Source organism: Drosophila albomicans, unplaced genomic scaffold, assembly GCF_009650485.2.
Source record: "Drosophila albomicans strain 15112-1751.03 unplaced genomic scaffold, ASM965048v2 utg000301l_pilon, whole genome shotgun sequence".
Classification (NCBI taxonomy): domain Eukaryota; kingdom Metazoa; phylum Arthropoda; class Insecta; order Diptera; family Drosophilidae; genus Drosophila; species Drosophila albomicans.
In genome coordinates, this window is record NW_026263588.1 from 8,035 (window position 1) to 80,123 (window position 72,089).

General features: G+C 41.7%; 1 protein-coding gene and 4 pseudogenes across 1 annotated transcript; all 5 read right to left on the minus strand.

The window, feature by feature from the left end:
- Positions 1 to 2,924: 2,924 nt before the first annotated feature.
- LOC117577325 (uncharacterized) lies at positions 2,925 to 3,329 on the minus strand. Its single transcript, XM_034262288.1, has one exon. It carries the CDS (start codon positions 3,327 to 3,329, stop codon positions 2,925 to 2,927), a length of 405 nt encoding a protein of 134 aa, XP_034118179.1.
- A 17,377-nt stretch (positions 3,330 to 20,706) lies between these two features.
- On the minus strand, positions 20,707 to 28,834 carry LOC117577341 (large subunit ribosomal RNA; annotated as a pseudogene).
- A 380-nt stretch (positions 28,835 to 29,214) lies between these two features.
- Positions 29,215 to 29,367, minus strand: LOC117577367 (5.8S ribosomal RNA; annotated as a pseudogene).
- A 40,315-nt stretch (positions 29,368 to 69,682) lies between these two features.
- Positions 69,683 to 69,835, minus strand: LOC117577363 (5.8S ribosomal RNA; annotated as a pseudogene).
- A 369-nt stretch (positions 69,836 to 70,204) lies between these two features.
- LOC117577387 (small subunit ribosomal RNA) overlaps positions 70,205 to 72,089 on the minus strand; it is a 1,996-nt pseudogene continuing 111 nt past the window's right edge.

Genomic DNA, 72,089 nt, shown 5'->3' on the forward strand with positions numbered 1-72,089 from the left:
TGGCAGCCAAATCAAACGGGGGAACACCAGCAAGAACTTGCAGTGCCACAGTGGACACTGTACGGCACACCGGTAGGAATCCAAGAAGGATGCGCCTTTGGCAGGACAATAGGTGCCTCCTGGCCCCTACTTGTCTCATCGCCGTGGCATACCACACTGAGGCACCAAATAACGCACAAGGCACCATGAGTCCAGTGTAAATGGTCCGCTTGGCACGGGACTGATCCCCCAGTCGACCCGTAGTACGCGTGCCAAAACACCAACGACTCCGCTCAGCCGATCACGTAAAGACGCGATATGCGGGGTAAATTCAACCGCTCGCCGACCGTGATGCCCAGATACCGGTATTTGTCAACGTAGGGCAAGCTTGCTCCAGCAAACCGTACCCAAGGACGCCTATTAGGCGATAATCTGCCTTTCAGCAACATGACAGCCGTCTTACTGGTGGAGACGGACACGCCTACCTCTGTTCCCCAAGCTCCTACGATGGGCATGTATTCCGCTCCTTTCGACTCCAGATCGTTTCGGGAGTTTCCCTCGACGAGAAGCAGCAAGTCGTCTGCATACGCACTCAGTTTGCACAAAGGCTCCAAGCGCCGAAGAAGCACATCCATCATGAGGTTCCAAATGAATGGACCACTGATGGAACCCTGTGGGCAACCTCTAGTCACCGGCACAGATGCTTCCTCGTATCTGCTGACGATGCACGCACTCCTGCCCGAGAAGAAGCTTCGCCACAAGCTGGCTTCTCGGCAGCCAGAGTCGATCAGTCGGCGTAGCGCAGCATCCCACTCCACGTGGTCAAATGCTCCTTTGAAGTCCACTAAGATTCCGAGTACATATCTTGCCGGGCTGGCTTCGACAGTACTCTTAACGTGTCTCCAAGCATCCTCCACACAGTGTCCAGGTTGAAATCCAAATTGCCATCTGCAGCCCTCTGGGAGCATGTCCTTCATTCGGCTGACCATGATACCCTCGAGCACCTTACCAAAGACTGGTAGCAGACATATACCACAATAAGAGCCAGGATCGCTCCTGTCCTTATCGGGCCCCTTGAGAAGTGGCACAACGCGCGGGCGTTTCCACTCAGAAGGGAAATGTCCTTCGGCTAAACAGCGGGAATACAACGCTGTAAGATGCTGAGGAATAGCACGCCAAACCTCCTTACAGATCACCCCAGTGATGCCGTCCATGCCAGGCGAGCGTCTGATCCGTAGCCTGGCGACACAAACACTCACTTCGTACTCGTCGAGTATGGGCGGATGCACATCTGGGATGGCAATCGGTGCATTCGACTCCGCAACTGGGAAGAAGTTACGGAGGCGCACTCGCGCACAGTCGTGCCATGTTACGATTGGTTCGCCATTTACCCGTAGGCAGCCCAACTCGGACTTCCGTTTGTGGCGTCGGCATATCCTGTAGACATGCCCCCAGGTATCATCCCGATTATCTCCAACGAAGCGACGCCAGTTATCCTCCTTTGCCGACCGAATAAGCTTCTTGTACTGAACCACGGAGATCCGCAGGTCAGTAGCAAGTCGCCCTGCTTCGTTGCTGCCACGACGACGAGCATTCTGTAGCCGTCGCCTCAGTCTTCTGACCTCTCGGCGCTTCGTACTGAGGTTGGCATTCCACCAGACTTTCCGAACGGCTCTCGGCTGCCTACGTCCAAATGCATGGCCGCATACACTGTGCACCAGTGCTCGCGTTGCAGACACCTGGTCATCAATAGACATCTCCGTGTAGTCCTGCGGGAATTCCTCAGGCTTGCATACAAGCTCACCACGGAACGACTGCCAACGTGCATTGGAGAAGTTCCAGGACGGAACAGGAGCATCGCTCTCAACTGTGTCTCTGGGGCCTCGCGTCACCCTCAATACAGATCATGTTGTGGTCACTGAGGTCCCACTCGTCCACTCTCCAGTCATATGTGGCCCACATAAACGCTGCTTCGTTGGCAATCGTGACATCGATATCCGTCCGCGGATACTACTGACCTCGTTAAGCGCGCCGGCTCGGGATTCTTGAATCCACTCGGTCAGCAGCTCACCCCGTTGGAGGTTCAAGTCGCCATGAGCACGCTCGAGCGATATGCTGAACCACGTGGGGACACTGCATTCGCATCCAAGCCACAGATAACCGGATTGCTACCAGCCAGTAGTAGCACGGAATCTAGATACGCAAGGTACGGTTCCAATTCAATGTTGTATTGGCACTCACGCATACGCCAAAGTCCGCGATGAGCGACTCAATCGGCATCCGGGTCGTCAAAAAAAGATGGCAGCCTTCGAACGCCGATCAGCAAACACACGCATCCCGGCTGGAATGCCCGTAATGCCGTAAACTCTGTCGACGAACGGTTCCTGCACCAAAGCGAACATGTGGCGGGAGTCTCGCACCCGAGTTGCAAACTCAATGGTAGCGGCTCGACCTCGACCACAATTAGCTTGGATGAAGCTAAACATTTTAATGTCTTTTCTGTGTCCACGTCGAACACAGTGATCCTCGACCTCACCCCACGGTTGGGGTCAACCTCCAGTCCGACCTCGTTAAATTTTGCGTTGGCCACCACTTTATTTATTTCGTTCCTTGACGGCGTGCGAATAACGGCGCCACCGCGCTTCAGTTCACGGACTTCGTGAACCCTAACGCCCAGAGCTGGAGCAACTTGGCTCATTACCTTATCGGCAATCTCCTTGCCCGACACTGTCGGGTCCTTGCTCGTCACCACAGCCGACCACGTTTCCACGGGCTTCTTGGCTGCAGGAGCATTTCTAGGTGCGGCCATCGGGCCAACGCCAGAGACAGCTCTGGTGGCGGCACCACTCGCACTTGGGGCCGTAAAGGGCGTAGCAGCTGGTTGGCACAACGCAACTTTCGTCTCCAAGACGGCGTTTCGCACAACTAGCGCGGTCACCAGCTCGCTAAGCTGCCTCCAAAACGGCGATGGTCGCTTCCGACGCCAGTCCAGCGCGCAGCACAGCGGACCTTACCGTCTGGTCTACACCCGCAAGCTGAGCCAATACGGCATCAGTCCCGTCCTTCACCACACTGGCAGCCACAAAGCTACCAGCAGGAGCTGAACGGGCAGGCGCACTTAGTCGGGCGACAGCGGCCACCATAGCAGGTGCAGGGGCGGCAGTAGCAGCAGCAACGTCAGCGACTCCAGCAGCGACTCCATCGGCGGCTCCAACGGCAGCTCCAACTGCCGCTCCAGCGGCGACTCCATCAGCGGCTCCAACGGCGGCTCCATTGGCGTCTCCATCCGCAGCTGCTCCATCGGCGTTGGCTCCAAAGAAGGAGACGACCAACCGCTTAGCAGGAGGCATCGTCGCTCACAACCAAGATGGGCGACGATACAGCCTTGTTCCGCGCCCGTCTGCTCCTTTTCCTTTTGGGCGATCCTCCGAAACGGACATTTCGGACTCGCTACACTGTAATGAACCGTCACAACGCCGAGGTAACTAGCGCTGTCCAGGGGTCGAATTAAGAAAATTTATGTTTGCTGAAACCCTACAAATCGAGTATCACAAGGTGTGAGACAATCTTTGTAGACAACTGGAGATCACGATGTAAAAGAAAGACAGGAGTTTTGAATTCTTAATTTGTTTTATTTATTTGTTATTTCTCTGGTACCAGATTAGTCAACAATGATGTAGATATTTCCGCTTCTGGGGTTGTCCTCAGGTCCAACGTCGATAGAAATGTTACACGGGTGGTTGTCACAGGAGTCAGTGTGAAGCACACTGACTATGTTGCACTGTACACACTTTTTCGGCGTCGACTGTAGTGGTCTGTAGTCACACTACTACAGTGAACGGAAAAAAGTATGCGCGTTGTGCGAAAAGAAAAAGGCGAACGAAAGACGCGGCGAAAAGGAATAATATGTAGCGTATGACGTTAGTGTGGTTGTGTTAGTGCGTTGTCGCACTCGAAGGGGGTTATTGCAATAACTATGCTACTGGTTATGCGTAATCGCATATGTTTAAACGGGGGACAAAGGGGAATAATCAGTGTGTAAGTGGGTATCAAGCATTCAGCTTGAACGTACCTTTAAAATATTCGTGTGTTGCGTGATGGAACTTCTCGTTGTATATTTTGCACGTGGTTCTAGACTTTTCTTGATGGCACTCGCTGGTAAAAGTGTTTCGCACTGGCAAGTTCTTATCAGAGAGTGAGAGAGCCGCTCCTCCTACTCTCGCCTTTTTATATAGGTCAAGGTCTTGGCTCTGCCAAATCGCTTTTACTTTCTTTTCCTAAATTTGCGCATGCGCTGTTAACTCGCTTTGCGTTGCATTTGCGCTGTTAACTCGCTTGGCTCTTTTTGCGTTGCACATGCGCTGTCAACTTGCTAGGCTCGTGTTTGCGTTGCACATGCGCTGTTAACTCTCTTTGCGTTGCACAGGCCACTAACCATACAACACATAGATGCTTCAGCCAGAACAATTTTTTGTATTATCAAAAACAGTATTATTGCGACCCCAGTCGGGCCGTGCGCTGCGATTCGAACACCGAGCCTCTTCGGCTCATTCGAAAATTCGAAGTTCTAACGCAGCGCGTAGCGTTGAGTTCAGTCGCAGATCAAATGCGGAGCGATGAGCATGGGCGCATTTCGTTGCGCTCTGCTTTCGTTTCTATGTATGCGTGTATGTATCTACATGCTCGCTTATATCAGTATGTGTATGCATGTGAAGTTTTGCAACGTGCGGTTGCCTCGCAAACGAGCAGCTAGCGCACGTCAATTTTGTTTTGCCGCGACGAAAGTCTCGCAGAAGAGGACAACAACAATTGCTCGCGTTCTATATGTTTGCAGTTAAATGGCACTTGCACAATGCCCGCGTTGGCTCTGCTGGTGGTTTGCAAGCTCAACATGTTGTGGGTCCGGGTTCAACTCCCGATCGAGAACATAAGAATATTTTGATTTTTTTTTAATGCGATTCAACTTTTTTCATTCTCTTTCAACTTTACTGACAGAAGTAAAATCTAATCGCGCATTGATTTTTAATGATTTAAAAATTTTTACATTTAAATATTAAAATAAAGTCGTAATTCCTTTTTGCAAACACTTTTTAAAACTCTATACAAAAAAGATTGAACTTTAAAATTTTGTTTTTTACATTTTAAGATAACAATAACATTTCAGAATTACAGAAAAATATTAAAAACATAATTACAATAAAATATTAATTATATGTGTTTTTAATATTTATATCTAAATATTTTACCAGTTTTAATTTTTATTTATTAGAAAATTTTCTAGCGAAAATTAAAATTAAAACTAAATTATAAATATGTATTTATCTTTTAAAAAATAATTGAACTTTTAATAATAATAATTGTATTATTTATATTTTCTCAAAATTTCTGAAATATTATTGTTATCTTAAAATGTAAAAAACAAAATTTTAAAGTTCAAACTTTTTTAAAATGGAGTTTTAAATAGTGCATGCAAAAAGAATTACGGCTTTATTTTATTATTTAAAATTAATTGTAAGTCATCAAAAATTAATGCGCTATTAGATTTTACTTCTGTCAGTAAAGTTGAAAGAGAATGAAAAAAGTTGAATCGCATTAAAAAAAAATCAAAATATTCATATGTTCTCGATCGGGAGTTGAACCCGGACCCACAACATGTTGAGCTTGCAAACCACCAGCAGAGCCAACGCGGGCATTGTGCAAGTGCCATTTAACTGCAAACATATAGAACGCGAGCAATTGTTGTTGTCCTCTTCTGCGAGACTTTCGTCGCGGCAAAACAAAATTGACGTGCGCTAGCTGCTCGTTTGCGAGGCAACCGCACGTTGCAAAACTTCACATGCATACACATACTGATATAAGCGAGCATGTAGATACATACACGCATACATAGAAACGAAAGCAGAGCGCAACGAAATGCGCCCATGCTCATCGCTCCGCATTTGATCTGCGACTGAACTCAACGCTACGCGCTGCGTTAGAACTTCGAATTTTCGAATGAGCCGAAGAGGCTCGGTGTTCGAATCGCAGCGCACGGCCCGACTGGGGTCGCAATAATACTGTTTTTGATGATACAAAAAATTGTTCTGGCTGAAGCATCTATGTATTGTATGGTTAGTGCACAGGCGCTGTTAGCTTGCTTGGCTCAGATTTGCGTTGCGCATGCGCTGTTAACTCACTTTGCGTTGCACGTGCGCTGTTAACTCAGCACAGCTGGGTGAGTGACCATGTATGAGAGAAAAACTCTGGTATATACGTTTTTGGGCTATTGTTTATTTTGAGGCGCAGTATGGTGCGTCACAACACACGCTGGACATTCCGCGATTTTGCTGTTCACCACAACAACCGCAGAAGAAACACTGCAAGCAGTTAAGCAGTCGAACCCCCAAGCAGTGCAAGCAGTACACGTGTGGCAAGCAGTGTACTCGGTGGAAGGACAAAATTAACAAGCTTTTGTCCGTGACAAAAACTATAAGCTTTTCTCAACTTTTCTTCTTCTTCTTGCTCTGCTATTCACTGAAAGTTACTAGAAGTTTTCACGCACGTGGTTATAATTTTCCACAAAAGAAATTAAATTTCTCGGAAATCTAAGTGTCACTGTCACTATTTTCTATTCAAATTATTGCGTTTAGGTTCCCGCACGGGACACACTATATTCCGTCTTAGTCGGCACTGTTTTTATCGTGTTACGCGGTTTTCGAACGGAGCGCACGGGACGCACGTCTGCTCACTTCGGAAGTTCGTTCGCAACTGAGCAGATTAGGACAAGGAATTATTAGATTAACGTGAGCACCTGCCATGTTGGCTCTATCTCACGGTGCCCAGCACAGAGGACTCAATTTAAGCGTCGGGCGCCCCCGGGAAGCAGTTCACAGGTACACATTGAAGAGCCAACTATTTGTATCAGCTCAACCTCCTGTGTGGGGAGCGAGGCCCATCTAAAACCTTCTCCGATCCATGGTATCACGGCAACCGGTTGCATTACGCTACTCCACGTCAAGCACTTCACTCTATCCGCATTTGGATGGTAAACCACAGCCACCACGATACTCCCCGAAGGGCCGCAACCAAATACCAGGACGGACATATGTTTGTCCGCGAGCACCTGGTTCCCGTGGTACCGGAAAAACCTCCGGTCAGGTTTCGTACCACAAAGGTACTACCAATTTTAACTCCAAACAGTTACGGGTTGGTGGCCCAGGTGGAAACATCAAGCATACAACATACATACGCTCCGATTCATTGCAACCCCACATTCATACATCCCGATTCACGCCTGCCTACCTAGCATTCCCATTCCCCTCACCTATACACACGCACGCATACACTATTCAAACAATCATTCTTTCCTGCCTCCAGGAACGCTCATCCGCCGTCTCGCAAATACAATGCGGGCAAACTCATTCAATTTACCTACATTAGTACTAGTGGAGAGTGATTGACTTACGTCAAACCCACCACCAGCCTGCCTAATCCCTAGCTCATCCATCACACGTATATCGCTATACAGTGGACATTCACACAACATATGCATGGCAGTCTTCGCTGCCAAACCGCAGCGGCATTCCGGACAATCGCACAGGCTTTTAAAATGCAAGAAAGCATTGAGGGAACCATGGCCAGTCAACAGAAATCCGAGACTCAAATTAAATCTGAAGTCTGGACGGTCTGCAGCAAAATTGACATCACGAATAAATTCGCGAGTCACCCGCCCATTCACACTTACATCCCATCTGACCTGCCAGTCAGACAGAACACACTCTTTCAACAGCTTCTTACACCTATCCACTGCTAAGCTATTTACGTCCCTTTTAAATAACCACTCATTCTGCAGCAATGGCAGCCGCCTCTTAATCTTGAACATCAAGGCTCTACGCCTGACTTCCAAGTCAAGAGGGGCTGCACCAAGCAATACCTGCAAAGCTTTCGTAGAAACAGTGCGGCACACAGGCAAACAACCTAAAAGAATCACACGCTGGCAAGCCAGCATTTTCTTTCTGCCCACCACAGTCTTTGCTGCCTCATACCACACAGACGACCCATATGCTGCACATGCAACAAATAGGCCGCTGTATATGGTACGTACAGCTCGTCTGCTTGTAACGTGTGACAGGGGTATGTTTTAAAAGAACAAAATTCGTGCACTTCTGGCTTTGGCTCCAGCTAAGCTCGACGGATTGGGGCGGGGATCTTTCTGCCTTTAAAACATTCAGACTTAACAATAAATAAGTGCACTGGGTGTGCGGGACAAAAAAAAAAATAAATAATTGAAAATCAATTATTAGGAAAATATTAAACGGACAAGACTTTGGCTCTTAGGAGAGAGGCGATGGATCCTCTTCTTCACCCTCCCTACCATGGCAACATAGATCTTAAATATTGCCCCTTTTTAAAGGTAATTACCAAAAACTAGCTTTGGACAGGCATGACCTCTGGAGTACTGGCGACGGACTCCATTAATAACATTTTAGTTATTCATTTTCAAATAACAAATTAATTTTTAATAATAAAAGAAATTAGATACATAAGGTTTTGAAAATTGAACTCTAAGTCTTCTCATAGATGAAGTAATATTGGCAATAAATTTTTGTATACCATATAACTGAAAATATATATTTATCTACAATATATTTATTTTATCTAATTAAATATAAATATATTATACAATTTGTTTTTGGATTTGATAAATATACATATATATATATATATATATATATATATATATATATATATATATATATACAAATATATTATATTTATTATATTATTATATATATATGTACATATACATATGTATGTATACACATTAAAATAAGTTCAAATGTCAGTTGATATAAATACTCTTAGTTGAACATCAATATTATTCATTTAGCAATTATAAGCATTAGAGAAATGTCGTTCATGGAGCGTATAAACGGAATAATTCTGAATATCCAACCAAATCTCAAATTTAATGTTTCCTGTTGGGAAGGGATGTTTCAACCTGATACGCTCAATTCACTAAAGTTTTATAATCTGCGATGAAGTCGGTTATCTGATAGTAAAAATATATGGAGTAGTGCTAATAAATAAGACTATAGATAAATGGACATACCATACTGAAACTTTCACAATTTTACTACTCAGACAGTGAAATACATATAACACAAGCTAAATTTAATTTTTATGCAACCAAAGCTTTACGGTTGCTATGGTGGCGCAGATAGTTTCCAGATTTCCCTTTCCCGAAACTGAATAAAAACACTAGCGTTTTCTATTTTATACATATATTTAAACTTTCGGGTTTTTACAATAAACGCACAAATAATGGGTTTTTGGGGGTGACCGCTTGTCAACAAAAGTAGATCGATACTGGAGAGGCAAAATGCCGACGGCATTTTTGAGATCTAGCGCCGAGTCCTTGCAAAGCTCGGCTCTGCGGTGGAGAGTTGTGGGAGAGATAGAAGTTGAGCGCACTGGATCTTGAGTGCTTTCTTTCGCGTGAGCGCATTGCGGGTGAGCGAAAAGCATCGAGTGCTTTTCGGTCGGTGGAACGGCGAGTGTGCTACTCACCTACAATGCGCTCGCATCAACATTCTCCCCCCCCCCCCATGCAATATTGGGATTGCAAAGAATATCAGCCTTGGGAGGATACCCGGCAGGACAATATCTGGATAGATAGAGTGGGTGATGTCTTCTAGCGCAACGTCGCCGTGCAGACTCCTTCAGCGCCCACGCGAGTGATGGAGAGGTCCAAGGCCCCTAGCATCGACTCGGTGATGCGGCTTACGGGACAATACGGATCCAAAGCACTCGCGCTTCGAAAGCCGCTGTTCCCATGTCTAGCCTGACCGCCGCGGTGGGGAGTATGCTTACTCCTTTGCACTGGAAAGTGCCGTCTGGGGGAGCTAGGCACGGGCCTGGTGCGTGGGCCTGTGGATGCCGGCTTGGGAAACGTTGACATGGGACGTTCTTGGTGGTTTTTCTCTGGAACGGAAGAAGCACGGAAGCCCTGCGCGGAGTGACCGGTGCCATAGGTGCAGAGGAAGAATTCTTCTCCGTCCGGGATCTTTGAGCTGAAAGAGGTTTCGAGTGGGGTCCTGTCACAGGACCAATGGCGAAAGTTCGTTCGACGGAAAGTCGAGCCGAAGGTGTCGAAACAGATTTTGAATTGGGGCCTAACAAAGGCTTGCGTTTAGCGGATCGTTCGCCGGACAGTCGAACCGAAGAAGGATCAGAGTGGGGTCCCGTCACAGGACCATTCGAAGCTGAAATAGATGTAGAGGAGGGTCCTGTCACAGGACCATTCTTAGGGGTTCGTTCAACGGACAGTCGAGCCGAAAAAACTGAAATAGATTTGGAGGGGGGTCACAGAACCGATCGAAGAAGTTCGATCGACGGACAGTCGAGTCGAAAAGGACGAGATGGACTTAGAAATGGATCCCTACACTGGGCCGGTGAGGATCCAACCGAAAATGGTCTCTTGACCAATGAGGGTCCCACAAACGTTCGGACGAGAGCCGCCGAGAAGAACGGATGGGAGGATATCCGCGCCTAAAGGCACGTCTATCTGCGAACTCTCATAGAACTTGGGGTCGCCCAGCGGAATGATTATTGAAGATGGTTTGTGGGACAGAGCATGAGAGCAGTTTTCCTGCTAATTGAGGAAGGATGAAAGCCGACGCCTTAATCTGCAGATCTGGTCGCAACGGAGAGCCAATTAGGAATTGGCAATGCTTTCGGGGCTGGGCTGCTACAGCTTGAGTTAGCCCAGAGACGTGGGCTTGAACGGATGTGTATGGCATCCTCAAGCGCTTGAACAATCGTTCAGAAATGAAGGTGGCCTCTGATCCAGAATCGATCAGAGACCGAGCTGTGTGCCGAACGCCGTGATGGCAGATGTGTACAACAGCTGTACTCAGCAGAACACCTTGTGTGTTAACTGCCAGGAAAGATTGCACATTAGCTGACTGGGAAGGAGTGGACTGTATACTAGGAGAAGAATTAGTGACTGTCGGGTCGGGTTGACTCGGTGCAAGAGTGAATGATGACGACCCTTGCACGTAAAACAGCTGTGCGCACTTGTGCACTCGGCCAGGACTTTCAAAAGAGTTGACTTGCCTGGAGACGGGGGCCTCCTTGCGTGAGGCTCGTGGAACCGTCGGAGCGTTCGTGCTGGATGACACTTCCGCTATCGCTTCTAGGGAGCGATGCCGCTCTAGAAGAAAAGCGTTCATATCAACCCACGTTGGAATGTCGCTCTTATTTTGGATCGACTGTTCCCAAAGAGAAAGGGTCAACTTGAGGAGCCTCGAAGAACACAAGAAACTCAGGATGCAATCCCAATTCTCTGTGTTGATTTTCGAGTGCTCCAAGGCTGTCAGACACCCTTGAATGGTGCTCTGCAGCTCCTGAATAGCTGCACCCGACTCTTGCCCAATGGCGGGCAAATTGAACAACATTCTCAGCTGACTATTTACGAGCAACCGTTTGTTCTCGAAACGCTCAGTCAAGCTGGACCACGCCGACTGAAACCCTTCATTTGTCAATGGAGACTTTGACACAATGGGATGGGCTTCACCGCTGGTCTTGGAGTTGAAGTGCAATAATTTCTCAACTTCCGACAGTCTCGGGTTCTGGATGTAGAGAGCCGTGAATAAATCCCGGAAGGTAGGCCAGCGAGTGCAATCGCCTCCGAAAACTTCGATGTCGCACGGAGGTAATCGACACCCAGTGGGCATGTATTGCACGGCTTGTGGTTGTACAGGTGTACGGGGGGTGAGCGCCTGGGATGCGTTGGCTATTTGCTCACCTAACTGAGCTGCACACTGCTCGTAGACAGCATAGCAGTACTCGTATTTGGCCTTTTCCCATAAGGAACGCATCTGGTCCCTTCGGACTTGGCACGTGTATATGGACGGGCTATCAGCCGAAGGATTGTTGACTCTCGCCGCAAAGTGACTGATACGATCAGTCGCGGCGATGAATTTCATCAACGCTGTGTCTATTATGTTTTGTGCCATCCTTCCCTGCGAGCGAGTGACAATTGGGAGTCGAGGTATTGGGACTGAAGGAACCTTGGTCTTAGGATCGGACGGAGGCTGTGTGACCAAGATCAGCGGCTTGGATTTGACTGCAAGCCTCCCTTTTCGATTGCGAATGAATCGGCGAAGTGTTGGATGCACGAAGAGCCGAACTCCTTCCTGGATTTAGGTAAAGGGGGGCTTATCGAGGTTCTAGCGGGGCTAGTAGAGGGCACGGACAGTCGAGCTTTACTTTTATCAGGTTTGCCCGATGACATGCTACGCAAAGAGGATGAGAAAGTAACTGGGCGCTCTTACAGTCCGACAAGGATACGGACTATATTTTCTCGAAAACGAAAAATCAAGAAAATATACCAAAAAATACCAAATGGAAATTGGTTTTTTTTGCCTGAAATCGACCCAGATAGTAAAACAATACGGAAAGAGCGTAGCAAACGAAAAATAAGAATACCGAAAAAATACAGGGTGCGCCATATAGACAGGACCTAATGAAATGTTGAATAACTCCTCCATTTTTTAGCCCATTTTGGAAAATAAACAAGATTCATTTAGGGTATAGAATGCCATTTATTGACAATTCACTCAGAATACAATATCGATCAAATGACCGCCTTCATTAGAAACACAAAAAGCGGCCCTTTTTTGGGCATTTCGTATTGTATTTCGGTCGGGTATGTCGAGTGCGACTACCGCTGCCCTGCCAATCTATTACTTCACTCGCAGAAGTACTTGTGCACGCTGTTACAGCATGCAAATCTGTATGTACGTACATATGTAAGTATGTATGTCTGCACTGCGCTGCCAAACGTTTGAGCAGGCGAAGTGCACGTATGTATGTATCCAGAGAGAGAGAGAGAGAGAAAGAGAGCAAGTGCTGCTGCAAGCCGGTGCGCTTGCGAAGAAGAGAGAGTGCACAAAGTATGTGTGTATGTATGTATGTCGGCGATTATCGCGACATACAAATGTACATACATATGTATGTAAAAACGGACAAAATTAAATGCAATAAGAAATGCTGGTACACACAGCTTGGATTTGAATTATACAATATATGTTGCACTTTAGTAGCTCTCTTTTTAATAGTTTTCACTTTTCACTCTTAACCACTTGCACTTACAAAAAAATCATACATGCATACATACGTACGCGATTGGCGGAAAAAACAAAAATAATGAGTAAAATCAATAATAGTAAATATCTTGGAGTATAGATATTTACGACAGCAATTGGAAAATATGGAAAAAAGTCGTCCGGAAAATATGAGTGAATTTCCAAATCTTATATTTGGTCACCATACAAAAAAGAATGTAGAACGCCGGACGACCGTGGGGAAAGAGAGAGTAAAGAAAGGAGAAATGATTTAAAACTTATCTGCGATATGCTGGAAAAGCAAACGATGATGAGCGGATCCGGCTCGAAGGACCAGATGTTGTGGTGGCGCAGATAGTTTCCGGATATCCCTTTCCCGAAATTGAATAAAAACACTCGCGTTTTTTTATACATTTTATACATATATTTAAACTTTCGGGTTTTTACAATAAACGCACAAATAATGGGTTATTGGGGGTGACCGCTTGTCAACAAAAGTAGATCGATACTGGAGAGGCAAAATGCCGAGGGCATCAACACGGTTTATAGATTCGATATAATTAATGTACCACGTGATTAAATAAATAATCAAATTTATAAGTGAATGTTTCCACTTTTCTTTTTTTATTATTATTCATCATCATCTGCTACATTTTCGTTATGGGAGTCTGCTTTATTTTAATTGTGATCCTCTGCTTCATCATCTGTTGATGGTAGGATAACCTCATCATCTTCTCTAATTTCATAACCAATGAAATTGTCCTTCACAGGACTCAATGCTATAAATTAACAAAATTGATTGATTTTCTTTTAAAAAAAAGCCAAGTGCTTTATTTAAGAGTTGGATTAGAACTAACTTAACCCTCTAGTGCCCAAATTTTCTTTTCCAAAAAAAAAATTATTTTTGGATTCAGTATGTATCAAAAGTGAATGTTTGTTTAAAAAAAAAAATTATTTTTGCTCGGATCGAGTTTTATATGACTATAACCTTGGACCGCCTAGAGGCGGCTTTGGGAAGCTAGGCCAACAAAAAATTAGGTAATCAATTCTTTTGTTCACATGTTTTATTATAAGATGAGCACCAAAAACAAATAAAATAACAATTAAAACTAAAGTTACTTAAATTCACAAAGCTTCAAATATTTGTGTACAAAAAGTTCGTTTACTTATTTGTGATGAAAATCATAGAAACAGTCTTTTTTCTGGGAAAAGCACAGGTTTATATTACATTTACGGCAGACAATTTGAGTTTCGGAAGTACAACCAGGAAGCTTACAAGTTTTTTTGTCAGCGCGTGATAAAAACATTGGAAAATGCTCGACGGCATCATAACGTACATTATTATTCGGAAGGAAAGTTTTCCTCCCTGTGCATTTATTTTCCTTTCCATCAACTTGTCGAGGGCGCCCGGGTCCTTTTGGCAGATTAGGAGTTTGTAGCATACAAAGCACATATGCGATCTCTGATCGAAAGTTTGGCAATTGGTATTTTGCGTTATTAGCGTCTGGCTGGTTTATTCGGTGGAACAAAATGTAAGCGTTTACCATGGCCAAATCAAGCATATGCGTAAATAGTCGATTTGTATACTTGTTGCTCTTTACGGGAATTTTATATCGACCTATAAGTCCGTCCATTAAGTCGACACCGCCCATGTGGCTGTTGTATTCGTGGATAACATTTGGGCAATTTATGTCAACGTACTTTTTTTCGGAACGAACAAAACGTGAAACCTGACTTTTTGGATTCGTTTCATTCAGGAAAGGCTTTATGCCCGCGTAAGTCGAAGCAAGTCGGACTGCCTTATTGTCCTTCCAAATCGTCAAAGACAGTTCGACTCCTGATACAGATCCACAAAATTCTGTAGAATATCCACGCACTTGTTTTTTGAGGTCGCTGTCAGTTGGCAGCTTACAATTTGGAATGCGATTCGAGCGAATAGTTCCCAAAGAAAATATTCCCCGGGACTTGAGATATACAAGAAGCGGCAACGAAGTATAATAATTGTCAAAGTAGATTATCTGATTTTTGAAATCCGGAACATTTCGAGACAATCGAACAACTACATTTGCTGCCGCACCAAGATCTGGTGAGCCTGTTTGAACAACGTTATCACCTGCTCCACAATATATTTCGAAATTATAGCAAAAGCCAGAAGAATCACACAAATTGAAGAATTTCACTCCCCACTTGTGTGGTTTATCTGGTAAGTATTGTCTAAGAAAGGTCTTCATCTTCGTTGCACACATTTGTTCATCCACAGATAAGCGTTGGCGCATCGGAACTAATTGAAACTTGTCATTGAAATGATTTACGAGCGGCCGTATTTTGTATAAAGGATCGTGGTCGGCAGAATCCTTGGAGGGCAACTTACTGTTATCATTAAAATGCAAATTTCCTCGTATTTTTTCAAAGCGATTTCTTGACATTGTGTTTTGTATTGTTCCAAATGCGTACTCCCCCCAATATGAACGAACATTTGGGTAGCGAAAAACTGACATCAAAAATAGAATGCCAATAAATTGTCGAATTTCTAAATTTGTTGTGGAAAACGAAGTATTGACATCCTTTTGGGTAGCATACAAATTTGTTTGCTGGGTGATATGTTCAATAATATCGTCATTCAAAAAAAATTGAAAACACTTGAATGGCGTATCCAGATTTTTAAGTTCTCCGAGGTCAGGCTCAATAAAGGATATTGCAGATTTATCCATGACTAGGTTCGTTTGGCGCCACAACATCTTTTTGAAAAGCGGTGATTTTGGGTCGATAGTTAAAACAGATCCACATTCAACTATTGTGCTTTCTTTAACATGAGCAGTATTATGCTCAGCAGGCGCTTTACGTTTGCGTTTCTGTGCTTGAGGTGAATTGGACGCAATCGAACTTGAGGGTGACAATAATTTTGCAAAAGGAGTAGGACTTCCGCGTGAAGTTACACAAATCTCTCTAGCCAACAAAGAATCCGACATATGTAGCACTCTTTCAATCGCTTCTTCATCTTCCTCATTGACAGGAAGTGCTGCCTCGCAAACATCATTAGTCAAATCGTCTTCCAACTCTTCTTCTCCATCCGTATCAATATCAAACTCAATAGAATTTAAAAATTTTTCAATCTCCACGTCGGAAAGAGCTGATAGCTTATTCACTTGTCGTCGTTCCATGTCTACAGAAGCAATTATTTGTACTTAAATATGTCATAGATTGTTTCCCTTTCAAACTTACCTCATAAATTTTTTTTCCCGAATTGTCCCAAGACCGCCTCTAGACGGGCTACTTTATAAATGCAATAAAAAGCTAACGAAAACTTATTTTTAGTGTGGGTTGCGTTTTTTGCGTCCTTGAGACTATCAGCAACACGGTACAATTTTTTTTCCAGCAGCAAACTATTTATAATATTTTAAAAAAATATTTACATTATGCACTTCTTACAAAATAATTACTTCGTCCGAGTTGCACAAATTTTCAACTTCAAATGAATACAGCAGCTTGCGCAAGCTCTAGTATGTATACCAAACGCAACCAACTTAATTTTTGGACTTCCCCGAATTAGAAAAAACGCAAAACCGAGTCAAAAGGAATGAAAAGAATAAAATAACGGTACTTTTATCATTACCCGTCTAGAGGCGGTCTTGGGCACTAGAGGGTTAAACAATCTAAATTATTAAAATTTAAAGCTTTGCTGCTGTCGCTGTCGTTGTCGCTGTCGCTGCCGGATGTAGCCGCTGCCGTTGTCGCGCTGAGTGTTGGGTGTCCGAGGCTTGGTCCCACGGTTTGGGCGTTACGCAAGGTGCTGGACATTGCTGATTGTTTCTGCCGACGAGGCGCACGTGCCTATGGTTATGTGCAGGTGCGCCGTTGGTTTGGTCGTTGCTCCGATGGTGTCTTATGCTGAATCGGAGTGCGTGTTGTCTCGGTGCATTGGAGTGCATTAGCACTGGCGATGCATAGCTATGGTTTTGATAATGTGTGGCATTGTGTTATCTCTTGTGTTGTCTCGGTGCATTGGAGTGCATTGACACTGGCAATGCATGGTTATGGGATTTGGTAATGTGTGGCCTTAACTCCTCCACCTTTAAATGCGGACGTCCTCGGCCGCCATTTGAACTTGACTTTGATTTGTTGGTGGACTGTTTACTGGGTTGATGATTACTTTCGCTGCTCTTGATTTTAGAGCTCGAATTGCCAGTATGATTATGGACATCAGCAAGAAGATGTAAATACCAATGTTGGTGATTGTATTTTTCTTTTGGTCTTCCTTCATAAGCTGGATTTTTGCAGTGTTGTTGAAGTTCAGTTCCTTCACCATTTCCAGCGAAAAGACTTGTTCTATCTCGGTCTTGTTGCCAACGATTTGTAGCATGGGTGGTAAGGGATCAACGTGGACGTACTCTCCATTTGTATAAGAGGTTTCTTTTATTGTGATCGATGCATTTTTGGTTTGGACAAGGTGAGATCCATGCAGATGTAGTTGTTCTTTGTTAATGTTGATTGTTCCATCAAAGTCGTTCAATAAGATGATTCCGGGTAGGATTTCTTCGTGTTCCGGAATGTGTTGACTATTTATTCGCAGACAATTGGGTTGTTTCATTTGCAGTAGTGCAGCTTCGCAGGTATTGTTACTTAAGTCTATTAAATTTTCTCGTTTACATATTGACTTATCATTAATTGTTTCGCAAGTTTCTTTGATTCCAAATATTGTTTCATTACATTGAATTATTAGGTCGAACTTTATTTTATTAATTACATTTTCTTTTCTTATTGGTTTTATTAATATTCTTTGACAAAGGTTTTCTTCTATTGTGGGCAGACTGATAATATAAAGAATGTCTTTTCCGTTTGAAGCTACTTTAATTTTTGGGAATTCAAGTAATTCCTCTATATTTATGAACAAATTGTTAGAATTTTTCACTAACTTTTTAATGAATTGAATTTCGATAGTTGATAGTAGAATGGAATTTATTGTATTTGTCTTAGCCCAATTAATAGCATAAATCATTTTTGTAAGTTCTTCTTTAAACATTTTCAATTTATATTTTAGAGTTTTTATTTCGATATTATTGTTTGATTGACTTTCTTTTTTGTTAATTTTAGTATTGCATTTGTGCTTTCTCGGATTTCTTTAATTTTGTCGCTAAAAAGTCTGTTTATTACTACTTGCTTATTATTATTTTCTAATTGTTCATTCATTTAATTTAGGATGATCTCATGATCATGGTGGTCTGGGCTTCCGGCTAACCATTTCCAGGCGGAGCCGAGCATATTTATTGACCTTTGTGTTCTTATGTTATTTGGTCTTAACCTATTTAAATCGTCTCTTATTTGATTTAATTCGAGAGTAATGAATGGGGTGAGGTGATTCGGAAAAGATGAGTTGATGGAGTTTTCAAGTATTTGTAATGCTTCTTCATATTTTTGAATGTTGAAGACATGTATTATTTTGAATGAGCTGCTCTGAATGGCTGCGGGCCCAATTTTGATGGTCGCCACTTGTGAATTGGTGTAATCTAAAATTGTCGCCGCTCCGAGGCATGACGGTAAAAATAACAATCTGTAAATATGAATTAATTTTTTAAATTATTTTTGTGAACTATCTTTCCTGATTTCGTTTTAATGGTAGAGTTACAATTTTCTGCAACTATTTCTTTTTTATATCTCGAGGAAATTTTAGAGCCTAATCTTTTATTGATCTTGACGTAAACTTCTTCTCCTATTTCATATGATTTGGGGGTGGTTTTGCTGGCATTATGGTAATTTAGATCGGCTATTTGTGTACCTTCGATTTTGTTCACGAGTCAGCAACCCTAAAGGAAGCGCAATACTTAGGTGCATCCAGCACAGAAGCATCGTATGCCACACCACACGAGATCCCACTTACTGGCCAACAGATCCAACCAAACTTCCCGACACCCTGGACATGGCCCTCTCCAAAGGATTTGATAGTGCCAAAGTCTTGTGCTCTTCTAACGCGGACCTTTTCTCCGACCATAGCGCAGTGGAACTGCGGTTGAACCTCCCTGCATTGAGAAAGGCTGCACATCCCAGGATGATCTAGAGGAGCACGAGACTGCATGTCAACCCAGTGCGAGATCTTACCACCACAGAGCAAGTGGACAACGCCATCAACACATTCTTCCCCCAGAACCCCAATTTCTCCCAGACTATCAATGAGGGTCCTACACCTCTGGTCTCCAGAGATTGCCTCGCTAGTAGCTGTGAAGAGACGGTTGCGACGAGTCTGGTTCCTATCCAGAAATCCAAGAGACAAAAGGGTATTTAACAGAGCCTCAAAGGATAAGCTCCAAAAGCTCAGGCAGAGCTCGTTCGAGGAGTTCCTGGCCAATGTTGACCCTGGAGACCCACAGCACAACCTTTGGCAGGTCACTCGTCATATAAAACGACCTACCAAGAGAGTTGCTCTAGTCCAGCGTGCTAGTGGCCTGCTGCCGCACAGAGCAAGATCGAGCTGAAGCTTTTGCGGAGCACCTCAGCGAAGCCTTCAAGCCGATAATAAGATGCACCGACCTCATTTTACTAAGGTCTACCACCTAATGTATCTTTATGTTGCACTAATTTAATAATACAACATTAAAACTTCATTATTTTTAACTTTTTTAATCATATTGCCTTCTAAATGATTATATATTCATATATTATTTATATATGACTTATGCCGGCAAGACTCACTTCATATACATAGTCGTATATATATTATTGTGAAATTTTTCTCATATGACATGCCTGCTCGACATCACCACCCCTATATAGGTTTTGTGACACGTTTTCTACAACCAGCTCATTTTACTAAGGTCTACCACCTAATGTATCTTTATGTGGCACTAATTTAATAATACAACAGAAAAACTTCATTATTTTATTATCAATAATTTGTATTAAAGTACAATCGTAAATTGTTTAACATAAATGCATTGATTAAAATTTTTGTCAAAGTTGAAATCATATCTCAGTTCAATAAAAAATTCACCAAGTCCAAAAAAATGTTTTCTCAAGTTCAACTCGAATTCTTATCTCATTATATTAATAAACTGTATAAAATGCTATTAAAAAAGTTTTTCATTCAATTTTCACATGTTGAAATTTTTTGTCAATGTCGAACTCATAAATCGGTAGAACCTCATATCATATGGCTGCAGTTCAATAAAAAATTCACCAAGTCCAAAAAAAAATTTTCTCAAGTTAAATTCAAAATCTTGTCTCATTATATTAATAAACTGTATAAAATGCTATTTGACAAGTTTTTCATTCAATTTTCACATGTTGAAATTTTTTGTCAAAGTTGAACTCTTATCTCATGTCTTAATTTGCGCCACTAATATAATGCCGTCCTTTTGGCTACCAAATAAATATATATAACTAACGCATACTAAATAAATGCATATTTAAAATACACAAGTATATTTTGTACACATTAATATATTATTTATTTATAATATATTCATATATTATATAAATTTTCTTCTTATATGCGTAATTGTATAACATAATTAATAATAATTATGCATACAATTTTGCATATTTATATATATAAACATATATACATTTCCATATATGCATCATACATATAATATTTTTTATATATGCCTTAAACATATATATTTTATCGAATCGTCAAGCAAATGATAAGCTTCAGTGGATCGCAGTATGGTAGCTGCTTAACCACTTACAACACCTTGCCTGTTATAAAAGTCGTTTACAATTGATTCAAGGCTTTGTCATTGTATTAAATAATGTTTTAATATATAACTAGCGCGGCACCAGGTGATCGAAGATCCTCCCAATTTACTATGTTATATGTAACATTGGCATCACATTCATCGTCGTCTATTAAATGAATAATAAACTTTTGATGGTTTAGAAGCCATACAATGCAAATTGCCCCTTATTTATCATTGCAGTCCAGCACGGATACGACCTTAGAGGCGTTCAGGCATAATCCAACGGACGTAGCGTCATACCACTGCTCGCTCGAACAAGTATTGTGCCATTGGTCCGTACCTGCGGTTCCTCTCATACTACACAGGAATGCTGACGCAACAACGTTTTGTCATTAGTAGGGTAAAACTAACCTGTCTCACGACGGTCTAAACCCAGCTCACGTTCCCTTGCATGGGTGAACAATCCAACGCTTGGTGAATTTTGCTTCACAATGATAGGAAGAGCCGACTTCAAAGGATCAAAAAGAGACGTCGCTATGAACGCTTGGCCACCACAAGCCAGTTATCCCTATGGTAACTTTTCTGACACCTCTTGTTAAAAACTCTTTAAACCAAAAGGATCGATAGGCCGAGCTTTTGCTGTCCCTGTGTGTACTGAACACCGAGATCAAGTCAGCATTTGCCCTTTTGCTCTATGTGTGGTTTCTGTCCGCACTGAGCTGGCCTTGGGACACCTCCGTTATTATTTGAGAGATGTACCGCCCCAGTCAAACTCCCTACCTGGCAATGTTCTTGAATTGGGTCATACCTGAGTAATTGGAGTTATACCAAATTTTTAATTTAAGAATACATAAATGCACTCTCTCATTAATGAATTTGTTTGCGATTATATAACAAACTCGTGATACTTTGATCAAGAAGCTTTGCATCAAAAACCCAATACCATAAGATATAATAAATATATCCGTATAATGGCTAGGAAATGATACACGTTTCATTTAATCAAGTAAGTAAGGAAACAATAAGAGTAGTGGTATTTCATTGTCGATACTAACCGAAATTTAATATCTCCCACTTATTCTACTCCTCTTATGTCTCCTTACACTGCCAGATTAGAGTCAAGGTCAAAAGGGTCATCTTTCTCCGCTAATTATTCCAAGCCCGTTCCCTTGGCTGTGGTTTCGCTAGATAGTAGATAGGGACATGGAATTAGTAGATTAACGTGAGCACCTGCCATGTTGGCTCTATCTCACGGTGCCCAGCCCAGAGGATTCAATTTAAGCGTCGACCAGCGCCCCCGCGAAGCAGTTCACAGGTACACATTGAAGAGCCAACTGTTTGGATAAGCTCAACCTCCTGTATGGGGAGCGAGGCCCATATAAAACCTCTTCCGATCTATGGTATCACGGCAACCGGTTGTATTACGCAACTCCACGTCGAGCACTCCACTCTATCCGCATTTGGATGGTAAACCACAGCCACCACGATACTCCCCGAAGGGCCGAAACCAAATACCAGGACGGAAATAAGTCCGCGGGCACCTGGTTCCCGTGGTACCGGAAAAACCTCCGGTCAGGTTTCGTACTACCAAGGTACTACCAATTTTAACTCCAAACAGTTACGGGTTGGTGGCCCAGGTGGAAACATCAAGCATACAACATACATACGCTCCGATTCATTGCAACCCCACATTCATACATCCCGATTCACGCCTGCCTACCTAGCATTCCCATTCCTCTCACCTATACACATGCACGCATACACTATTCACACAATCATTCATTCCTGCCTCCAGGAACGCTCATCCGCCGTCTCGCAAATACAATGCGGGCAAACTCATTCAATTTACCTACACTAGTACTAGTGGAGAGTGATTGACCTACGTCAAACCCACCACCAGTCTGCCTAATCCCTAGCTCATCCATCACACGTATATCGCTATACAGTGGATATTCACACAACACATGCATGGCAGTCTTCGCTGCCAAACCGCAGCGGATTAAATCTGAAGGTGCTAAGCGGAACTTGCTTTACCGCCTCACATATAAACAGCCCATATTGGGCCCAATTCACACCACAAGTGCTCCACAAATTACCCCCAACACTTTCATTCGTTGTGGGAGTATATGCAAACTTCATCTCGATTGGATTGTGATCACTTGTACCTACCCCACCTAAAACACTCCTCTCAAAATGAAACACACGCATCGCTGCTTCATTCACAAGGGTGACGTCAATGTCACTTTTCCCGTTCGGACCATCAAAGGTATACCACACGCTGGGTTGATTAACGACCCGAACATCTTGGGACACGGCCCACTCGGCTAGCGTTTCACCCCGACTGTGGTTCTGATACCCAGACGAGTGTCTCGGCATCTTACTGAACCATACGGGGGACGACACATTCGCATCAATACCAAGGATGATCGGATCGCTACTCGCCAGTAGTAGTACCTCATCCATGTACGCGATATACGGCTCGAGGGGTTCCCCGAACGCGCAATACACACTCACAACTAAAACCCTGCCAAAATTGCCATTAAGGCACACACACACCCCCCAGTCGGTAGAACACATCAGAGTGCATTCAATACCAACATCATTCACCACCACCGCAGCCTTGGACCTGCTGTCAGTGAACACGCGCATGTGCGCGGGTATGCCACGTACGCAACCATCAGTTGCATACGGCTCCTGCAGCAGGGCCACTACACTGTCTCTCTCACACATCATATGGCCCACATCGCACATAACTGCATATGACCGCTGGCAGTTCAACTGAAGGACTTTGCTAGCCATATTAATGTCTAGCACAATCGCACTATATATCGGGCTTGCCAGAGACATCATAAGATGATCCGAAGGCTGCTCTTTAAATGCGCAATTCCGGCAGCTTAGTGCATTGGTGCACTTAGCCACCCGATGGCCCACAGCGCCGACAGACATCGTGCTTGGCCCTGCAGTCCGCTACCTTATGGTCAAAGCCCAGGCAACGGAAGCAGCTCAGAACCGGGTCGAAGTTCCTCAAGCGGAAAGAAAACCACTTGATATAGCAGCGGCCAACATCGAGCAGAGTTTGCATGGCCATGCCATCGCCCTCTAACACAACATTGACCGATGCTGACCCACTAGTCATAGGCCATGGCTTGCTCACCATACGGATGCCCTTCTTGAAGGCCTCAAGAGACATACTGTCCTTGAGGTTCATCTCGTAAAGATCACTCATGAACTCGTCAGGAGTAATCTGCGAGTGAACGTCCGTCACCACAATTTTAGGCCCCAGTTTAACATTCACACTCACTTTCGCGTTTCCTGCGATCACTTTCCGCTCTGCAAAGGATGGAGTGCGAATAATAGCACCACCATCCCGAAGAGGACGAACCTTGTGCACCCGTACACCCAGGGTTGGCCCTACCTCCTTCACCACCTGATCAACCACTTCTTTTGAGGTCTTCGCAGTCTTGCTGCGGACCACGAGGGACCATGTCTCTACTGGCTTGGGTTTCGGAGTCTCCGGGGTAGACGGCGTTGCCGACTTTGGACCGCCTTTTGGCAACTGGTGCACGCAGCGGAGCACCCCCCACTAACCGGCGCTGGCGCTCGGAAAGGGTCATTAGAGTGGCCGCTACTCGAATGAGTGCGAGCCTCCTCCAACCGTCCTCGGAGACGCTCATTTTCCGCCATCTGCGAAAACAGCAGCGTCTCCATTTCCGCTAGGTAGTCAACTACACTAACCAGCGCATTGCCTTGCATTCCGCAATCAGCAAATACGAGCGTGAGCACGTCCTTGCTGATCGCCTTCATTTTGTCTACTGGGCTTCCCTTGCGCATCTTTGGTCCTGGCTTGCTCAATGGAGCAACCAACGCCTCTGCTGCCTTTTCAGCCGCCCTAAACTCTTCAAGCATACTCCCCAATGAGCACATCGGGGTCGAATCTGCCGACACCAGATTCTCCTCAGCCACACTAAGCACGTTAGTAGCGGCGCTGACACCACCACTAGCGGCTCCCAGACAGATCCCCCCTTCCGCTTAACCTTCCCGTCAGCCACCGAAGGGAGGTCGTCCATCGACGCACCACTCCCCCAGCTCCAACGGCCGGCTTGCACGCTGGCATCCAAGACTTTTGTGCAAGTCTTAAAAACACACAACTGTACTCAGAAAGTAGGTCACACGAAATTAATCTGCTTTAAGAGCGCTTAAAACAAGCACACGCACGCACACACTCGCAACGACGCGCGACGATTTTCCCACGCTACTTACACGCACACAGCGAACGAGAAGCACAAAGCGCACACGCGAAAATTTACCGCTACTCGAAAGACAACAAATAACTGTTATCGCAAAAACACTACGAAATGCAGGCACCCCTCAGCACGTCTGTTCAGCTCAACAGTTGAAACCAGACTGAGTAGATAGGGACAGTAGGAATCTCGTTAATCCATTCATGCGCGTCACTAATTAGATGACGAGGCATTTGGCTATTTTTTTTTTGTTTTTCCGCAGTTTTCCCTTAAGAAGGTCATAGTTACTCCCGCCGTTGACCCGTGCTTACTTGAATTTCTTCACTTTGACATTCAGAGCACTGGGCAGAAATCACATTGTGTCAACACCCGCTAGGTCCATCACAATGCCTTGTTTTAATTAGACAGTCGGATTCCCCAAGTCCGTGCCAGTTCTGAATTGATTGTTAATTGATAATCGTTATAATTTAAAAGAACTAACTAGTTGCCCAACTAGTATTCTTAAAAATTTTACCAAGAAAGTTCCACAATTGGCTGCGTAACAAAACTATACGGGGAACAAGAAACTACCATAAATGATAGAAACTCTATTTACCCAGAACGAGCACATAAACCATGTTATTGCTTCTTTATGGTCGTTCCAGTTGCCAGGATGACCACGAGGCCTATATTTAATAACAAACGGATACTCAACAGGTTACGGAATTGGAACCGTATTCCCTTTCGTTCAAAATTATTCAAGTTTTTTAATTATGACAAAATATAAATTTTAGTTACTTTTGTTTACTTGAAAATTTTCGGCTTTCGCCTTGAACTTAGGACCGACTAACTCGTGATTAACCACTGTGCACACGAAACCCTTCTCCACTTCAGTCCTCCAAGGTCTCATTTGATTATTTGCTACTACCACCAAGATCTGTACCAATGACGGCTCCATGCAGGCTTACGCCAAACACTTCTAAGCACACCATTGTACCTTCCTACTCACTAAAGTTACAAAATTTATATTACAAGTAATATAAATCATCTACTTTAGCGGTAATGTATAGGTATACAACTTAAGCGCCATCCATTTTAAGGGCTATTTGCTTCGGCAGGTGAGTTGTTACACACTCCTTAGCGGATTTCGACTTCCATGATCACCGTCCTGCTGTTTTAAGCAACCAACGCCTTTCATGGTTTCTGAATGAGTTGTTAATTTGGGCACCACAACATTCCGTTTGGTTCATCCCACAGCGCCAGTTCTGCTTACCAAAAGTGGCCCACTGGGCACATTATATCATAACCTTAAACTTCATATCAAGAAAGTTAAGGTTCTTACCCATTTAAAGTTTGAATAAGTAAGATCGTTTCGACCCTAAGGCCTCTAATCATTCTCTTTACCAGATAAGATTATTTTATACAACAGTTAAATGCACCAGCTATCCTGAGGGAAACTTCGGAAGGAACCAGCTACTAGATGGTTCGATTGGTCTTTCGCCCCTATACTCAATTCTGACAATCGATTTGCACGTCAGAACTGTTTCGGTCTTCCATCAGGGTTTCCCCTGACTTCAAGTATCACCATCTTTCGGGTCACAGCATATAGCAAGGTACGCATAAAGCATATATAATATAATATTATTATACATAACTATATAGAACACCCCGGGATTGCGTTAATTAACTATAAATAGTTAAAAAACTAATCCCAATAATAGTCAAGTTAATTACGCTATTAGGTTTATATCCCAATAACTTGCACATATGTTAGACTCCTTGGTCCGTGTTTCAAGACGGGTCCCGAAGGTATCCTGAATCTTTCGCATTGTTAATCATACACGTGCTTATAATAAACATAAAAATCAATGATAATCATGCCATTATATAATTCCGAAAAATTAACGCACTGTACTCATATAATCTATCAGCACTTTATCTATTTTTGCAATTTATTTTATGTTAATTTTAATAAACTCTTATCAAAATTGTTTGATAAATTCCATACATGCTAATAAATTACAATGTCCTTATATGGTTTTCCATATGCACCAGAAATCGTCAAGGGTGGCAAATTTCGACACTCAACTCACACCCATAAATTTTTGAGTGCCGGTGCTACTTAGCACTCGCAAACCGAGTGAGAGATACACACTTATTCAAAATCATGCGAGTGCTGCGAGTATGAGTCATTGTCATACTCGGGCCTTTCTTGCACTTGCCTATTCGGCACCCGATCATTTTAGGCACTCGGCTTGTACACACTTGTGTCTTGCCGGTGGTTGTTCTTCGTGCAACCGATCATTTTAGACACTCATGACGAAATGGCTTGAGTCTTATGAGTGTCCGTTTAAATTCTGCTCAGACACTCGAGTGTTTGATCAGACACTCGAGTGTCTGAGCAAATACTCGGGTGTTTTTCCCCCACCCCTATTGATGCTTGTGTGTCGCGGCTCGCGGGTAGATTTTATGACTTTTGACTTCTTTGAATGATTTTTGGTGTTTTTTTACTTTGACAAATGGTCAAATAAAATATCAGGTGGTTTTTCCTGAAATTTATGCAAATTGCACAAATTTGCAAAATACCCTTTTGTAATTATATAGGCATTTACAATAGTGTTATAAACAGGTAATGAAATTTCTGATTTTCCGGTTATTGATGAATATAAAAAACCCAAGAACTCATAAAACAGGTAAAATTTCACTTTATAAAACCAGGATTTTCCAAAACTGATTAGTTGTATTTTTACTTGTTTTGTTTCTTATCAATATATAAAAATTCTTTAAAATTAAAATTTGATTTTTATTAATTATATAAGACATCAAATAAATACACTACACAAAGCCAAAAATAGTTTTCGAATTTAAATTTTCGAGAAATAAAATGAGTGCAAGAACAGCGCATCAGCAATAGCAAGAACAATACAAAAAGCCGACGGCAGTTCTTGCATCTCAACAAACATACATACAAACATACAAATGTATGTAGTACATACTATGTACATACATACAATCGTGCCGGTCCACTCATAATTTTTACCAAGTGTATCGGATACACTTACCCATAACCACCGGCACCGGCTTTACCCGAGTGCATAGAATCACCGATCGCAAATTGACGAATATGCCTCGGCACTTGCACAATAAGTGTCGGGCGTTTCTTGATACTTATACTCATGAGTATAAGCCTTTCGATACACTTATGCTCATGAGAATAAGCCTCATGAGTATGTGTATTTTTGGCTACTCACACTTATGAGTGCAAGTATATCGAAAAGGCACATGAGTAACCGGTGCACCGGTTGAGTGTGTGTAGCCGTGCCGTTCTCTGATATGCACACTATCGTTATAATATTGATTACAATTCTAATGATGAATTTTCCATAACGGATATTCAGGTTCATCGGGCTTAACCTCTAAGCAGTTTCACGTACTATTTAACTCTCTATTCAGAGTTCTTTTCAAATTTCCCTCACGGTACTTGTTTACTATCGGTCTCATGGTTATATTTAGTTTTAGATGGAGTTTACCACCCACTTAGTGCTGCACTATCAAGCAACACGACTCTTTGGAAACATCATCTAATAATCATTAACGTTATACGGGCCTGGCACCCTCTATGGGTAAATATCCTCATTTAAGAAGGACTTAAATCGTTAATTTCTCATACTAGAATATTGACGTTCCATACACTGCATCTCACATTTTCCATATAGAAAAAGTGACTTAGTGCTGAGCTGATTTCTTTTCGCTCGCCGATACTAAGAAAATCGTTGTTAGTTTCTTTTCCTCCCCTAATTAATATGCTTAATATGCTTAAATTCAGGTGGTAGTCCCATATGAGTTGAGGTTGTTTAATTACACTTATAGACAATTCTCTGCCTATTTTGAAATATACTATCTTTTTTTTGAAGGTCCATAATATTCAAAAAATTATTCTCTATACCATATTCGTTAATAAGAGGCAATTCTAGTTTATAAAATAATATATTTTATGCTAGACATTCCTCAGTATTATTTGAAATGAATAAAGAACATATAATTCTTCAAATTTCTCATGCAACAGAGTTTTAGTATATTCATTTATTAATTCATATTATGAATATCTTAAGCGACAACTTTTTAGATTCACACTTATATTATCCAACAATATACAATGTGCTTAAAATTCCGAAAAATTTTAAACAGCTTATTTAGCATAGTCTTACAACCCTCAACCATATGTAGTTCAAGCAGCACTAAAAAATTAATTAAAGTACATAACAGCATAGACTGCGATATGCGTTCAAAATGTCGATGTTCATGTGTCCTGCAGTTCACACGATGACGCACAGTTTGCTGCGTTCTTCATCGACCCAAGAGCCGAGTGATCCACCGCTCAGAGTGATACAATTTTTTTTTTATTTCATTACGTCAATAATATTTTTATTGAAAGAAATTAAAAATTCACCATTTTACTGGCATATATCAATTCCTTCAATAAAATTTTTTTCATACCTAAATAAATGTTGCGAAATGTCTTAGTTTTACATAATCGATAATAATAAGATATATGACAAGTATATTTTAGCTAAATTTCTTTATTATGATCAACATATGTAAAGCGTTAACCTGCAAACAGGTACAACATTGTTTTTCTTTAGGTGTTGCGAAGAAATGTATGCGCACAATACATTTTGCAATGCATGTACATATATTATGGTACATATACACGCAGTTTTTTATTTTATCCAAAACACATAAAACACTCTTAATACAGTATATAATAATAATAATACATAACAAACGGTTTTTAGCTAATTTAAATTATTATATGTTGCATAATTGTATCTCATATGATTGAATAAAATATTTATATTTATTAGTTACTTAATTAATTAAATATTGCAATTCCCTAAAAGAGAAAAACAAATTTAATTTATTAACGGTTAGATGCATTAAAACAATAATGATCCTTCCGCAGGTTCACCTACGGAAACCTTGTTACGACTCTTACTTCCTCTAAATAATCAAGTTCGGTCAACTTTTGCGAAACAACCGCAGCACACAAGGGGTCACAGTGATCACGTCCGAAGACCTCACTAAATAATTCAATCGGTAGTAGCGACGGGCGGTGTGCACAAAGGGCTGGGACGTAATCAATGCGAGTTAATGACTCACATTTACTGGGAATTCCAAGTTCATGTCAACAGTTTCAGTTCACAATCCCAAGCATGAAAGTGGTTCAGCGGTTTACCCGGACCTCTCGGTCTAGGAAATACACGTTGATACTTTCATTGTAGCGCGCGTGCAGCCCAGGACATCTAAGGGCATCACAGACCTGTTATTGCTCAATCTCATTATTGCTAGACGCAATTTGTCCATTTAAGAAGCTAGTGTCCTTATAATGGGACAAACCAACAGGTACGGCTCCACTTCTATAAACACATTCAAACACAATAAACATTTTACTGCCAACATGAATGAAGGCTATATAAGCTTCAACACCATAATCCTGAAGATATCTATTTAATATATTTGAGTCTCGTTCGTTATCGGAATTAACCAGACAAATCACTCCACGAACTAAGAACGGCCATGCACCACCACCCATAGATTCGAGAAAGAGCTATCAATCTGTCTTACACACTTATGTTCGGACCTGGTAAGTTTTCCCGTGTTGAGTCAAATTAAGCCGCAGGCTCCACTCCTGGTGGTGCCCTTCCATCAATTCTTTTAAGTTTCAGCTTTGCAACCATACTTCCCCCGGAGCCCAAAAGCTTTGGTTTCCCGGGAAGCGACTGAGAGAGCCATAAAAGTAGCTACACCCAATTGCTAGCTGGCATCGTTTATGGTTAGAACTAGGACGGTATCTGATCGCCTTCGAACCTCCAATTTTCGTTCTTGATTAATGAAAACATCTTTGGCAAATGCTTTCGCTTAAGTTAGTCTTACGACGGTCCAAGAATTTCACCTCTCGCGTCGTAATACTAATGCCCCCAAACTGCTTCTATTAATCATTACCTCTTGATCTGAAAACCAATGAAAGCAGAACAGAGGTCTTATTTCATTATCCCATGCACAGAATATTCAGGCATTTGAAGCCTGCTTTAAGCACTCTGTTCAAAGTAATTGTACCGGCCCACAATAACACTCGAGGAAGAGCACTAATGCAGGTTTTAAATAGGAGGAACATATAAAAAATACAAGTACCTAATTATATATAAGAACTCCACCGGTAATAGCATAAAGGTATAGTACTAACTACAATTGTAAGTTGCACTACCCGTATGAAGCTCAAGTTCAACTACTTTAACCGCAACACTTTAATATACGATATTGGAGCTGGAATTACCGCGGCTGCTGGCACCTAGACTTGCCCTCCAATAGGTCCTTGTTAAAGGATCTGAAGTGTACTAATTCCAATTACAGGGCCTCGGATATGAGTCCTGTATTGTTATTTTTCGTCACTACCTCCCCGTGCTGGGAGTAGGTAATTTACGCGCCTGCTGCCTTCCTTAGATGTGGTAGCCGTTTCTCAGGCTCCCTCTTCGGAATCAAACCCTGATTCCCCGTTACCCGTTGCAACCATGGTAGTCCTAGATACTACCATCAAAAGTTGATAGGGCAGACATTTGAAAGATCTGTCGTCGGTACGAGACCATACGATCTGCATGTTATCTAGAGTTCAACCAGTGTAACGATCTTGCGATCGCTTGGTTTTAGCCTAATAAAAGCACACGTTCCAGAAGGTCCGTGTTTCAATTGCATGTATTAGCTCTAGAATTACCACAGTTATCCAAGCAACTGTTAACGATCTAAGGAACCATAACTGATATAATGAGCCTTTTCGGTTTCACTATTCATTCGTGTGTACTTAGACATGCATGGCTTAATCTTTGAGACAAGCATATAACTACTGGCAGGATCAACCAGAATAATGTTCATTTCATTATGTAAATATATTTAAAATATAATTACATAAATCTTCAAATATGTAAAATACATGACAACTCACAAATATTTTTGAATAATAAACGATAATATTCAATAATTGTATATATATATGTTATACTTGACATGTACTATACGAATGTGGCCACAATTAGATAGCATTCACGTTCGCTAGTTATAATTCACAATTGTTTATATAAATATATATACTTATATATAAAATATATATGCATATAATCGTTCAAAAATATCATTTTATTTCAACTTACTAAATATATTATATCACACATGCATATTTATAATTTAAATTCAATTAATTGAATAAAAAATTATTTTATTTTTATGACAAATTGATAATTTTATCTAATTTTGCATTTACAATATTATATTAGTAAAAACCGTCCACAATAAATAATTTTTATAGTGTCTTAGAGGATTTTTCAATTATTCACAAAATATTAATTCTTTAAAGAAACATCGTCTTCTTTTGAAAAAGACATTTAATACATTATATGCTTATATAATATTAATAATTATATAAACATATAATTTTCTATATTTTTTTTATTTGGACGTTGACGTACTAACGGCAGTACCATCAAGTGGCCCAGCGATTCCAAGCACGGGCATGAACAGCATGCATTACACGAAAACCGCGAATAAATATTAAAGACGCTGGACAGCTAATTAAATTAGATTAAAAATATGATTAGAATATATGTATAATAAGATAAATAACAATTAAATACTCGATAAATAAGCTAATAATAAGGTTTTAAGCAAAGGAATAGATTTACTAGAGCAAACTACGTTATTGAGATTATTATAGTTCACACACAGAATACGGAAGGGATTATTGCAAGCAAAGTTAGTAGATCTACGTGAAATGAGAAGTGGAGGAAAATTCCTAGTGATCCTGACAGGAACTGCAAAACTAATTTGACTTAACAGCTCCACAGAGTCTATTTCACCATTAATTAGTCTCTGTATGAAAACAGCACCTTGCATAGTTCTACGGTCAGAAAGAGAAAGAAGGTTTAGTAATAAAAGTCTACTTCGATACGGTGGTAATCTAATATTAGGATTCCAATTTAAACTACGAAGAGCAAATAATAAGAATTGTTTCTGCACCAATTCAATCCTATCTTGATTATCCCTATACTGGGGATTCCAGACAAGAGATCCGTACTCAAGTATAGGACGAACCAGTGAGACGAACAACGTTTTAGTGATGTAGGGATCATTGAACTCTTTCGACCAGCGTTGTATAAATCCCAGAACACCCATGGCCCTATTTACAGCAGACAGAATATGTTTATTGAATTTTAGTTTTGCATCAAGCAGAACCTCTAAGTCATTCACACCTTCAATTCGCTCAAGAGGAGTATCATATAACATATAGTTATTTAACTGGGAAGAACCCCTACAAAAGGTCATAAACTTACACTTATGTTATTGCAGTTGAGATGTAACATATTTACTCTGCACCAAGATTCTAGACGATTAAGGTCATATTGTAACAGTGAGCTCGCAAGACTATCATTAAATGTCAGGCAAAGCTTAACGTCATCGGCGTACATAGGTACACGGGAATGCTCAATAACAGAAGGAAGATCATTTATGAACAAAGTTAACAAGAGAGGACCCAAATGACTGCCCTGGGGCACACCAGAAGTGACTTGGACACATTTAGATTCAAAATCATTATAATAAACATTCTGAATTCTGTTGGAAAGGTATGAGGATATCCACTCAATTAGTCTATGAGGAAACCCTAATGCATTAAGCTTATACAGTAAGAGGTGATGATTAACAGAGTCAAAAGCCTTACTAAAATCGCTGTAAATGAAATCCGTTTGCATTTTATTCTCGAATCCTTGAATTACAATAGAAGAGAACTCCAATAAGTTCGTAGAAGTGGATCTAGACTTCACAAACCCATGTTGGTAAGGTGAAATTATAGATTTACACAGATGTTGCAGTTGAGAAGTTATAATTTTTTCAAATGCTTTCGGAATCGCAGACAATTTAGATATACCGCGATAATTTTGAACTTTAGATTTACTCCCTTTTTTAGGATAGGTATAATGTATGATTTTTTCCAGATTTTAGGAAAAGAACATGAGTTAACGGATAATTCAAACAATTTAAAAAGCGGTTTACAGATACTACCAGCACAATACCTTAGCACACAACTAGGTACTCCATCCGGACCCGCCGTAAAAACAGGTTTTATAGCCAATAGTTCCGTTAAAATAGAGCTTTCAGTAATTAAAGGACCAAAAATACAATTAGATGAATTTAACTAATAAGGATAAGAAAAGGAATTTTGAGAACTTGGGACAGAATATGTCGTTTGGAAAAAGTCCGCAAATAAATCGGCAACATCATGACCATTAGATACCGTCATATTCTCCAAAGACATAAATGCTGGTGATGACGCGGATCTACGCTTCGAGTTAACGACTTGGAACATCCACTGGGACAGAAAGCTCGATTGGGGTAATCGACAGACGCGTATTGGCCTTTTTACGCTTCGGAGACTCGGTCAAGAGCTTCATACTCTTAAACCCAGAATCCAAGGCAGAAAAGCTATCGGAGAGGTTTTTAAAGCCCGCCAATATATCTTTAAAACCAGTTCGCGTCTGCCGTATAAACCCAGCAATATCGCGTTCAGAGTCCCTACAGTGTTCACAAGTCCATCTCAATCCTGACTTGACCGAAATCAAATCCACAATACGGCCATTAAAGCCAGCACATTTTTCATGTGCAACGTTGTCGCATAACCAGCAACAAACAAAACCCATTTTGGCACCAACTGGCACCCAGCATTTCTTGTTATAACAGACTAACATATTGCTAAAACAAAGATTATTAAACCAATTAAAAAATTTAAAAGAAGAAAAGAAATAAATCAAAATAGATAAATTAATTGCAAACTAATATGATCTGTACTTACGAAGAGCACAAAACACAGAGAGTATGCACAGTTCGAGCGAGACGCACGATAGAACGATAGGCAACTACAACACCAAGAGAGGGAGAGTTATTATTCTAAAGAGCGTTGAGAGCACAAAGCACAAGCTTTGAGAGTAAAGCGCGGGTCGAGCGAGACGCAAGATAGACGATAGCCAACAACAACACCAAGAGAGGGTGAGTTAACTATTGTAACAGCGTTGAGCGCAAAGAATAGCAAGTGAAAAAAGAAGAGCGCGAAAGTAAACAAAAATACAAAATCAAACTGCAGCGGCAATGAAAACAGAATTGTTTTGCTAACAAAGCAAAGCAATGTTTGACCACACAATTTGTTGTTATATTTTCAGAAAAATGATAATAATATAATAAATACAAGAAAGCACACATCGATTTAACGATCTGTAGTTAAACACAAGTGAGAGAGTAAAATTAATGTTAAATTAATTGTAAATAAATATGAAATTCAATGAAAAATCACAAAGTTTAAGAGGGAAGAAAAAAAACACGTCCGACTGCGACTGCGAGAGCGAGCGAATTGATATCGGATGAGACCATGTATAGGTTTTGAACTGAACAGACGTGTGTGCTCCGTGTGAGAACCATAAAATCCTGCAAAAACACTACCGACAGAGACGGAATTTAGAGTTTCCTGCGTGGGAGCATAAATGCAACAAAGTGCGAATATTTCAGTGACAGTGACACTCTTAATATTGTGAAAAATCGAGTTTTTCCAAGTGCAAAAATAACCACGTGTGTGGAAAATTTGCAAGCTTTTGAAGCTATCGAGCTTTTAAAGCTTGATCACAGCTGTTCGAACTTTACCCAAGTCATGAGCCGCTGCGTGAAAAAGTTCCAAGCTTATAAAACTTTAAAGCTAAAAGCTCTGTGCTGTTTAGCAAAGTCGCAAACATCACCCAAGACACGAACCATCGAAATAGCAAAAACATCAACGCTATCCAAGTCACAAACCATCGATATAGCAAGGACACAAACGCCACCCAAATCGCGAAACATTGAAAGCATAATCGGAGTTCTGAACCTTCAAAAGATTACTAAAGACAAGAACCTCTTCAAACATTGGAAAGCTTGGCGCGAATCTCGAACTCGTTCAAAATTCGAATTCGCATCAGTTTTTCACCATGAACTGGCAAGCCCCCGTTCCCCCAAAACCAAGCCACCTAAAAAGAAGGCCAACATTAAATATAAAAATACTGACTCCAGCGACTCCGAGCCTGGAGAAATAAAGCGCAAGAATGCCAAAAAAAAGCCGTTAAGGAGGACAAGGTCAGCACCAGCGAGGCAGCCAAAGCTGCATTAATGGCCAGACTTAAAAATAACTCATTCGAAATCCTATCTGAGGACGATGATGAAACGGATTCTAGTGATGATTACGAAGAGACACCAGCTTCTCCTAAGACATTAAAAAAGGATGACCAAGAGGAAAAAGCACCCAAGGAGATCAAGCCACCGCCAATCTTCATCCCTGATGTAACCAGCATCAAGGACCTATCTAAAGCCATATCTGGCGCCTTAGGCAAAGAGGTAGAGGTCACATACAAAGCCAGCCAGAATAACTCCATTCGAAAAATGGAAAAATAGCCGGGTGGTCATCAAAGGCCTCCACCACTCGACCGATTTGGAAGACATCAAAGAGGGACTCGGCCGCCACGGGCACAAGGTCAGGGATCCGACTAAAAGGGGTACAAAGAAGCCTCTAAACATCTTCTTCATAAGTCTGGAGCCGGCCAAAAACAACAAGGAGGTGTACCAGATCAAACGGCTATGCAGCACCATGGTCACGGTTGAACCGCCGATCAAATTCAACGATGTCCCCCAATGCTGCCGCTGCCAGGCCTTTGGGCATACCCAAAGATACTGCCACCTCGAGCATCGTTGCGTCAAGTGTGGAGACGAGCACTCCACTGCTGAATGCAAAAAGAACGTCAGTGAACCGGCCTTCTGTCTTAACTGCGAAGGCCCACATGCGGCCTCATACAAAGGCTGTCCAGCTTACAAGAGAGCGAAGAGTGTTTTTGCCTCCAGGCAGGCAACCTCACGTAACCAGCCGCCCCACTTCAGCAAGATCGACCCCAACGCAAGCAGGATCGACCCAAATGTTAGCTACGCCAATACAGCAAGAAACGCTGCCCCACAAGATAACATCCTAAATCCCAACGCCAACTTAATCCCACCAAGCAATTCACTGGACGCGGCAATGGCCAGAATGGAGGCCATGTTTGAGCGCATGATGGAAAAGGTCATGAGTCAAATGACCCAAATGATTGCTACCGTTTGCAAATCATTATGCAAACGGGATTAAACATCACGATCTGGAGCGCTAACGGCCTGATTAAAAGCCGGCCAGAGGTGGAACACTTTATCCACACACACAACACAGACATACTCCTCATCTCCGAAACTCACTTCTCCAATAGATCATACCTCCGACTTCACGGGTATGATGTCATCCACGCTGACCACCCCAGCGGCAGAGCTCATGGCGGAGCGGCAATAATTATTAAAGCGGGCATAAAGTACAACGAGCTGAGTACCTTAGAGGAAGACTGAGTACAATGTGCCAAAGTCAATCTGCCCAGTCCACTTGGCGACCTTACAGTCGCCGCGACATTTTGATCTGCTGCTGAGTAGTCTGGGAAACAGCTTTCTAATTGGGGGCGATTTCAACGCGAGGCACCGATGGTGGGGATGCCGAGTCAGCAACCCTAAAGGAAGCGCACTACTTAGGTGCATCCAGCACAGAAGCATCGTATGCCACACCACAGGAGAGCCCACTTACTGGCCAACAGATCCGACCAAACTTCCCGACACCCTGGACATGGCCCTCTCCAAAGGATTTGATAGTGCCAAAGTCTTGTGCTCTTCTAACGCGGACCTTTTCTCCGACCATAGCGCAGTGGAACTGCGGTTGAACCTCCCTGAATTGAGAAAGGCTGCACATCCCAGGATGATCAAGAGGAGCACGAGACTGCAAGCCTACAAAGCCTGGCTAACGGAAAATGTCAACCCAGTGCGAGATCTTACCACCACAGAGCAAGTGGACAACGCCATCAACACATGCTTCCCCCATAACCCCAATTTCTCCCAGACTACCAACGAGGGTCCTACACCTCTGGTCTCCAGAGATTGCCTCGCTAGTAGCTGAGAAGAGACGGTTGCGACGAGTCTGGTTCCTATCCAGAAATCCAAGAGACAAAAGGGTATTTAACAGAGCCACAAAGCAGCTTAAGGATAAGCTCCTAAAGCTCAGGCAGAGCTCGTTCGAGGAGTTCCTGGCCAATGTTGACCCTGGAGACCCACAGCACAACCTTTGGCAGGTCACTCGTCATATAAAACGACCTACCAAGAGAGTTGCTCTAGTCCAGCGTGCTAGTGGCCTGCTGCCGCACAGAGCAAGATCGAGCTGAAGCTTTTGCGGAGCACCTCAGCGAAGCCTTCAAGCCGATAATAAGATGCACCGACCTCATTTTACTAAGGTCTACCACCTAATGTATATTTATGTTGCACTAATTTAATAATACAACATTAAAACTTCATTATTTTTAACTTTTTTAATCATATTGCCTCCTAAATGATTATATTCATATATTATTTATATATGACTTATGCCGGCAAGACTCACTTCATATACATAGTCGTATATATATTATTGTGAAATTTTTCTCATATGACATGCCTGCTCGACATCACCACCCCTATATAGGTTTTGTGACACGTTTTCTACAACCAGCTCATTTTACTAAGGTCTACCACCTAATGTATCTTTATGTGGCACTAATTTAATAATACAACAGAAAAACTTCATTATTTTATTATCAATAATTTGTATTAAAGTACAATCGTAAATTGTTTAACATAAATGCATTGATTAAAATTTTTGTCAAAGTTGAAATCATATCTCAGTTGTCAAAGTCCAAAAAAATGTTTTCTCAAGTTCAACTCGAATTCTTATCTCATTATATTAATAAACTGTATAAAATGCTATTAAAAAAGTTTTTCATTCAATTTTCACATGTTGAAATTTTTGTCAAAGTTGAACTCATATCTCGGTAGAACCTCATATCATATGGCTGGTTCAATAAAAAATTCACCAAGTCCGAAAAAAAATTTTTCTCAAGTTAAATTCAAAATCTTGTCTAATTATATTAATAAACTGTATAAAATGCTATTTAAAAAGTTTTTCATTCAATTTTCACATGTTGAAATTTTTTGTCAAAGTTGAACTCATATCTCATGTCTTAATTTGCGCCACTAATATGATGCCGTCCTTTTGGCTACCAAATAAATATATATAACTAACGCATACTAAATAAATGCATATTTAAAATACAAAAGTATATTTTGTACACATTAATATATTATTTATTTATATATACATATAATATATTCATATATTATATAAATTTTCTTCTTATATGCGTAATTGTATAACATAATTAATAATAATTATGCATACAATTTTGCATATTTATATATATAAACATATATACATTTCCATATATGCATCATACATATAATATTTTTTATATATGCCTTAAACATATATATTTTATCGAATCGTCAAGCAAATGATAAGCTTCAGTGGATCGCAGTATGGCAGCTGCTTAACCACTTTCAACACCTTGCCTGTTATAAAAGTCGTTTACAATTGATTCAAGGCTTTGTCATTGTATTAAATAATGTTTTAATATATAACTAGCGCGGCACCAGGTGATCGAAGATCCTCCCAATTTACTATGTTATATGTAACATTGGCATCACATCCATCGTCGTCTATTAAATGAATAATGAACTTTTAATGGTTTAGAAGCCATACAATGCAAATTGCCCCTTATTTATCATTGCAGTCCAGCACGGATACGACCTTAGAGGCGTTTAGGCATAATCCAACGGACGTAGCGTCATACCACTGTTCGCTCGAACAAGTATTGTGCCATTGGTCCGTACCTGCGGTTTCTCTCGTACTACACAGGAATGCTGACGCAACAACGTTTTGTCATTAGTAGGGTAAAACTAACCTGTCTCACGACGGTCTAAACCCAGCTCACGTTCCCTTGCATGGGTGAACAATCCAACGCTTGGTGAATTTTGCTTCACAATGATAGGAAGAGCCGACTTCAAAGGATCAAAAAGCGACGTCGCTATGAACGCTTGGCCGCCACAAGCCAGTTATCCCTATGGTAACTTTTCTGACACCTCTTGTTAAAAACTCTTTAAACCAAAAGGATCGATAGGCCGAGCTTTTGCTGTCCCTGTGTGTACTGAACACCGAGATCAAGTCAGCATTTGCCCTTTTGCTCTATGTGTGGTTTCTGTCCGCACTGAGCTGGCCTTGGGACACCTCCGTTATTATTTGAGAGATGTACCGCCCCAGTCAAACTCCCTACCTGGCAATGTCCTTGAGTTGGATCATATCTGAGTAATTGGAGTTATACCAAATTTTTAATTTAAGAATACTTAAATTAAATTAATTACACTCTCTCATTAATGAATTTGTTTGCGATTATATAACAAACTCGTGATACTTTGATCAAGAAGCTTGCATCAAAACCCAATACCAATAAGATATTATAAATATTTCCGTATAATGGCTAGGAAATGATACACGTTCCATTTAATCAAGTAAGTAAGGAAACAATAAGAGTAGTGGTATTTCATTGTCGATACTAAACCGAAATTTAATATCTCCCACTTATTCTACACCTCTTATGTCTCCTTACACTGCCAGATTAGAGTCAAGGTCAAAAGGGTCTTCTTTCCCCGCTAATTATTCCAAGCCCGTTCCCTTGGCTGTGGTTTCACTAGAACATGGAATTAGTAGATTAACGTGAGCACCTGCCATGTTGGCTCTATCTCACGGTGCCCAGCACAGAGGACTCAATTTAAGCGTCGATCAGCGCCCCCGCGAAGCAGTTCACAGGTACACATTGAAGAGCCAACTGTTTGGATAAGCTCAACCTCCTGTGTGGGGAGCGAGGCCCATCTAAAACCTCTTCCGATCTATGGTATCACGGCAACCGGTTGTATTACGCAACTCCACGTCGAGCACTCCACTCTATCCGCATTTGGATGGTAAACCACAGCCACCACGATACTCCCCGAAGGGCAGCAACCAAATACCAGGACGGACATATAATATGTTCGCGAGCACCTGGTTCCGGTGGTACCGGAAAAACCTCCGGTCAGGTTTCGTACCACAAAGGTACTACCAATTTTAACTCCAAACAGTTACGGGTTGGTGGACCAGGTGGAAACATCAAGCATACAACATACATACGCTCCGATTCATTGCAACCCCACATTCATACATCCCGATTCACGCCTGCTTACCTAGCATTCCCATTCCCCTCACCTATACACACGCAAGCATACACTATTCACACAATCATTCATTCCTGCCTCCAGGAACGGTCAATACCTGCAAAGCTTTCGCAGAAACAGTGCGGCACACAGGCAAACAACCTAAAAGAATCACACGCTTGCAAGCCTGCATTTTCTTTCTGCCCACCACAGTCTTTGCTGCCTCATACCACACAGACGACCCATATGCTGCACATGCAACAAATAGGCCGCTGTATATGGTACGTACAGCTCGTCTGCTGAGGCCCCAATCACTCCGCAAAATGCGAGGCACTTGTCCAACCACACTAAACAACCGCGCCCTGAGACCGGTGAGATGAGGAATAAAGCACATCCTCTCACCGAAAGTAATGCCAAGGTATCGAACCTCAGTCACAAACTGACTGGCAGACAATTTACCCTTGAGTAACATTGCCACCGTCTTATCAGCTGCCAAACCGACGCCGACACTGTCGCCCCAATCGCAAACAATGCGCAAGCACTTCCTAGCACCTGCCTCAATCTCGGAGCGCGGTTGCCCCTCAATCAATATGAGCAGATCATTCGCATACGCACAACACTTGCAGCGCAATTCGAGTTGCCGCAATAAGGAGTCAATCATTAGGTTCCATATAAATGGACCACAGATGGATCCTTGCGGACAGCCACGAACCACATCCACAGTGAAACTCTCACATTTCCCTATCGCTTTCGCATGCCTGCCAGAAAAGTAGCTCTTCCATAGAGCCACCTCTCGGCAGCCACACTCGCTCAATTTTCTCAACACACTTGCCCAGCTAAGGTGGTCAAATGAACCCCTAAAATCAACAAAAATGCCTTAGACGTATCTGGAGTTGCTGGACCCCACTGAGTCCTTGACATAGTTCCATACATCCTCCGTACATCTACCTCTAGTGAAGCCATATTGTCTTTCAGACATCTGGTCTTCAACTAACTCGAGCAGCCTTTCTACCATGACTCTTTCTAGCACTTTTCCAAGCACAGGAAGGAGACTGATATCCCGATAAGATCGAGTATTGCTCCTGATCTTATCTGGCGACTTCAAGAGCACTACCATCTTTGCACATTTCCATTCACTGGGAAAGTATCCCTCATTCACACACCTTTCATACAATGCATACATATACTCTGGAATCAAATTCCAAACACATTTACACATTTCCCCAGTGAAACCATCCATGCCGAGCGAATTTCTCGACTTTAACCTCTTAAAAGCCGCCCCCAATTCAGCTTCCCCGAGCGGTTCAACAAGTTGCTCCACATGTAGTGGAACCTCCTGTCTCTCCTCTCGCGGGAAGATCACATTCAACAAAGCATTCATACAATCCTTCCATGCCGTTAGCTGAAGGCCTCCGACACGACGCCAGGGATCATGCTTATTGCGATTCACAATTCACGCCATTCCGCCTCTTTCACACGTACAAGCATTTCCTCGTACTCATTCATACACCTACCATACTCTCGCCTTAGCTGAGCAGCGGCATTGGATATTCTCGCTCTTTGGAAACGTTTCCGCAGAGTTCGAAGTATCCTACGCTTAGCACTCAACTCACTCGTCCACCACTTAACACGCTTAAGATTCACCTTGCGGTGTCTCCGAAGCATGCTATCATTCACCCTCGTCATCCGTCTATTCACACACATGACCTGCTCGTCTGCACTCATAGCACTGAAGGTGCTAAGCGGAACTTGCGTTGCCGCCTCACATATAAACAGCCCATATTGGACCCAATTCACACCACAAGTGCTCCACGAATTACCCCCAACACTTTCATTCGTTGTGGGAGTATATGCAAACACAATCTCGATTGGATTGTGATCACTTATACCTACCCCACCTAAAACACTCCTCTCAAAATGAAACACACGCGTCGCTGCTTCATTCACAAGGGTGACGTCAATGTCACTTTTACCGGTCGGACCATCAAAGGTATACCACACGCTGGGTTGATTAACGACCCGAACATCTTGGAACACGGCCCCACTCGGCTAGCGTTTCACACCGACTGTGGTTCTGATACCCAGACGAGTGTCTCGGCATCTTACTGAACCATACGGGGGACGACGCATTCGCATCAATACCAAGGATGATCGGATCGCTACTCGCCAGTAGTAGTACCTCATCCATGTACGCGATATACGGCTCGAGGGGTTCCCCGAACGCGCAATACACACTCACAACTAAAACCCTGCCAAAATTGCCATTAAGGCACACACACACCCCCCAGTCGGTAGAACACATCAGAGTGCATTCAATACCAACATCATTCACCACCACCGCAGCCTTGGACCTGCTGTCAGTGAACACGCGCATGTGCGCGGGTATGCCACGTACGCAACCATCAGTTGCATACGGCTCCTGCAGCAGGGCCACTACACTGCCTCTCTCACACATCATATGGCCCACATCGCACATAACTGCATATGACCGCTGGCAGTTCAACTGAAGGACTTTGCTAGCCATATTAATGTCTAGCACAATCGCACTATATATCAGGCTTGCCAGAGACATCATAAGATGATCCGAAGGCTGCTCTTTAAATGCGCAATTCCGGCAGCTTAGTGCATTGGTGCACTTAGCCACCCGATGGCCCATTTGACCACAGCGCCGATAGACATCGTGCTTGGCCCTGCAGTCCGCTACCTTATGGTCAAAGCCCAGGCAACGGAAGCAGTTCAGAACCGGGTTGAAGTTCCTCAAGCGGAAAGAAAACCACTTGTTATAGCAGCGGCCAATATCGAGCAGAGTTTGCATGGCCATGCCATCGCCCTCTAACACAACATTGACCGATGCTGACCCACCAGTCATAGGCCATGGCTTGCTCACCATACGGACGCCCTTCTTGAAGGCCTCAAGAGACATACTGTCCTTGAGGTTCATCTCGTAAAGATCACTCATGAACTCGTCAGGAGTAATCTGCGAGTGAACGTCCGTCACCACAATTTTAGGCCCCAGTTTAACATTCACACTCACTTTCGCGTTTCCTGCGATCACTTTCCGCTCTGCAAAGGATGGAGTGCGAATAATAGCACCACCATCCCGAAGAGGACGAACCTTGTGCACCCGTACACCCAGGGTTGGCCCTACCTCCTTCACCACCTGATCAACCACTTCTTTTGAGGTCTTCGCAGTCTTGCTGCGGACCACGAGGGACCATGTCTCTACTGGCTTGGGTTTCGGAGTCTCCGGGGTAGACGGCGTTGCCGACTTTGGACCGCCTTTGGCAACTGGTGCACGCAGCGGAGCACCCCCCACTAACCGGCGCTGGCGCTCGGAAAGGGTCATTAGAGTGGCCGCTACTCGAATGAGTGCGAGCCTCCTCCAACCGTCCTCGGAGACGCTCATTTTCCGCCATCTGCGAAAACAGCAGCGTCTCCCATTTCCGCTAGGTAGTCAACTACACTAACCAGCGCATTGCCTTGCATTCCGCAATCAGCAAATACGAGCGTGAGCACGTCCTTGCTGATCGCCTTCATTTTGTCTACTGGGCTTCCCTTGCGCATCTTTGGTCCTGGCTTGCTCAATGGAGCAACCAACGCCTCTGCTGCCTTTTCAGCCGCCCTAAACTCTTCAAGCATACTCCCCAATGAGCACATCGGGGTCGAATCTGCCGACACCAGATTCTCCTCAGCCACACTAAGCACGTTAGTAGCGGCGCTGACACCACCACTAGCGGCTCCCAGACAGATCCCCCCTTCCGCTTAACCTTCCCGTCAGCCACCGAAGGGAGGTCGTCCATCGACGCACCACTCCCCCAGCTCCAACGGCCGGCTTGCACGCTGGCATCCAAGACTTTTGTGCAAGTCTTAAAAACACACAACTGTACTCAGAAAGTAGGTCACACGAAATTAATCTGCTTTAAGAGCGCTTAAAACAAGCACACGCACGCACACACTCGCAACGACGCGCGACGATTTTCCCACGCTACTCACACGCACACAGCGAACGAGAAGCACAAAGCGCACACGCGAAAATTTACCGCTACTCGAAAGACAACAAATAACTGTTATCGCAAAAACACTACGAAATGCAGGCACCCCTCAGCACGTCTGTTCAGCTCAACAGTTGAAACCAGACTGAGTAGATAGGGACAGTAGGAATCTCGTTAATCCATTCATGCGCGTCACTAATTAGATGACGAGGCATTTGGCTATTTTTTTTTGTTTTTCCGCAGTTTTCCCTTAAGAAGGTCATAGTTACTCCCGCCGTTGACCCGTGCTTACTTGAATTTCTTCACTTTGACATTCAGAGCACTGGGCAGAAATCACATTATGTCAACACCCGCTAGGTCCATCACAATGCCTTGTTTTAATTAGACAGTCGGATTCTCCAAGTCCGTGCCAGTTTTGAATTGATTGTTAATTGATAAACGTTATAATTTAAAAGAACTAACTAGTTGCCCAACTAGTATTCTTAAAAATGTTACCAAGAAAGTTCCACAATTGGCTACGTTACTAAACTATACGGGGAACAAGAAACTTCCATAAATGATAGAAACTCTATTTACCCAGAACGAGCACATAAACCATGTTATTGCTTCTTTATGGTCGTTCCTGTTGCCAGGATGACCACGAGGCCTATATTTAATAACAATTGGAATTGGAACCGTATTCCCTTTCGTTCAAAATTATTCAAGTTTTTTTAATTATGACAAAATATAATTTTAGTTACTTTTTTTTACTTGAAAATTTTCGGCTTTCGCCTTGAACTTAGGACCGACTAACTCGTGATCAACCACTGTGCACACGAAACCCTTCTCCACTTCAGTCCTCCAAGGTCTCATTCGATTATTTGCTACTACCACCAAGATCTGTAACAATGACGGCTTCATGCAGGCTTACGCCAAACACTTCTAAGCACACCATTGTACCTTCCTACTCACTTAAGTTTCAAAATTTATATTACAAGTAATATAAATCATCTACTTTAGCGGTAATGTATAGGTATACAACTTAAGCGCCATTCATTTTAAGGGCTAGTTGCTTCGGCAGGTGAGTTGTTACACACTCCTTAGCGGATTTCGACTTCCATGATCACCGTCCTGCTGTTTTAAGCAACCAACGCCTTTCATGGTTTCTGAATGAGTTGTTAATTTGGGCACCACAACATTCCGTTTGGTTCATCCCACAGCGCCAGTTCTGCTTACCAAAAGTGGCCCACTGGGCACATTATATCATAACCTTAAACTTCATATCAAGAAAGTTAAGGTTCTTACCCATTTAAAGTTTGAGAATAAGTTAAGATCGTTTCGACCCTAAGGCCTCTAATCATTCTCTTTACCAGATAAGATTATTTTATACAACAGTTAAATGCACCAGCTATCCTGAGGGAAACTTCTGAAGGAACCAGCTACTAGATGGTTCGATTGGTCTTTCGCCCCTATACTAAATTCAGACAATCGATTTGCACGTCAGAACTGTTTCGGTCTTCCATCAGGGTTTCCCCTGACTTTAACCTGATCAAGTATAGTTCACCATCTTTCGGGTCACAGCATATATGCTCAAGGTACGTTCCAGTTAGAGGCATAAATAATATAAATATTATTATACATAACTATATAGAACACTTCGGGATTGCGTTAATTAACTATAAATAGTTAAAAAACTAATCCCAAAATAGTTAAGTTAATTACGCTATAGGTTTATATCCCAATAACTTGCACATATGTTAGACTCCTTGGTCCGTGTTTCAAGACGGTAAAACCTCCGGTCAGGTTTCGTACCACAAAGGTACTACCAAATTTTAACTCCAAACAGTTACGGGTTGGTGGCCCAGGTGGAAACATCAAGCATACAACATACATACGCTCCGATTCATTGCAACCCCACATTCATACATCTCGATTCACGCCTGCCTACCTAGCATTCCCATTCCCCTCACCTATACACACGCACGCATACACTATTCACACAATCATTCATTCCTGCCTCCAGGAACGCTCATCCGCCGTCTCGCAAATACAATGCGGGCAAACTCATTCAATTTACCTACACTAGTACTAGTGGAGAGTGATTGACTTACGTCAAACCCACCACCAGTCTGCCTAATCCCTAGCTCATTCATCACACGGCTGATGTGTGCCTCTACTAACAAAAACGTAACCAAATTCGTCATGCAGCTTTCAAGGAAAGACTGCAGGCTAATGCTAGGCATTTTAACTGGTCACTGTATGTCAGCCGTCCATGCTGTAAAGCTGGGCATCACGAACAGTGATCAGTGCAGGAAATGCAACGAACCCGGGGTTAAGGAAACACTTCAGCATCTTCTCTGTAGATGCCCAGCGTTATCCCGACTCCGGTTGAAATACCTTAATTCGCCGTGCTACAACGATCTTCGGGACGTCTCACGGCTACCTCCTAGGATGCTGCTGGCTTTGCCAAAAAAATGCATCCATACTGCGCGATTTCTGAGACGTAGATAAGCTACCGGTACAGCTACGGACCTCCTCTGGTCTATGCTTTGCCCCGTACAGGGGCAGCCGGTCCTACCTAACCTAACCTATCCATCACACGTATATCGCTATACAGTGGACATTCACACAACACATGCATGGCAGTCTTCGCTGCCAAACCGCAGCGGCACTCCGGACTATCGCACAGGCTTTTAAAATGCAAGAATGCATTAAGGGAAGCATGGCCACGTCAACAGGAATCCGAGACTCAGATTAAATCTGAAGTCTGGACGGTCTGCAGCAAAATTGACATCACGAATAAATTCGCGAGTCACCCGCCCATTCACACTTACATCCCATCTGACCTGCCAGTCAGACAGAACACACTCTTTCAACAGCTTCTTACACCTATCCACTGCTAAGCTATTTACGTCCCTTTTAAATAACCACTCATTCTGCAGAAATGGCAGCCGCCTCTTAATCTTGAACATCAAGGCTCTACGCCTGACTTCCAAGTCAAGAGGGGCTGCACCAAGCAATACCTGCAAAGTTTTCGCAGAAACAGTGCGGCACACAGGCAAACAACCTAAAAGAATCACACGCTTGCAAGCCAGCATTTTCTTTCTGCCCACCACAGTCTTTGCTGCCTCATACCACACAGACGACCCATATACTGCACATGCAACAAATAGGCCGCTGTATATGGTACGTACAGCTCGTCTGCTGAGGCCCCAATCACTCCGCAAAATGCGAGGCACTTGTCCAACCACACTAAAACAACCGCGCCCTGAGACCGGTGAGATGAGGCATAAAGCACATCCTCTCACCGAAAGTAATGCCAAGGTATCGAACCTCAGTCACAAACTTTAAGCTAACGTCATTTAGTCTGACAACTGGAGGCTGACTGGCAGACAATTTACCCTTGAGTAACATTGCCACCGTCTTATCAGCTGCCAAACCGACGCCGACACTGTCGCCCCAATCGCAAACAATGCGCAAGCACTCCCTAGCACCTGCCTCAATCTCGGAGCGCGGTTGCCCCTCAATCAATATGAGCAGATCATTCGCATACGCACAACACTTGCAGCGCAATTCGAGTTGCCGCAATAAGGAGTCAATCATTAGGTTCCATATAAATGGACCACAGATGGATCCTTGCGGACAGCCACGAACCACATCCACAGTGACACTCTCACATTTCCCTATTGCTGTCGCACGCCTGCCAGAAAAGTAGCTCTTCCATAGAGCCACCTCTCGGCAGCCACACTCGCTCAATTTTCTCAACACACTTGCCCAGCTAAGGTGGTCAAATGCACCCCTAAAATCAACAAAAATGCCTAAGACGTATCTGGAGTTGCTGGACCCCACTGAGTCCTTGACATAGTGCCATACATCCTCCGTACATCTACCTTTAGTGAAGCCATATTGTCTTTCAGACATCTGGTCTTCAACTAACTCGAGCAGCCTTTCTACCATGACTCTTTCTAGCACTTTTCCAAGCACAGGAAGGAGACTGATACCCCCGATAAGATCGAGTATTGCTCCTGATCTTATCTGGCGACTTCAAGAGCACTACCATCTTTGCACATTTCCATTCACTGGGAAAGTATCCCTCATTCACACACCTTTCATACAATGCATACATATACTCTGGAATCGAATTCCAAACACATTTACACATTTCCCCAGTGAAACCATCCATGCCGAGCGAATTTCTCGACTTTAACCTCTTAAAAGCCGCCCCCAATTCAGCTTCCCCGAGCGGTTCAACAAGTTGCTCCACATGTAGTGGAACCTCCTGTCTCTCCTCTCGCGGGAAGATCACATTCAACAAAGCATTCATACAATCCTTCCATGCCGTTAGCTGAAGGCCTCCGACACGACGCCAGGGATCATGCTTATTGCGATTCACAATTCACGCCATTCCGCCTCTTTCACCCGTACAAGCATTTCCTTGTACTCATTCATACACCTACCATACTCTCGCCTTAGCTGAGCAGCGGCATTGGATATTCTCGCTCTTTGGAAACGTTTCCGCAGAGTTCGAAGTATCCTACGCTTAGCACTCAACTCACTCGTCCACCACTTAACACGCTTAAGATTCACCTTGCGGTGTTTCCGAAGCATGCTATCATTCACCCTCGTCATCCGTCTATTCACACACATGACCTGCTCGTCTGCACTCATAGCACTGAAGGTGCTAAGCGGAACTTGCGTTGCCGCCTCACATATAAACAGCCCATATTGGGCCCAATTCACACCACAAGTGCTCCACGAATTACCCCCAACACTTTCATTCGTTGTGGGAGTATGTGCAAACACAATCTCGATTGGATTGTGATCACTTATACCTACCCCACCTAAAACACTCCTCTCAAAATGAAACACACGCGTCGCTGCTTCATTCACAAGGGTGACGTCAATGTCACTTTTACCGTTCGGACCATCAAAGGTATACCACACGCTGGGTTGATTAACGACCCGAACATCTTGGAACACGGCCCACTCGGCTAGCGTTTCACACCGACTGTGGTTCTGATACCCAGACGAGTGTCTCGGCATCTTACTGAACCATAGGGGGGACGACGCATTCGCATCAATACCAAGGATGATCGGATCGCTACTCGCCAGTAGTAGTACCTCATCCATGTACGCGATATACGGCTCGAGGGGTTCCCCGAACGCGCAATACACACTCACAACTAAAACCCTGCCAAATTGCCATTAAGGCACACACACACCCCCCAGTCGGTAGAACACATCAGAGTGCATTCAATACCAACATCATTCACCACCACCGCAGCCTTGGACCTGCTGTCAGTGAACACGCGCATGTGCGCGGGTATGCCACGTACGCAACCATCAGTTGCATACGGCTCCTGCAGCAGGGCCACTACACTGCCTCTCTCACACATCATATGGCCCACATCGCACATAACTGCATATGACCGCTGGCAGTTCAACTGAAGGACTTTGCTAGCCATATTAATGTCTAGCACAATCGCACTATATATCGGGCTTGCCAGAGACATCATAAGATGATCCGAAGGCTGCTCTTTAAATGCGCAATTCCGGCAGCTTAGTGCATTGGTGCACTTAGCCACCCGATGGCCCATTTGACCACAGCGCCGACAGACATCGTGCTTGGCCCTGCAGTCCGCTACCTTATGGTCAAAGCCCAGGCAACGGAAGCAGTTCAGAACCGGGTCGAAGTTCCTCAAGCGGAAAGAAAAACCACTTGTTATAGCAGCGGCCAACATCGAGCAGAGTTTGCATGGCCATGCCATCGCCCTCTAACACAACATTGACCGATGCTGACCCACCAGTCATAGGCCATGGCTTGCTCACCATACGGACGCCCTTCTTGAAGGCCTCAAGAGACATACTGTCCTTGAGGTTCATCTCGTAAAGATCACTCATGAACTCGTCAGGAGTAATCTGCGAGTGAACGCCCGTCACCACAATTTTAGGCCCCAGTTTAACATTCACACTCACTTTCGCGTTTCCTGCGATCACTTTCCGCTCTGCAAAGGATGGAGTGCGAATAATAGCACCACCATCCCGAAGAGGACGAACCTTGTGCACCCGTACACCCAGGGTTGGCCCTACCTCCTTCACCACCTGATCAACCACTTCTTTTGAGGTCTTCGCAGTCTTGCTGCGGACCACGAGGGACCATGTCTCTACTGGCTTGGGTTTCGGAGTCTCCGGGGTAGACGGCGTTGCCGACTTTGGACCGCCTTCGGCAACTGGTGCACGCAGCGGAGCACCCCCCACTAACCGGCGCTGGCGCTCGGAAAGGGTCATTAGAGTGGCCGCTACTCGAATGAGTGCGAGCCTCCTCCAACCGTCCTCGGAGACGCTCATTTTCCGCCATCTGCGAAAACAGCAGCGTCTCCATTTCCGCTAGGTAGTCAACTACACTAAACCAGCGCATTGCCTTGCATTCCGCAATCAGCAAATACGAGCGTGAGCACGTCCTTGCTGATCGCCTTCATTTTGTCTACTGGGCTTCCCTTGCGCATCTTTGGTCCTGGCTTGCTCAATGGAGCAACCAACGCCTCTGCTGCCTTTTCAGCCGCCCTAAACTCTTCAAGCATACTCCCCAATGAGCACATCGGGGTCGAATCTGCCGACACCCAGATTCTCCTCAGCCACACTAAGCACGTTAGTAGCGGCGCTGACACCACCACTAGCGGCTCCCAGACAGATCCCCCCTTCCGCTTAACCTTCCCGTCAGCCACCGAAGGGAGGTCGTCCATCGACGCACCACTCCCCCAGCTCCAACGGCCGGCTTGCACGCTGGCATCCAAGACTTTTGTGCAAGTCTTAAAAAACACACAACTGTACTCACCAGAAAGTAGGTCACACGAAATTAATCTGCTTTAAGAGCGCTTAAAACAAGCACACGCACGCACACACTCGCAACGACGCGCGACGATTTTCCCACGCTACTCACACGCACACAGCGAACGAGAAGCACAAAGCGCACATGCGAAAATTTACCGCTACTCGAAAGACAACAAATAACTGTTATCGCAAAAACACTACGAAATGCAGGCACCCCTCAGCACGTCTGTTCAGCTCAACAGTTGAAACCAGACTGAGTAGATAGGGACAGTAGGAATCTCGTTAATCCATTCATGCGCGTCACTAATTAGATGACGAGGCGTTTGGCTATTTTTTTTTTGTTTTTTCCGCAGTTTCCCTTAAGAGGGTCATAGTTACTCCCGCCGTTGACCCGTGCTTAACTTGAATTTCTTCACTTTGACATTCAGAGCACTGGGCAGAAATCACATTGTGTCAACACCCGCTAGGTCCATCACAATGCCTTGTTTTAATTAGACAGTCGGATTCCCCAAGTCCGTGCCAGTTCTGAATTGATTGTTAATTGATAATTGTTATAATTTAAAAGAACTAACTAGTTGCCCAACTAGTATTCTTAAAAATGTTACCAAGAAAGTTCCACAATTGGCTACGTAACTAAACTATACGGGGAACAAGAAACTACCATAAATGATAGAAACTCTATTTACCCAGAACGAGCACATAAACCATGTTATTGCTTCTTTATGGTCGTTCCTGTTGCCAGGATGACCACGAGGCCTATATTTAATAACAAACGGATACTCAACAGGTTACGGAATTGGAACCGTATTCCCTTTCGTTCAAAATTATTCAAGTTTTTTAATTATGACAAAATATAAATTTTAGTTACTTTTTTTTTACTTGAAAATTTTCGGCTTTCGCCTTGAACTTAGGACCGACTAACTCGTGATCAACCACTGTGCACACGAAACCCTTCTCCACTTCAGTCCTCCAAGGTCTCATTTGCTACTACTACCAAGATCTGTACCAATGACGGCTCCATGCAGGCTTACGCCAAACACTTCTAAGCACACCATTGTACCTTCCTACTCACTAAAGTTACAAAATTTATATTACAAGTAATATAAATCATCTACTTTAGCGGTAATGTATAGGTATACAACTTAAGCGCCATCCATTTTAAGGGCTATTTGCTTCGGCAGGTGAGTTGTTACACACTCCTTAGCGGATTTCGACTTCCATGATCACCGTCCTGCTGTTTTAAGCAACCAACGCCTTTCATGGTTTCTGAATGAGTTGTTAATTTGGGCACCACAACATTCCGTTTGGTTCATCCCACAGCGCCAGTTCTGCTTACCAAAAGTGGCCCACTGGCACATTATATCATAACCTTAAACTTCATATCAAGAAAGTTAAGGTTCTTACCCATTTAAAGTTTGAGAATAAGTTAAGATCGTTTCGACCCTAAGGCCTCTAATCATTCTCTTTACCAGATAAGATTATTTTATACAACAGTTAAATGCACCAGCTATCCTGAGGGAAACTTCGGAAGGAACCAGCTACTAGATGGTTCGATTGGTCTTTCGCCCCTATACTCAATTCTGACAATCGATTTGCATGTCAGAACTGTTTCGGTCTTCCATCAGGGTTTCCCCTGACTTCAAGTATAGTTCACCATCTTTCGGGTCACAGCATATATGCTCAAGGTACGTTCCAGTTAGAAGCATAAATAATATAAATATTATTATACATAACTATATATAACACACCCCGGGATTGCGTTAATTAACTATAAATAGTTAAAAAACTAATCCCAATAATAGTCAAGTTAATTACGCTATTAGGTTTATATCCCAATAACTTGCACATATGTTAGACTCCTTGGTCCGTGTTTCAAGACGGGTCCCGAAGGTATCCTGAATCTTTCGCATTGTTAATCATACACGTGCTTATAATAAACATAAAAATCAATGATAATCATGCCATTATATAATAATTCCGAAAAATTAACGCACTGTACTCATATAATCTATCAGCACTTTATCTATTTTTGAAATTTATTTTATTTTAATTTAAATAAACTCTTATCAAAATTGTTTGATAAATTCCATACATGCTAATAAATTACAATGTCCTTATATGGTTTTCCATATGCACCAGACATCGTCAAGGGTGGCAAATTTCGACACTCAACTCACACCCATAAACTTTTTGAGTGCCGGTGCTACTTAGCACTCGCAAACCGAGTAAGAGATACACACTTACTCAAAATCATGCGAGTGCTGCGAGTATGAGTCATTGTCATACTCAGGCCTTTCTTGCTCTTGCCTATTCGGCACCCGATCATTTTAGGCACTCGGCTTGTACACACTTGTGTCTTGCCGGTGGTTGTTCTTCGTGCACCCCGATCATTTTAGACACTCGGCTTGTTGACACTTGTGTCTTGCCGGTGGTTGTTCTCCGTGCAACCGATCATTTTTGCACTCATGACGAAATGGCTTGTGTCTTATGAGTATTTGTTCAAATTCTGAAAAACACCCAAGTGTCTTACTCAGATACCCAAGTGTTTTGCTCAGACACCCAAGTGTTTTGCTCAGACACTCGAGTATTTGACCAAATACTTGGGTGTTTTCCCCCACCCCTATTGATGCTGTGTGTGTCGCGGCTCGCGGTTAGATTTATGACTTTTACAAATGATCAAAGAAAATATCAGATGGTTTTTCCTGAAATTTATGGAAATTGTACAAATATGCAAAATACCCTTTTGCAATTATATAAGCATTTAAAATAGTGTTATAAACAGGTAATCAAATGTCTGATTTTCCGGTTATTGATGAATGTAAAAAACCCAAAAACTCATAAAACAGGTAAATTACACTTAATAAAACTGATTAGGTGGATGTTTACTTGTTTTTGTTCCTTTCCAACATCTACAAATTCTTTAACATTTAATTTTTATTAATTACATAAGTCATCAAATAAATACACTAGACAAAGCCAAAAAAATAGTTTTCGAATTTAAATTTTCGAGAAATAAAATGAGTGCAAGAAGAGCGCATCAGCAATAGCAAGAACAATACAAAAAGCCGACGGCAGTTCTTGCATCTCAACAAACATATGTACATACAAACATACAAATGTATGTAGTACATACTATGTACATACATACAATCGTGCCGGTCCACTCATAATTTTTTACCAAGTGTATCGGATACACTTACCCATAACCACCGGCACCGGCTTTACCCGAGTACATAGAATCACCGATCGCAAATTGACGAATATGCCTCGGCACTTGCACAATAAGTGTCGGGCCTTTCTTGATACTCATACTCATGAGTATAAGCCTTTCGATACACTTATGCTCATGAGTATAAGCCTCATGAGTATGTGTATTTTTGGCTACTCACACTTATGAGTGCAAGTATATCGAAAAGGCACATGAGTAACCGGTGCACCGGTTGAGTGTGTGTACCAGACATCGTCAAGGGTAGCAAATTTCGACACTCAACTCACACCCATAAATTTTTGAGTGCCGGTGCTACTTAGCACTCGCAAACCGAGTGAGAGATACACACTTATTCAAAATCATGCGAGTGCTGCGAGTATGAGTCATTGTCATACTCGGGCCTTTCTTGCACTTGCCTATTCGGCACCCGATCATTTTAGGCACTCGGCTTGTACACACTTGTGTCTTGCCGGTGGTTGTTCTTCGTGCAACCGATCATTTTAGACACTCGGCTTGTTGACACTTGTGTCTTGCCGGTGGTTGTTCTCCGTGCAACCGATCATTTTTGCACTCATGACGAAATGGCTTGTGTCTTATGAGTATCTGTTCAAATTCTGAAAAACACCCAAGTGTCTTGCGTGTTTTAACTTTTACAAATGATCAAAGAAAATAACAGATGGTTTTTCCTGAAATTTATGGAAATTGTACAAATATGCAAAATACCCTTTTGCAATTATATAGCATTTACAATAGTGTAATAAACAGGTAATAAAATTTCTGATTTTCCGGTTATTGATGAATATAAAAAACCCAAGAACTCATAAAACAGATAAAATTTCACTTTATAAAACCCGGATTTTCCAAAACTGATTAGTTGTATTTTTACTTGTTTTGTTTCTTATCAATATATTAGAATTCTTTAAAATTAAAATTTGATTTTTATTAATTATATAAGACATCAAATAAATACACTACACAAAGCCAAAAAATAGTTTTCGAATTTAAATTTTCAAGAAATAAATGAGTGCAAGAACAGCGCACCAGCAATAACAAGAACAATACAAAAAAGCCGACGGCATTTCTTGCATCTCAATATACATACACACAAACGTACATATGTATGTACATACATACAATCGTGCCCGGTCCACTCATAATTTTTTACCAAGTGTATCGGATACACTTACCCATAACCACCGGCACCGGCTTTACCCGAGTGCATAGAATCACCGATCGCAAATTGCCGAGTATGCCTCGGCACTCGCACTCACGATGGCCCATTTGACCACAGCGCCGACAGACATCGTGCTTGGCCCTGCAGTCCTTATGGTCAAAGCCCAGGCAACGGAAGCAGTTCAGAACCGGGTCGAAGTTCCTCAAGCGGAAAGAAAACCACTTGTTATAGCAGCGGCCAACATCGAGCAGAGTTTTGCATGGCCATGCCATCGCCCTCTAACACAACATTGACCGATGCTGACCCACCAGTCATAGGCCATGGCTTGCTCACCATACGGACGCCCTTCTTGAAGGCCTCAAGAGACATACTGTCCTTGAGGTTCATCTCGTAAAGATCACTCATGAACTCGTCAGGAGTAATCTGCGAGTGAACGTCCGTCACCACAATTTTAGGCCCCAGTTTAACATTCACACTCACTTCAAGCCCCTCCTCTTTGAATTTCGTGTTTCCTGTGATCACTTTCCGCTCTGCAAAGGATGGAGTGCGAATAATAGCACCACCATCCCGAAGAGGACGAACCTTGTGCACCCGTACACCCAGGGTTGGCCCTACCTCCTTCACCACCTGATCAACCACTTCTTTTGAGGTCTTCGCAGTCTTGCTGCGGACCACGAGGGACCATGGGTCTACTGGCTTGGGTTTCGGAGTCTCCGGGGTAGACGGCGTTGCCGACTTTGGACCGCCTTTGGCAACTGGTGCACGCAGCGGAGCACCCCCACTAACCGGCGCTGGCGCTCGGAAAGGTCATTAGAGTGGCCACTACTCGAATGAGTGCGAGCCTCCTCCAACCGTCCTCGGAGACGCTCATTTTCCGCCATCTGCGAAAACAGCAGCGTCCCCATTTCCGCTAGGTAGTCAACTACACTAACCAGCGCATTGCCTTGCATTCCGCAATCAGCAAATACGAGCGTGAGCACGTCCTTGCTGATCGCCTTCATTTTGTCTACTGGGCTTCCCTTGCGCATCTTTGGTCCTGGCTTGCTCAATGGAGCAACCAACGCCTCTGCTGCCTTTTCAGCCGCCCTAAACTCTTCAAGCATACTCCCCAATGAGCACATCGGGGTCGAATCTGCCGACACCAGATTCTCCTCAGCCACACTAAGCACGTTAGTAGCGGCGCTGACACCACCACTAGCGGCTCCCAGACAGATCCCCCCTTCCGCTTAACCTTCCGTCAGCCACCGAAGGGAGGTCGTCCATCGACGCACCACTCCCCCAGCTCCAACGGCCGGCTTGCACGCTGGCATCCAAGACTTTTGTGCAAGTCTTAAAAACACACAACTGTACTCAGAAAGTAGGTCACACGAAATTAATCTGCTTTAAGAGCGCTTAAAACAAGCACACGCACGCACACACTCGCAACGACGCGCGACGATTTTCCCACGCTACTCACACGCACACAGCGAACGAGAAGCTCAAAGCGCACACGCGAAAATTTACCGCTACTCGAAAGACAACAAATAACTGTTATCGCAAAAACACTACGAAATGCAGGCACCCCTCAGCACGTCTGTTCAGCTCAACAGTTGAAACCAGACTGAGTAGATAGGGACAGTAGGAATCTCGTTAATCCATTCATGCGCGTCACTAATTAGATGACGAGGCGTTTGGCTATTTTTTTTTTGTTTTTCCGCAGTTTTCCCTTAAGAGGGTCATAGTTACTCCCGCCGTTGACCCGTGCTTACTTGAATTTCTTCACTTTGACATTCAGAGCACTGGGCAGAAATCACATTGTGTCAACACCCGCTAGGTCCATCACATTGCCTTGTTTTAATTAGACAGTCGGATTCCCCAAGTCCGTGCCAGTTCTGAATTGATTGTTAATTGATAATCGTTATAATTTAAAAGAACTAACTAGTTGCCCAACTAGTTTTCTTAAAAATGTTACCAAGAAAGTTCCACAATTGGCTACGTAACTAAACTATACGGGGAACAAGAAATTACCATAAATGATAGAAACTCTATTTACCCAGAACGAGCACATAAACCATGTTATTGCTTCTTTATGGTCGTTCCTGTTGCCAGGATGACCACGAGGCCTATATTTAATAACAAACGGATACTCAACAGGTTACGGAATTGGAACCGTATTCCCTTTCGTTCAAAATTATTCAAGTTTTTTAATTATGACAAAATATAAATTTTAGTTACTTTTTTTTACTTGAAAAATTTTCGGCTTTCGCCTTGAACTTAGGACCGACTAACTCGTGATCAACCACTGTGCACACGAAACCCTTCTCCACTTCAGTCCTCCAAGGTCTCATTCGATTATTTGCTACTACCACCAAGATCTGTACCAATGACGGCTCCATGCAGGCTTACGCCAAACACTTCTAAGCACACCATAGCACCTTCCTACTCACTTAAGTTTCAAAATATATATTACAAGTAATATAAATCATATACTTTAGCGGTAATGTATAGGTATACAACTTAAGCGCCATCCATTTTTTCCGTCGGTACCATCCGCAAACTCCAAGGAAACCTCGTACTTGTTTTAAGTTTTTGGGTGTGGGCCAATTTTGGACACAGGATATTTTTCTCTGGATCTGGAGAAATTCCATCGCTTCCAATAACGTATCCTAAATAGTTTACTGTTGTAACACAAAATTTGCTTTTGGAAATATTTAATGTGAGATTAGCCTTTTTAAATTGATCAGCTATACGCACTAATACTGCCAAATGTGACTCAAAATCTCCTGAAACAATACATAAGTCATCAAGATAACCAAAAACACAATAACGTAAGTCTGGTGGAATTAAGTCATCCATCAATCGACACATTGTGGATGGAGCATTACATAACCCAAAGGCATGACTCTAAACTGAAACAGCGAACGACCGGGAACAGTAAAAGCTGTTAACGGTTTGGCTTCATCAGACAACTCAATTTGCCAATAAGCGTCTTTAAGATCCAACTTCGTAATTAAGTTAGCTTTTGGTAAACGAGCAAATATTCCTTCTGTAAAGGATAAGCATCCTTTTTCGTTACTTCGTTAAGTTTTCGCGCATCAAGACATAACCGGACCTTATTTGGTTTCACCACAAGACGAATAGGTGAGCTCCATGCTGACTGTGACGGTTCAATGACTCCTAGCTCTAACATACGATCAATCTCTTTGTACATCAACTTCTCTACAGCTGGACTAATTGGATAGTTTCGTTGCTTCACCGCTTTAGCATCAGAAATATCTATATGATGTTTAATTAACGCAGTTCGTCCGAGACCTTGCTTTTCGAAATTCGGAAATAATGCTTTGACCGCTTCCAGTTGACGAGATTGTAATTTGGACAATGGATAGTGATCTTCAAATTCGATATTTTCAGTTTCTTCTTCAGAAAATAGAGCTAATAATTCCAGGTGCTAATGCAAAAATACGCCAAAAATCTATGCCAAGAATTAATCGCTGAGCTATAGAAGGTATGACATACAAGTCAATATCTTCTTGCTGCTTATTATATTGCATGCTCACTCTCAGAATTCCGAGTACCTGATGTGGTTTGGCATCTGCGGTACGCACTTGCAATTTAATGGGTTTAAAAATTTGGTAAATCAGAAAAATTTTCTAATGCTAGCGACGATCCAATGCAACTAATGTTGGCTCCGGTGTCGAGCAAACCAAATTCGCTAAAAGTTAGGAACGCGACTTTCGCGTAACTACGTCGATCCGACTCATTTTGAAAAAATTGTTGAGATAACCAGTTTCTTTTGTTTCTTTATTTTTCTATAATATTTTCGCATACGTAAGGTATTACGACGGCTCTTAACTAAATGTGTTCTAAAAATTCTATCTCTTACTAAATTATATAATTCCTTAATCTTTCATGGTAAGGTAAAAATCTTAACATCGTGAGTTCATCACCGATGTATCCTTCATTTTCTCTAATCTTAGGTTCAATTTTATTATCTATCTCTACTGTCGGGACATCATTCCTGCATTGAATGCCCCGGATTGACGGTTTTCCTACCTCTGTTTACAGGTTTGACAATTCGGCTTGTATACCTGAGGAGTACCGCATCCGTAACAAAAAACTCTACGCTCATTTAAGCAATTCTCCCAGATGTGTCCGGGGATTTCACAGTTCCAACAAACTAATTTAGAAGCAGTTCCTCGCTTTAATTCAGCTATCTCTGCCTCGACCTCAGAACTAGACTCTTCTTCGAGAGCAGTTTCTTCAACAGCATAAACTCGAGAAGTTTCTTTGGCCTTAAAAGATACTGACCGATTCTTTCCAACTTCCTGTAGAATATTTTCGCGTTTTTGTACCAGACGACGTAAAGCGGATATAGATGAGACTTTCTCAAACAATAACCTGTCTTTCATATCTGTTAGCAGATTACCTTGAATCATTTCTACGAATTCGTCTTCTGGAAAACTGACCGACAACTTATCCATAAGCTTACATATATTTTCATAAAACGAATCAAAAGATTCGCCAACTTTTTGTTTACGAGCTCTTATCTGTTCTCGAAGTTCAGTGACAGAACGGCTCTCGCGATATTGCTCTCTTAACTCTTCACAAAACTCTTCCCATGTGAAGGTTTGAACTCTTCGATGGAAACGCCAAAACCAACGACTGGCTTTTTCATTCAGTAATAAGTGAATATGTTTGTTCAATAATTGAAAATCATTGTTTAAGTTTTCTCGAGTGAGAATGTTCACTCTATACAAAAATCCTTCAACCGATAAACCTTCCGACGAACCATCAAAACGAACACCCCACTTTTGTAACATATCAGCAATTTTATGTGTAGTCAATAGTGGACCCAAATTGGTGTTACGTGAGCTTCTCTGGCTGGACGATAACCCTTCCACGGTTTGATCTGCTGCTGCTGCAGTTGCTACTATCAAACCTGAACTATTCATAGAAGCGATTACTCGACTCACCGATTCTCTTACGATTGATTCTATATCTGGTTCTGGAGTTTGTATATTACGACGACCATTATTTGGTCTCGAAGGCTGTGCTGGTCTAAATGGTCTTCCTCTTCTTCTATGTGCATTTCCCCTTTCATAAGCAGGCACTTTTGGTCTGCCCCCTGATTGTTGGGCGTACTACGAAGTGGAGAATTCCTCTCAGTACTTGTACTGTGATCAACATTACTTCTCGCTTCTTCATCGGCCGCCGACAACGCTTGCGCGGCGTCAAATTGACGTTGCAATGAACGTGTAACGATTTGCGAGACTACGGGTGGATTTGGTTGCGTAGACAATTGCGATTGCTGTTTGGCATTAGGCGAATGATTTCCTACAACCACTTTCCATTCGTTATGACTAACCTTTTTCAAACAACTTGGACACTCTTTAATACTTTTGATTCGATTTTCTAGACAATTTTTGTGAAACACATGACCACAATTAGTTATCGCACAAGGTTGTGTATGCGACATGTGTTCACTGCAAATATGACAAATATTTTCAGCCGCTTCTGCTGGTGGCAGTGGCTGAGGTTCTTCAAAACTACGTGTAACGGGCATATTTCAAATTTAGATTTCCATCGACATTTTTGAGAGACATAAATAAAAAGGAGTTTAAACTTTGTTCCGACTCAACAGTGGAGGATTATTAATATGGGCTATTGAAACTAAACTTTGTCATTTTTGATACCTGATTACATCGAAGGCTTCCTATGCATATACTATTGTATTCCAGAAGAAAGCGGAGTTACAATCGATCTTCATCAATGCGATACCAAAAAAGAGCAAAAGTTACTAGAAACTAATAAATTATTTGAACTATTAAGCAATCTCAATACCGATAATTTTGGTCGATAATATTCAAAGATTCAAATATTCGAATTCCGAAAATGTATAAAGAGGTATTACTTAAATTGCTCCAACAATTTATAAGACCTAGCGAAAACAAACGAGCTTGGTATTGAAGGATGTAAGGCTCTCGATAATCGATAACAGAATTACACAAGATAATCCTTAAAAGATGCAAAGTGCGATTCGGTCGAGTAATTTCACATACGTAAGATTAGTCAAAGTCCAGAATCAAAGACACTTTACTCCTTCTGCCCTACTTCCATCAAAGTAGGCCAACAACAACCTGTATCGGATCTTCCGATGCTGTTATAAGTTTCACGATGCTAAAGTTGTTGCGGCCCCACGTTGGGCGCCAAAAATTTATGTGACGTTGCCAGTCTCACGTTGGGCGTACCAAAAATTCCTAAGAATAGTCAGCCCCGGATGTGAGAAGACGGTTGCAAATATCATTCACGACCATCTCGCGTGCAAGCATATAGCGGAGCGGGACCCTTTGAACCCTTAGCTCTTTCGGGATTGTGGGGTGGGTTTTTGCTATGCTTTACACGAAGCCACGAAAACTTAATTATTATAGAGTCCCTCCTGATTCTAAAAAAAAAAACAAAACACATGAGTCGATCCTCTTGTCAATAATCTAATCCGACTCGAATCTACAATACGACTCGATCTGAATACTGCCAATATCTAATAAACAATAAAACAAATGCAGGCACACTGTTGAAATTCGGACAAAATTTAAGAAAAGCAGGGGTGGTCTTATAAAATGTTAACTGCCACACCCTGGTCTATACCCACCCAACCATGGTCATAAGAAGAAACGGTTTTTATGACCCCAAAACTATTACAACTCCCCCTTTATTTTATGCTCCCATGTCTCCGGAAATCAGAACAAAATCTAGAATTTTATTATTAAAGTCCAATGACTCAAAGTTAACATCAGTATTTATTTATAACAAAAGCAAAACCATTGGTTCAAAATGAATTAGAATTATGACGGTATAATTATTTCCATAATTTTCTTTATAGGGCAGTTATTTTAATCCAATACAATATTTTTTTTTTTATTAGCAACGGCTACTGCTCATTTACAATAATAACTAAAAAAGAAGCAGATGTAATGACTAATAATATTTAATAAACAATCAATAATTCATAAGCAAACAAATTTTGGCAACTATTTTTGGATGCGCGCTTTAGTAAACAGATTCATGAGGTTTTTCTATTAAATTTACTATTTTTACTTTAAAAATCTTTATTTTCTTCTCAAATCGTTATTTTTGTATTTTTTAATATTTATTTTATTTTTGTTGTATTATGAAACATTTTTTTATTTATTTAATTATTTTAAATATTTATTTTTTTTTTATTTATTGATTTTTAATATCTCCACCACTTTTAAAATTTTTATTTATTTATTTTTTTTTTTAAAGTTAATTATTTTGCAATATTTTAATCATATTTAAACAAAAAAAAATTGTATTGAATTTATTTTTATTTTTTGTTTAATATTTTTACTCATATTTAATATTTATTTTATTGTATTTATTATTGAATCATATTTATTATTTAATTTTTATTTATTTTATTTATAAGTTTCATTATTTTATTTTTAATTGTTATTACTTTATTTATTTTTACTTTTTATATTTTATTTATCCAAATTTAATAGTGACTTTTATTTATTTAATTTTAAATCATTTTTTTTTGTTTATTTAATTTTTATATATTTAAATTTTTATCAAATTTAATATTGACTTTTTATTTATTTGTTTTTAATTCATATTTAATATTTATTTTTTACTTATTTATTTTTCTCTATTTTATTTATAATATTTAATTTTGATGTTCATTTATTTACTTGTAAATCATATTTAACCCACTGTGCTGTACCAACAAACAATAATAATAGTAACAATATAGGCGGAAGCAAATCAGTACTAAAAAAGGTATAGGCCTGACCCAAAAGTTAGGGTATCAGCCGACAGCTCATATGCTGTTTGAAGCTTTCGCAACTGCGAAGAAGTATGAAAAATACAATGCAAGCAAACCTGTGGGCAGCTGCTGCGTGGCCGAACAGGCACCAACATATGTATGTATGTAGGTATGTATGTAATTACATATGTACGAATATTTATGTTATACAAACTTCTTTTATGTATTTTTATTTCGGACACTCGGACTTTTAACTTACCAGACAGAACTCCACGACGAAGGCCTTCATGATGTTGTTGCTGTTGGTGATGATGATGTTGATGATGACGATGATTTTAATGATGATGATAATAATGATTGTTTATATACCTTATAGGGTATATACTTTTGTTTGGTTGTTCACATACACACACATTGTCATAATTATTATTGTTTTGCACAAGGTTTTATTGTGGCTTGTTATTATGTATGAGATTATATTTGCATTATTTATTTATTTATATATATTTTTTTTTTTAATTTTTGTGTTTCACGTTGGATATACCCTTTAATGCCTAGGGCAAGAATGGTAAACAAAACAAAGCAAACCAAAAAAAAAATAGCGCAAAAAAAAAATAAGTGCCAAATTACAATTGATATTTCTCTTTACTTTTCGTTATCTTTTTCGTTTCTTATTATTTTATATGTATGGCAACTAAATTGTTTTTAATATATTGACGGCAAATGCAAATCTTTTTGCTTTTTTGCTTTATTTGGGCTTTTACCCCTTTTACTATTGCCTCTGTGCACAACTATTGTATGACCTTTTAACTTTAAACAAACTTATTTTTGTCATACTATTATTCACAAACTTGCACTACACATCTTCACTAGCACTGGCACTGGCATTGCACTGCTGCTGATGCTGCTGCTGCTGAGTGGAGACGGCGAACGATAGAAGCGGCAAACGAGAGAAGTGACGATTCTGGTACAAGAGCCTTGCGCGGCTCGGCACAGTGGTGCAAGAGTGATCTGCCCAGAGATGCACTGCACTTCACTGTTGTTGCATTTTTTTGGTTCTGCAGGCGGCAGACCAGAAATATAAAAAGCTTCCGGCACGAAATAGTCGGCCTCCGCTGACTAACATGCGCCGGAATTGTGGAATTCAAATCCACTATAGGTGTAGAATTTTGTCTATCCGTATTATTTAATAACAAAAATGACGGCTTAGACGAATTTTCACAATCTACATATGAGAAAAAATTCGAAGTTAGGACCAATGTAAAATTTCATTATTTCATAGAAATAATTACCTTTGCGTAGCAAGCGTAACGAGCTGGTGTATTTATTTTGCTCAAAGCAAAAAAGCATCGATGGATGCTGATGATAATGACAGATTATGTATTTCTTCTTTTCTGGTGATGCATGTGTTTTATATTTGTTTTATTAAAACACCATCAACCAAGAATGCATCCGTCTCTGATCGTAGTCCAATAAGAAAAGAATGAGAGCTGTCGTTGCCAAAGTGACAAAGCTCGTCTCCTTCTCCTACGATCTTTCGCTAGACAATTCACCACGGAGGAAAATTTAATTTGCAGAGGTGTATTGTCCCTTTATCGTGCCATGGTTTGTGTCTTCGCTAACTTTGCGCGGCAAATTTAAAATCTCAAGGAGAAAGAGATTTTACGCACAATTTTGTCATTTGCGACCATTACAAATTTAAAAGAACTAACTAGTTGCCCAACTAGTTTTCTTAAAAATGTTACCAAGAAAGTTCCACAATTGGCTACGTAACTAAACTATACGGGGAACAAGAAATTACCATAAATGATAGAAACTCTATTTACCCAGAACGAGCACATAAACCATGTTATTGCTTCTTTATGGTCGTTCCTGTTGCCAGGATGCCTACGAGGCCTATATTTAATAACAATTGGAATTGGAACCGTATTCCCTTTCGTTCAAAATTATTCAAGTTTTTTAATTATGACAAAATATAAATTTTAGTTACTTTTTTTTACTTGAAAATTTTCGGCTTTCGCCTTGAACTTAGGACCGACTAACTCGTGATCAACCACTGTGCACACGAAACCCTTCTCCACTTCAGTCCTCCAAGGTCTCATTCGATTATTTGCTACTACCACCAAGATCTGTACCAATGACGGCTCCATGCAGGCTTACGCCAAACACTTCTAAGCACACCATTGTACCTTCCTACTCACTTAAGTTTCAAAATTTATATTACAAGTAATATAAATCATCTACTTTAGCGGTAATGTATAGGTATACAACTTAAGCGCCATCCATTTTAAGGGCTAGTTGCTTCGGCAGGTGAGTTGTTACACACTCCTTAGCGGATTTCGACTTCCATGATCACCGTCCTGCTGTTTTAAGCAACCAACGCCTTTCATGGTTTCTGAATGAGTTGTTAATTTGGGCACCACAACATTCCGTTTGGTTCATCCCACAGCACCAGTTCTGCTTACCAAAAGTGGCCCACTGGGCACATTATATCATAACCTTAAACTTCATATCAAGAAAGTTAAGGTTCTTACCCATTTAAAGTTTGAGAATAAGTTAAGATCGTTTCGACCCTAAGGCCTCTAATCATTCTCTTTACCAGATAAGATTATTTTATACAACAGTTAAATGCACCAGCTATCCTGAGGGAAACTTCTGAAGGAACCAGCTACTAGATGGTTCGATTGGTCTTTCGCCCCTATACTCAATTCAGACAATCGATTTGCACGTCAGAACTGTTTCGGTCTTCCATCAGGGTTTCCCCTGACTTCAACCTGATCAAGTATAGTTCACCATCTTTCGGGTCACAGCATATATGCTCAAGGTACGTTCCAGTTAGAGGCATAAATAATATAAATATTATTATACATAACTATATAGAACACCCCGAGATTGTGTTAATTAACTATAAATAGTTAAAAAACTAATCCCAATAATAGTCAAGTTAATTACGCTATTAGGTTTATATCCCAATAACTTGCACATATGTTAGACTCCTTGGTCCGTGTTTCAAGACGGGTCCCGAAGGTATCCTGAATCTTTCGCATTGTTAATCATACACGTGCTTATAATAAACATAAAAATCAATGATAATCATGCCATTATATAATTCCGAAAAATTAACGCACTGTACTCATATAATCTATCAGCACTTTATCTATTTTTGAAATTTATTTTATTTTAATTTAAATAAACTCTTATCAAAATTGTTTGATAAATTCCATACATGCTAATAAATTACAATGTCCTTATATGGTTTTCCATATGCACCAGACATCGTCAAGGGTGGCAAATTTCGACACTCAACTCACACCCATAAACTTTTGAGTGCCGGTGCTACTTAGCACTCGCAAACCGAGTAAGAGATACACACTTACTCAAAATCATGCGAGTGCTGCGAGTATGAGTCATTGTCATACTCAGGCCTTTCTTGCTCTTGCCTATTCGGCACCCGATCATTTTAGGCACTCGGCTTGTACACACTTGTGTCTTGCCGGTGGTTGTTCTTCGTGCACCCGATCATTTTAGACACTCGGCTTGTTGACACTTGTGTCTTGCCGGTGGTTGTTCTCCGTGCAACCGATCATTTTTGCACTCATGACGAAATGGCTTGTGTCTTATGAGTATCTGTTCAAATTCTGAAAAACACCCAAGTGTCTTGCTCAGATACCCAAGTGTTTTGCTCAGACACCCAAGTGTTTTGCTCAGACACTCGAGTATTTGATCAAACACTTGGGTGTTTTTCCCCCATCCCTATTGATGCTTGTGTGTCGCGGCTCGCGGTTAGATTTTATGACTTTAACTTTGTGAATGATTTTTGCGTGTTTTTACTTTTACAAATGATCAAAGAAAATAACAGATGGTTTTTCCTGAAATTTATGGAAATTGTACAAATATGCAAAATACCCTTTTGCAATTATATAAGCATTTACAATAGTGTTATAAACAGGTAATCAAATGTCTGATTTTCCAGTTATTAATGAATGTAAAAAACCCAAAAACTCATAAAACAGGTAAATTACACTTAATAAAACTGATTAGGTGGATGTTTACTTGTTTTTGTTCCTTTCCACTTACAAATTCTTTAACATTTAATTTTTATTAATTATATAAGTCATCAAATAAATACACTAGACAAAGCCAAAAAAATAGTTTTCGAATTTAAATTTTCGAGAAATAAAATGAGTGCAAGAAGAGCGCATCAGCAATAGCAAGAACAATACAAAAAGCCGACGGCATTTCTTGCATCTCAATATACATACACACAAACGTACATATGTATGTACATACATACAATCGTGCCGGTCCACTCATAATTTTTTACCAAGTGTATCGGATACACTTACCCATAACCACCGGCACCGGCTTTACCCGAGTGCATAGAATCACCGATCGCAAATTGACGAATATGCCTCGGCACTTGCACAATAAGTGTCGGGCCTTTCTTGTTACTCATACTCATGAGTATAAGCCTTTCGATACACTTATGCTCATGAGTATAAGCCTCATGAGTATGTGTATTTTTGGCTACTCACACTTATGAGTGCAAGTATATCGAAAAGGCACATGAGTAACCGGTGCACCGGTTGAGTGTGTGTACCCGTGCCGTTCTCTGATATGCACACTATCGTTATAATATTGATTAAATATTACAATTCTAATGATGAATTTTCCATAACGGATATTCAGGTTCATCGGGCTTAACCTCTAAGCAGTTTCACGTACTATTTAACTCTCTATTCAGAGTTATTTTCAAATTTCCCTCACGGTACTTGTTTACTATCGGTCTCATGGTTATATTTAGTTTTAGATGGAGTTTACCACCCACTTAGTGCTGCACTATCAAGCAACACGACTCTTTGGAAACATCATCTAATAATCATTAACGTTATACGGGCCTGGCACCCTCTATGGGTAAATATCCTCATTTAAGAAGGACTTAAATCGTTAATTTCTCATACTAGAATATTGACGTTCCATACACTGCATCTCACATTTTCCATATAGAAAAAGTGACTTAGTGCTGAACTGATTTCTTTTCGCTCGCCGATACTAAGAAAATCGTTGTTAGTTTCTTTTCCTCCCCTAATTAATATGCTTAATATGCTTAAATTCAGGTGGTAGTCCCATATGAGTTGAGGTTGTTTAATTACACTTATAGACAATTCTCTGCCTATTTTGAAATATACTATCTTTTTTTTTGAAGGTCCATAATATTCAAAAAATTATTCTCTATACCATATTCGTTAATAAGAGGCAATTCTAGTTTATAAAATAATATATTTTATGCTAGACATTCCTCAGTATTATTTGAAATGAATAAAGAACATATAATTCTTCAAATTTCTCATGCAACAGAGTTTTAGTATATTCATTTATTAATTCATATTATGAATATCTTAAGCGACAACTTTTTAGATTCACACTTATATTATCCAACAATATACAATGTGCTTAAAATTCCGAAAAATTTTAAACAGCTTATTTAGCATAGTCTTACAACCCTCAACCATATGTAGTTCAAGCAGCACTAAAAAATTAATTAAAGTACATAACAGCATAGACTGCGATATGCGTTCAAAATGTCGATGTTCATGTGTCCTGCAGTTCACACGATGACGCACAGTTTGCTGCGTTCTTCATCGACCCAAGAGCCGAGTGATCCACCGCTTAGAGTGATACAATTTTTTTTTTTATTTCATTACGTCAATAATATTTTTATTGAAAGAAATTAAAAATACACCATTTTACTGGCATATATCAATTCCTTCAATAAAATTTTTTTCATACCTAAATAAATGTTGCGAAATGTCTTAGTTTTACATAATCGATAATAATAAGATATATGACAAGTATAATAATAATAATAATAATAATACATAACAAACGGTTTTTAGCTAATTTAAATTATTATATGTTGCATAATTGTATCTCATATGATTGAATAAAATATTTATATTTATTGGTTACTTAATTTATTAAATATTGCAATTCCCTAAAAGAGAAAAACAAATTTAATTTATTAACGGTTAGATGCATTAAAACAATAATGATCCTTCCGCAGGTTCACCTACGGAAACCTTGTTACGACTCTTACTTCCTCTAAATAATCAAGTTCGGTCAACTTTTGCGAAACAACCGCAACACACAAGGGGTCACAGTGATCACGTCCGAAGACCTCACTAAATAATTCAATCGGTAGTAGCGACGGGCGGTGTGCACAAAGGGCTGGGACGTAATCAATGCGAGTTAATGACTCACATTTACTGGGAATTCCAAGTTCATGTCAACAGTTTCAGTTCACAATCCCAAGCATGAAAGTGGTTCAGCGGTTTACCCGGACCTCTCGGTCTAGGAAATACACGTTGATACTTTCATTGTAGCGCGCGTGCAGCCCAGGACATCTAAGGGCATCACAGACCTGTTATTGCTCAATCTCATTATTGCTAGACGCAATTTGTCCATTTAAGAAGCTAGTGTCCTTATAATGGGACAAACCAACAGGTACGGCTCCACTTCTATAAACACATTCAAACACAATAAACATTTTACTGCCAACATGAATGAAGGCTATATAAGCTTCAACACCATAATCCTGAAGATATCTATTTAATATATTTGAGTCTCGTTCGTTATCGGAATTAACCAGACAAATCACTCCACGAACTAAGAACGGCCATGCACCACCACCCATAGATTCGAGAAAGAGCTATCAATCTGTCTTACACACTTATGTTCGGACCTGGTAAGTTTTCCCGTGTTGAGTCAAATTAAGCCGCAGGCTCCACTCCTGGTGGTGCCCTTCCATCAATTCTTTTAAGTTTCAGCTTTGCAACCATACTTCCCCCGGAGCCCAAAAGCTTTAGTTTCCCGGGAAGCGACTGAAAGAGCCATAAAAGTAGCTACACCCAATTGCTAGCGGGCATCGTTTATGGTTAGAACTAGGACGGTATCTGATCGCCTTCGAACCTCCAACTTTCGTTCTTGATTAATGAAAACATCTTTGGCAAATGCTTTCGCTTAAGTTAGTCTTACGACGGTCCAAGAATTTCACCTCTCGCGTCGTAATACTAATGCCCCCAAACTGCTTCTATTAATCATTACCTCTTGATCTGAAAACCAATGAAAGCAGAACAGAGGTCTTATTTCATTATCCCATGCACAGAATATTCAGGCATTTGAAGCCTGATTTAAGCACTCTAATTTGTTCAAAGTAATTGTACCGGCCCACAATAACACTCGAGGAAGAGCACTAATGCAGGTTTTTAAATAGGAGGAACATATAAAAAAGTACAAGTACCTAATTATATATAAGAACTCCACCGGTTATACGCTTACATACATAAAGGTATAGTACTAACTACAATTGTAAGGTGCACTACCCGTTTGAAGCACAAGTTCAACTACGAACGTTTTAACCGCAACAACTTTAATAAACGCTATTGGAGCTGGAATTACCGCGGCTGCTGGCACCAGAATTGCCCTCCAATAGGTCCTTGTTAAAGGATCTGAAGTGTACTAATTCCAATTACAGGGCCTCGGATATGAGTCCTGTATTGTTATTTTTCGTCACTACCTCCCCGTGCTGGGAGTGGGTAATTTACGCGCCTGCTGCCTTCCTTAGATGTGGTAGCCGTTTCTCAGGCTCCCTCTTCGGAATCGAAACCCTGATTCCCCGTTACCCGTTGCAACCATGGTAGTCCTAGATACTACCATCAAAAGTTGATAGGGCAGACATTTGAAAGATCTGTCGTCGGTACGAGACCATACGATCTGCATGTTATCTAGAGTTCAACCAGTGTAACGATCTTGCGATCGCTTGGTTTTAGCCTAATAAAAGCACACGTTCCAGAAGGTCCGTGTTTCAATTGCATGTATTAGCTCTAGAATTACCACAGTTATCCATGTAACTGTTAACGATCTAAGGAACCA

Coding starts and splice junctions, on each gene's coding strand:
- LOC117577325 (XM_034262288.1), bottom strand. CDS start 3,329: ATGCCTCCTGCTAAGCGGTTGGTCGTCTCCTTCTTTGGAGCCAACGCC.